The 72,089-nt window shown below is 45.0% G+C and overlaps 1 protein-coding gene across 1 annotated transcript; it reads right to left on the reverse strand.

The window, feature by feature from the left end:
* Window positions 1-31,156: 31,156 nt before the first annotated feature.
* On the reverse strand, window positions 31,157-57,831 carry LOC311116672 (uncharacterized protein). Its single transcript, XM_084191726.1, has 4 exons — window positions 57,065-57,831; window positions 49,898-50,206; window positions 48,285-48,349; window positions 31,157-32,708 (listed from the first exon to the last, which is right to left on the reverse strand). Exons 1-4 carry the CDS (start codon window positions 57,582-57,584, stop codon window positions 32,601-32,603), a joined length of 1,002 nt encoding a protein of 333 aa, XP_084047852.1. The 5' UTR covers window positions 57,585-57,831; the 3' UTR covers window positions 31,157-32,600.
* Window positions 57,832-72,089: the final 14,258 nt, after the last annotated feature.

The following is a 72,089-nucleotide window of genomic DNA, read 5'->3' on the forward strand; positions in this document are numbered from 1 at the left end:
GAAAAGGTGTTGTCGTGCCCTCTTCACGACTGTCTTGGTGTGTTTGGACCATGATAGTTCGTTGGTGATGTGGACACCAAGGAACTTGAAACTCTCAACCCGCTCCACTACAACACCGTCGATGTTGATGGGGGCCTATTCGGCCCTCCTTTTCCTGTAGTCCTCGATCAGCTCCTTTGTCTTGCTCACGTTGAGGGAGGGGCTGTTATCCTGGCACCACACTGCCAGGTCTCTGACCTCCTCCCTATAGGCTGTCTCATCGTTGTCGGTGATCAGGCATTCCACTGTTATGTCATCAGCAAACGTAATGATGGTGTTGGAGTCGGGCTGTGGCCACGCAGTCGTGGGTGAACAGGGAGTACAGGAGGGGACTAAGCACGCACTCCTGAGGGGCCACAGTGTTGAGGATCAGCGTGGCAGATGTGTTGTTGCCTACCCTTACCACCTGGGGGCGGCCCGTCAGGAAGTCCAGGATCCAGTTGCAGAGGGAGGTGTTTAGTCCCAGGGTCCTTAGCTTAGTGACAAGCATTTCGCTACACCCGCAATAACATCTGCTAAACACGTGTATGTGACAAATAACATTTGATTTGATTTGATTAGTGGTGAGCTTTGTGGACACTATGATGTTGAATGCTGAGCTGTAGTCAATGAACAGCATTCTTACATAGGTCTTCATTTTGTCCAGGTGGGAAAGGGCAGTGTGAAAAGCGATTGAGATTGTGTCATCTATGGATCTGTTGGGGCGGTATGCGAATTGGAGTGGGTCATGCTTTGAGTACAAGTCCTGGTAATCGGTCTGGCCCTGCGGATTTGTGAATGTTGACCTGTTTAAAAGTCTTGCTCATATCGGATATGGAAAGCGTGATCACACAGTCATCCGGAACAGCTGGTGCTCTCATGCATGCTTCAGTGTTGCTTGCCTCGAAGCGAGCATAAAAGGCATTTAGCTCGTCTAGTAGGCTCGTGTCACTGGGCAGCTCGCGGCTGGGTTTCCCTTTGTAGTCCGTAATAGTTTGCAAGCCCTGCCACATCCGACGAGCGTCAGAGCTGGTGTAGTAGGATTCAATCTTAGTCCTGTATTGACGCTTTGCCTGTTTGATGGTTCATCTGAGGGCATAGCGGGATTTCTTATAAGCGTCCGGATTAGTGTCCCACTCCTTGAAAAGCGGCAGCTCTATCCTTTAGCTCGGTGCCGACGTTGCCTGTAATCCATGGCTTCTGGTTGGGATATGGACGTACGGTCACTGTGGGGACGACTTCGTTGATGCACTTATTGATGAAGCCGGTGACTGAGGTGGTGTACTCCTCAATGCCATTGGATGAATCCCGGAACATATTCCAGTCTGTGTTAGCAAAACAGTCCTGTAGCGTAGCAGCCGCGTCATCTGACCACTTCCGTATTGAGCGAGTCACTGGTACTTCCTGCTTTAGTTTTTGGGTGTAAGCAGGAATCAGGAGGATAGAATTATGGTCAGATTTGCCAAATGGAGGCAAGGGAGAGCTTTGATAGCACAGTTATCTTAGTATTGCAGTCAAAAAACATATATTTATCTTATTTCAGTCTTTGGGATCTTTTAGATATATATGTTTCTCTTCATCAGCTCACGTTTTCGTTGCTGTAGTTACATCGTAGATAAAAAGCAGTCCATTGGCTGCCTCCATCACGAAGGGTATGTATGGGACTTCCGATTGGTTCCAAGTTTAGGAGTTAGGAGTTCGTCAAATTTGCCTGAAATATATTTTTCTTGAGAAAATGTGTAAGAATTGAACTAGGGCTGTGGCGTTCACTAAATTTCGTCAGCCGGTGATTGTCAAGCAAATAACTGTCGGTCTCACGGTAATTGACCATTAATTAACATAAACACATTTAGCATCTCCTGGCTTCCACACACAGACTACAAGCCACTGATGCTGACCTTTGGAACATCTGCATCAGACTAATCAGACCAAAGGACACATTTCCACCGGTCTAATGTCCATTGCTCGTGTTTCTTGGTCCAAGCAAGTCTCTTCTTCTTATTGGTGTCCTTTTAGTAGTGGTTTCTTTGCAGCAATTCGACCATGAAGGCCTGATTCACACAGTCTCCTCTGAACAGTTGATGTTGACATGTGTATGTTATTTGAACTCTGTGAAGCATTTATTTGGGCTGCAATTTCTGAGGCTGGTAACTCTAATGAACTTATCCTCTGCAGCAGAGGTAACTCTGGGTCTGCCTTTCCTGTGACGTTCCTCATGAGAGCCAGTTTCATCATAGTGCTTGATGGTTTTTGCAACTGCACTTGAAGAAACGTTCAAAGTTCCTGAAATGTTCCGTATTGTCTGACCTTCATGTCTTAAAGTAATGATGGACTGTCGTTTCTCTTTGCTTATTTGAGCTGTTCTTGCCATAATATGGACTTGGTCTTTTACCAAATAGGGCCATCTTCTGTATACCACACCTACCTTGTCACAACACAACTCATTGGCTCAAATGCATTAAGGAAAGAAATTCCACAAATTAACTTTTAACAAGGCACACCTGTTAATTGAAATGCATTCCAGGTGACTACCTCATGAAGCTGGTTGAGAGAATGCCAAGTGTGCAACGCTGTCATCAAGTCAAAGGGTGGCTACTTTGAAGATTCTCAAATATAAAATATATTTGTTTAACACTTTTTTGGTTACTACATGATTCCATGTGTTATTTCATAGTTTTGATGTCTTCACTATTATTCTACAATGTAGAAAATAGTAAAAAAATTCAGAAAAACCCTTGAATGAGTAGGTGTGTCCAAACTTTTGACTGGTACTGCATTTGTTCATTGGTTTTGCAAGAGTCTGTTGATTGGTCAGTCATTGGGTTCATTTGTTTTGCAATATGTTCAAATCAAATCAAGCTTTATTTATACAGCACATTTCAGACATGGATGCAACACCGTGGATTCACAGGAAAAATCGAATAAAAACTATGAAAATAAAAACTGAAATATTTACTAGACAACAAACAGAGGATAAAAAAACTAAAGAATATCAATAAAAGCTGAAAGACTAAAGAGCATCTAAGGAAATAACATTGGTTAAAACAGTAAGAATATGATGTAATATCCAGCCCAAAATATAAGCTAGTTTTACTACGCTGTTTATTTTCCAACCCATTATTGTATTGACAATAATTCACTTAATGGTGATGATAATTACAAATGTAAACGTAGAAATAAATAAGTATTTTCAACTTATAAAAATAAAACGAAGGTAGATTGGACTTCGGGCATAGTCTTTTCAAAAACATTTTGCAAGGTGGGATACTGCCCAATGTCAAAACACAGTTTTAACGTGTCCAAATCAATAACCAATATGAAGAAACGGTTTGTGATATATTGAAAACCTAAACATTAACCTAAACATTAAATGTACTATCAACACAAACATGTTCCACAATAGTAATCATAATACTTGTATTTTGTATCCTTTGACAGCTCTTTGGTCTTGGCCACAGTGGAGTTTGGAGTGTGATTGTTTGAGGTTGTGGACAGGTGTCTTTTATACTGATAACAAGTTCAAACAGGTGCCATTAATACAGGTAACGAGTGGAGGACAGAGGAGCCTCTTAAAGAAGAAGTTACAGGTCTGTGAGAGCCAGAAATCTTGTTTAGCTTGTTTGTAGGTGACCAAATACTTATTTTCCACCATAATTTGCAAATAAATTCATTAAAAATCCTACAAATTTTTTTTCTCAATTTGTCTGTCATGGTTTACGTGTACCTATGATGAAAATTACAGGCCTCTCTCATCTTTTTAAGTGAGAGAACTTGCACAATTGGTGGCTGACTAAATACTTTTTCCCCCCACTGTATATATAACCTGGTAAATATATATATATTTAATATGTAAAATATATATAACCTGGTAAACATATATATATTTAATATGTAAAATAAAATAGTTTAGTTTTTAGTTTTTTGGTTATTCATTGTTAAGCCTACAACATGTTTAAACTTTCAGTCTGGTAGATACCATTAGTGATATGATACAGCTTTCAGTCTGGTAGATACCATTAGTGATATGATACAGCTTTCAGTCTGGTAGAGACCATTAGTGATATGATACAGCTTTCAGTCTGGTAGATACCATTAGTGATATGATACAGCTTTCAGTCTGGTAGATACCATTAGTGATATGATACAGCTTTCAGTCTGGTAGATACCATTAGTGATATGATACAGCTTTCAGTCTGGTAGATACCATTAGTGATATGATCCAGCTTTCAGTCTGGTAGATACCATTAGTGATATGATACAGCTTTCAGTCTGGTAGATACCATTAGTGATATGATACAGCTTTCAGTCTGGTAGATACCATTAGTGATATGATACAGCTTTCAGTCTGGTAGATACCATTAGTGATATGATACAGCTTTCAGTCTGGTAGATACCATTAGTGATATGATACAGCTTTCAGTCTGGTAGATACCATTAGTGATACGATACAGCTTTCAGTCTGGTAGATACCATTAGTGATATGATACAGCTTTCAGTCTGGTAGATACCATTAGTGATATGATACAGCTTTCAGTGTGGTAGACACCATTAGTGATATGATACAGCTTTCAGTGTGGTAGAGTGCCTTGCAAAAGTATTCAACCCCCTTGGCATTTTTCCTATTTTGTTGCATTACAACCTGTAATTTAAATTGATTTTTATTTGGATTTCATGTAATGGACATACACAAAATAGTCCAAATTGGTGAAGTGAAAGGAAAAAAATAACTTGTTTAAAACAATTCTAAAAAATAAATAACGGAAAAGTGGCGTGTGCATATGTATTCACCCCCTTTACTATGAAGCCCCTAAATAAGATCTGGTGTAACCAATTACCTTCAGAAATCACATAATTAGTTAAATAAAGTCCACCTGTGTGCAATCTAAGTGTCACATGATCTCATAATATATACACCTGTTCTGAAAGGCCCCATAGTCTGCAACACCTTCAGAAGTCACATAATTAGTTAAATAAAGTCCACCTGTGTGCAATCTAAGTGTCACATGATCTGTCACATGATCTCAGTATATATATACCCCTGTTCTGAAAGGCCCCAGAGTCTGCAACATCACTAAGCAAGGGGCACCACCAAGCAAGCGGCACCATGAAGACCAAGGAGCTCTCCAAACAGGTCAGGGACAAAGTTGTGGAGAAGTACAGATCAGGGTTGGGTTATAAAAAAATATCAGAAACTTTGAACATCCCACAGAGCACCATTAAATCCATTATAAAAAAATTGAAAGAATATGGCACCACAACAAAGCTGCCAAGAGAGGGCCGCCCACCAAAACTCACGGACCAGGAAAGGAGGGAATTAATCAGAGAGGCAACAAAGAGACCAAAGATAACCCTGAAGGAGCTGCAAAGCTCCACAGCGGAGATTGTAGTATCTGTCCATAGGACCACTTTAAGCCGTACACTCCACAGAGCTGGGCTTTACGGAAGAGTGTCCAGAAAAAAGATATTGCTTAAAGAAAAAAATAAGCAAACACGTTTGGTGTTCGCCAAAAGGCATGTGGGAGACTCCCCAAACATATGGAAGAAGGTACTCTGGTCAGATGAGACAAAAATTGAGCTTTTTGGCCATCAAGGAAAACGCTATGTCTGGCGCAAACCCAACACCTCTCATCAACCGAGAACACCATCCCCACAGTGAAGCATGGTGGTGGCAGCATCATGCTGTGGGGATGTTTTTCATCGGCAGGGACTGGGAAACTGGTTAGAATTGAAGGAATGATGGATGGCGCTAAATACAGGGAAATTCTTGAGGGAAACCTGTTTCAGTCTTCCAGAGATTTGAGACTGGGACAAAGGTTCACCTTCCAGCAGGACAATGACCCTAAGCATACTGCTAAAGCAACACTTGAGTGGTTTAAGGGGAACATTTAAATGTGTATCACTAGCTATCACTCAACGCCAGAGACGGAGCTCCTAGCGGCCGGTAGCTTAGTGGTTAAGAGCGTTGTGCCAGTAACCGAAAGGTCGCTGGTTCTAATCCCCGAGCCGACTAGGTGAAAAATCTGTCGACGTGCCCTTGAGCAAGGCACTTAACCCTAATTGCTCCTGTAAGTCGCTCTGGATAAAAGCGTCTGCTGAATGACTAAAATGTAAATGTAGCGGCCGGTGATTTTAATGCAGGAAAACTGAAATCAATTTGAAGTCATTTCTCCCTGTGCAACTAGAGGGGAATAAAACTCTAGATGACCTTTACTCCCCACACAGAGACACATACAAAGCTCTCCCTCACCCAACTAGAGGGGAATAAAACTCTAGATCACCTTTACTCCCCACACAGAGACACATACAAAGCTCTCCCTCACCCAACTAGAGGGGAATAAAACTCTAGATGACCTTTACTCCCCACACAGAGACACATACAAAGCTCTCCCTCACCCTCCATTTGGCAAATCTGACCATAACTCTTTCCTCCTGACTCCTGCTTACAAGTAAAAACTCAAACAGGAAAGTACCAGCTCAATACACACAACCAAGAGCTGCAGTTAGTTTCAGAATGGGTGGCAAGGAATAGGTCAGTCCTAAATATTACAAAAACTAAAAGCATTGCGGATGAAATCACTGCAACACTTAACAAACAAAGAGCTGCAGTTAGTTTCAGAATGGGTGGCAAGAAATAAGTTAGTCCTAAATATTTTAAGTACCAGCTCAATACGGAAGAGGTCCGATAAAGCGGATGCTAAGCTACAGGACTGTTTCTCTAGCAACAGACTGGAATATGTTCAGGGATTCATCTGATGACATTGAGGATTTTACCACATCAGTCAACGGCTTCATCAATAAGTGCATCGACGACATCCTCGCCACAGTGACCATACATACGTACATATGTATATATTTCCAACTGTTCGACCCAAAATAATCTTGGTCTAACAACAGCCTATCGACCAAACAATCGACAGCCATTGATTCTTGAAGAATCGAACGTATAAATGCCTCATATGTTTCAACTGCCACACTTAAATGAGGAAAACACTGACTGTATATTTGCGACTGTTCAACAAAAAAATCTTGCCTCGACCAACAGCCTATCGACCAAACAAACGACCAGTCGACTAAATGGGGTCAGCCCTAATAGCTATTGATTCTTGAAGAATATAACTTATAAATGCCTCAAATGTATTTCCCCATCAAAAACCAAAATATAAGCTTGTATAACAACACTGGTTGAAAACAAACACTGTATATCTTCAAAACCAGGTTAAAACTATGATTTTGACCTTATGGATGGCCAGTCCTTGTATTCATAGTGTAGTGAATTCCAGGGGTAGCCCTGAGCTGGACTCAAACCTGGGTCCAGAGACTGTCAAGCCAAAACCTTATAACTGTTATACCAAGTTGTCTGAACTTCTTGATGAGGTCGCTAGCTTTTGGGTTAAGGTTGCTACAATAGCTTTCTCTATGAATTTGAGAGTGGTTACATTTCTCCAGCCCCCATCCCTTCGCTGTTTACCAAACCAAGTCTCTAAGGAGCCATTTTGTTGCTGTTTAAATCCTAGGTTGCCTACACATCAATCAATCAACCAATCTGCAGTTCAAACAATAACAAAGCTGTCATTCCGCCACTGTTTTGGTAATAAGATGATGGATGGGACTGGAGAAATGTAACTACTCTCAAATTCATAGACAGACCTATGGATGCAAGGACTGACCATCCATGGTATCAACATTATAGTTTTAACCATGTTGAGGCGATACAGTGTTGATTCACATTTACATTGTTTCTAAACATTGGAGTAAAAAAAGCTTATTTGGGATCTAATGGGGTACGACAGTTGAACTAAGCTCATGAGGCATGTGTTATATTCTTCAAGAATCAATGGCTATATATAAATAATTTAAAAGTCCAAATATGGATGTAGCAACTGCAGATTCCCCCTTTAACACCACACATCAGTTCAACAACTGCAGAGTTTGTGCCTCTGTGTTTAAGACAGTACTTACTAGTGTTAATCAGGGCTCGGTTTCTCAAAACCATCTTACTGCTAAGTTCATCATTAGAACCATTGGATGCCTTAAGGTGCCTTTGGGAAACCGGAACCAGATATCCAGTTTCCTCCTCTTCTTCCTCCTCCTTTTTCGATGTGACAGTCATCTCCTCCTCCTCCTCTTTCACTCCAAAAACTGCATCCTCCTCCTCTTTCACTCTGAACGCGTCTTCCTCGTCTTTCACTGTAACATCCTCCTCCTCTTTCACTCTGAACGCGTCTTCCTCTTCTTTCACTGTAACATCCTCCTCCTCTTTCACTCTGAACGCGTCTTCCTCTTCTTTCACTGTAACGTCTTTCTCTTCTTCTTTCACGGTAACAGCCTCACCCTCTACTTGTTTTTGTATTGTAACATCCTCCTCTTCCTCCTCCTCCTCTTTCACTAGAGCTTCTTTCTCCGTCCAGCAGACCTCCTCTTCTTTAGCAGGAGGAGAGTAGCTTAGTGAACTCATGGTCGGGGATGTTAGCTAGCTAGGCTAGTGCTAACTTAACCAGCCAGCTAGCTGACTAATAACAACAACACCGTAAATATGAAATTAAATGGGATAACTAACTAGACGACAGAAGTGGGTTTAAAACACAGTGGCTCATATACACGAAAGCGTCTAAAGAGCTTTATTGGTTGGGCTATTTTGTCTAGCAAGCTACCGAGGTGTCTGACTAACTGTTGCTGCTGTTGAAAGAAGCGTCCCGTCCACTAGATTATACGTCACACTAGCAGCATAGCCTTAAAGTCCCACATCGCCATCTGCTGACTGGAGTGGGTAACGAAGTTGAGTAAAATGTAGATTTTATTTTCAGACAAAAAGTTAAAGGGTAGGAAGCATGAGTTTTTACTCACCAATGTAACAACACAGTGGCGTTTTAAAGACGTAATAACGTAGTTGTAGTCATAATCTGGTTACCTATAAGTGGGTGATTCTTTAACTATGGTACTTTTCTTGTCCCTGGATGAAATAATAAAAACTAAAAAACATTTCTTCTTTTTTGTTTTTGTCATACTTACTCCACCCTAAGGGGAACTTATAAAAAATGTATCATGGCTCAATCATTCTTTTTATTATATACTATGAGGCCTTTTATGCATGGTTTTTACTGTTTTCCCTCTGTCCCTAAGCCAGACTTTGTATCTTCAACCTCGCTTAGTTCTAAATTAAATATTTAAATAATGTAGATTTCAAGTACAAATGATAAAATACCATTTATTTCAATTCTACATATTATATATTGTGATACATATTCACATTTTCCTATATTTTTCATAAATAGAACCCTTGTCCCTTGGGGTCACTGTCATTTCCACCACACTGTACAAAATAGAATCCTGGGATCAGTGTTTTAGGTTTGTATATTTAGTAACCATAGCAACAGAAACTCCACAGTGGAACACATGGCTGGATGAAATGGTGTCCTCTACAGGGGGTAATGAAAAGAAGAAAAATCAAGGTAAATATGAGTAAAACTGAGAGTATGTTTATTGGTCGTCATTTCCAAACAGCTCATATTTCACATGGACGTAAAAATAACTGGATACATTTAATTTAATAATGTGTAATTTGTGTATATTTAATGCTAACTCTAAAACTAATATTAGCAGGCTAACATAGCATGAGATTTTAGAGGGAAAGTGGGGAAATGTCATTTCCACCACAGTCATTTCCACCACGGTGTTCATTGTGGTGGTAAAGACAGGTTGTGGTGGAAATGACATTGTTCGTGCTAAACAGCAAATTATTTGGGCTATAATACTGATACTAAATTCAAAAACAGTTTTAACAATATTACAATATTGTTGGTAAATAAGAGAACAATAGATAAGTAGGTTTGACATGATGTCTTGGCTCTTTCTTTAAGATGGCAAGCAATACCACAGCACAGAGGTCAAGATCATACAGAGAAAGAATAAAATCAGATCCACTTAAATATGCAGAGTCCCTCAAGAAGGACAGAGAAAGATACCTGAAGAAAAAGCAACAAGGTGTTGTTAAATCTGTGACAGAAATGCCGAAAAGAGAACAACGAAAAATGAGAAGACAGTGGCGAATTTCTCAACGAAACAGACGTAGGAAATGGAAAATGGTCTCAGCAGTGAATAGTTTCATGGCACATACAACACCACCACCATCACCAGACAACATGAGTGTTAATGCAGAATACATCCCTGAAACACCTCAGCTGTGTGAGCCTACACCAGAGAGAACTCCACAGAGGAAAAGAGGGAGAAAAAAGGTTGCGAAGGCAAAAGCAAAGGTGTACAGAGATCTTAATGACATTAAACAAAAGCTTGAGGATGCCCTCAGAAAAGTTGAAAAATACAAAAAAAGAAGTAATCGACTGAAGAAGAACCTGGGGGTCCTAGAGTCACCTAAAATGAAAACAAAGCAATTACATTTTACATTTTAGTCATTTAGCAGACGCTCTTATCCAGAGCGACTTACAGTTAGTGAATACATATATATATTTTTTTATACTGGCCCCCCGTGGGAATCAAACCCACAACCCTGGCGTTGCAAACGCCATGCTCTATCAACTGAGCTACATCCCTGCCGGCCATTCCCTCCCCTACCCTGGACAAATTGTGCGCCGCCCATGAGTCTCCCGGTCGCGGCCGGCTGCGACAGAGCCTGGATTCGAACCAGGATCTCTAGTGGCACAGTTAGCACTGCGATGCAGTGCCTTAGACCACTGTGCCACTCAGGAGGTGCAATAGATGCAGCAAGAAAGCAAGCAATTAAAGAAGACACTCCTATTCCATAACACCATTATGCGATGTCATTTACAAAATAGCCTCCAACACTCTACTCAGCAAATTGGATGTAGTCTATCACAGTGCCATCCGTTTTGTCTCCAAAGCCCCATACACTACCCACCACTGTGACCTGTACGCTCTTGTTGGCTGGTCCTCACTACATATTCGTCACCAAACCCACTGGCTCCAGGTCATCTATAAATCACTGCTAGGCAAATCCCTGTCTTACCTTAGCTCACTGGTCACCATAGCAACACCCACCCGTAGTATGTACTCCAGCAGGTATATCTCACTGGTCATCCCCAAAGCCAACACCTCCTTTGGCCGCCATTCCTTCCAGTTCTCTGCTGCCAATGACTGGAACGAACTGCAAAAATCTCTGAAGATGGAGACTCTTATCTCCCTCACTAACTTTAAGCATCAGTTGTCAGAGCAGCTTACCGATCACTGCACCTGTACACAGCCCATCTGAAATTAGCCCACCCAACTACCTCATCCCTATATTGTTATTTATTTTGCTAATTTGCACCCCAGTATCTCTATTTGCACATCATCTTTTCCACATATCTCACTCCAGTGTTAATACTAAATTGTAATTATTTTGCACCATGGCCTATTTATTGCCTTACCTCCATAACTTACTACATTTGCACACATTTTCTATTGTGTTTTTGACTGTACGTTTTGTTTTACCCCATATGTAACTCTGTGTTGTTGTTGTTTTTATCACACTGCTTTGCTTTATCTTGGCCAGGTCGCAGTTGTAAATGAGAACTTGTTCTCAACTGGCTTACCTGGTTAAATAAAGGTGAAATTCACAATGAGTGTATCCAGATCACCCGATTGATTTAAAACACTAGCAACGTCTGCAAACATTTGACCATACCCTTTACAATTTCCACACTGTAATGGTATGGACAAGTGCTCTCACCGCATACCTCACATATCCAAGCTTCACATATTCAGGCAGAGTCTCCTCAAACAACAATAATAATAATATCGACAGGCTTTTCTCCTTCCTCCCATGTACCATACGGGTCAGGCGACGTGCACTGACCACCCCTGGGGATTTTCTGACTAAGGTAATAATATAATATGCCATTTAGCAGACGCTTTTATCCAAAGCGACTTACAGTCATGCGTGCATCATATTATTTTTTTTTGTATGGGTGGTCCCGGGGATCGAACCCACTACCCTGGCGTTACAAGCGCCGTGCTCTACCAGCTGAGCTACAGAGGACCATGGTACTCGTCATCGTTATCCAATGAGACCCCAGCTATAACTCCTTTGGCAGGCGCCCTGCTCCGAAGATCATTACACGTTACTTCTGACGTGGACAATTTAGCCAGATCCAGTGCACACTTCTTCTGTTCTTCATCGACACGATTTTTACTTCAATGTAACAAAACAGTGTCATTTTAAAGACGTAGTAACTTTGTTGTAGTCACAATCTGGTTACCTATAAGCACAAACATAGTTATGTTTATTACATATTTATTAACTTATTTCCGGATATCTTCTAAACTACCCACAATGCACTATTTCTCAACGTCATATGGGGGATCTACTCTGTGCTACTGAGTTCATATGCTAGCTCAAACTGACTAATCTCAGCCACACCTCATGCTCTTCTCAGACTGTGTGGCCAAAGACTTTTATAACTAACCCAAGATAGACCAGAGCCTGTCGTTTCCAATGGGAGCAAATTAATCATAGTGGGCAGAACAAGCAAGGAGGTGGGCAGAGCCAAGCAGGAGCAAGAGAGGTCCTATTATGAGGGGTGAGCCATCCTCAGGAAAGGAACTTACCAAGGCGTCAAGCTCATTGATGAACTCTCCAAGGGAACCTGGGACCGGGTAGGAAGCCAATGTAACAACCCAGTGTGGTTAAATACTTAGTAACTTAGTTGTAGTCACGATCTGGTTACCTATAAGTACAAACAGTTATGTTTTAGCATTATTACATATTTATTCACTTATTTCCGGATATCTTCTAAACTACCCACAATGCATTATTTCTCAACGTCATATTGATGCACTCTTTTTTTATTTATTGTTTAAAATATTTTTTATTGAACAGTAACATGCATATTGGTCTACTCTGTGCTACCGAGTTTGAACGCTATCTCTGCAGCTAGCTCAAGCTGGCTAACGTTAGCCACACCTGGACTTGTGTGGCTAAAGACTTGAACTAACCCAAGATAGACCAGAGCCTGTCGTTTCCAATAGGAGCAAATTAATCATAGTGGGCAGAACAAGCAAGGAGGTGGGCAGAGCCAAGCAGGAGCAAGAGAGGTCCTATTGGCGCGTTCTAGCATTTATTTGCATATTTCCGTTAGGGAACGCCTACTCTGCAATAACTCAATTCGCCCTTGCACTCCTTCTAAACAACACAATTATTAGAAACTTTGTCAAAGGCTAAAGTCTACAAAACGTAGTCCACTCTGTTTGACACAGATTCTAGTTTTGAAAATAGAAAACTGTATTGAGATCAACCGTTTATCATGAGAAAAATTGCGGAATATCGGCCAAAATCCATCTCCCACTGCCGGCCACTAGGCTTCCTCTCATCCCCATATTTGGTAGTGAGTTGAAACGCCAACCGGATGCTTCACATTATGTTTCACATTTATACATCAGGTGAAATATCTGGCTCATTGTTCTATCTGTGGTGTGGTTGTGTTATCAGGTGGTGGGCAGAAGCTGAAAAGAGCGAAGTTAATCGATGCCAGTCGAGGGAGGACCTGATTTTTGTATATGACAGTAAAATATTGTTATGATGACTATAACATTTGTTGGCACCTTCAATTCTTGCACATTTTCGCATAAAAATATATATTTCAACACTCTAAGACCAAGACCGGCGGGGGGGACAAGGGGTCCGAGACCGAGTCAAGACCGAGACCGGGAGGGGGACAAGGGGTCAGAGACCGAGTCAAGACCGAGACCGGGAGGGGGGACAAGGGGTCCGAGACCGAGTCAAGACCGAGACCGGGAGGGGGACAAGGGAGACCGAGACCGAGTCAAGACCGAGACCGGGAGGGGGACAAGGGGTCCGAGACCGAGTCAAGACCGGGAGGGGGACAAGGGAGACCGAGACCGAGTCAAGACCATGCGAGTCCAATTCAAGACCATGATTGAAATTTTGTCAAATCACCACCATAATAAGAGTCCAAAATGTCCAGTATTTCTGTGTTCATATTTCAGAACAACATATGGATTCTTTAGACATTCAGATTAGTGAAAAAATGCATGCTTTGGGAAAAAAATTATGACTAACCCAAACACATGAACAATGGGCCTTCTACGCCTTCAGAGAAGGGCTAAGGATTTATATTATTATAATAATTATACTATTATTTTCAGTGATGTTCTGATTTAATCTCTGCAGCTTTTGTTGGAAAGGAATCGGTTAACACTAAAGAGATAAAAATATCCAGTCAGTTTTTGAAAATTTCTGGTCTCTGGGGAGATAAATGTAGCTGGCAAAGTCAGCCATTGGCTAGGTCATCAGAAGCTAGATAGAAGGCATCTGCCATTCAACTGTATTAGGGCAACATTTTGGAGTGACAGCAGAATCAACCAATCACATTTTGACTTAATGGGTGGGAACGTTTTTACAAAAACTTCTGCCTTCTCGAAGGCCAACATGTCACTGCCCAATAGCGAGCAGTAGTTTTCCCGCGGTCTAGCTAGCTAGCTTTGGTTGGCGGCTAGTTTGCAGCGGCTGCAGCAGGTGTTATCAAAGAGGATGATGTTGCTAATTTGTTAGCTTCTTCCTTTTCAAGAATAACTTTCAACAAGAAGTTAAGTTTCAAATGATCGTCATCTGGTGGAACTGTGCTTTTTATTGCAGCTTGCTGTTGTTAGCCATCTCTTTGAAAATAACTTCTGTGTGTGAAACACTGAAACACTGTTGCATTTAAAGTGGAACTGACAGCATTTTAGCAACATTCGGAAAGTATTCAGACGCCTTCCCAAGAAGCAGTGTGGCTTTGCAGGTCGTGTTTCGGAGGACGCATGGCTCTCGACCTTTGCCTCTCCCGAGTCCGTACGGGACTGTAACTACCAATTGGATATCACGAAAAAATTAAATAATAATAACAAAACATGTAAAAAAGGATCTCTCTGTACTTTGCTCCATTCATCTTTCCCTCGATCCTGACTAGTCTCCCAGTCCCTGCCACTGAAAAACATCGCCACAGCATGATGCTGCCACCACCATGCTTCACCGTAGGAATGGTGCCAGGTTTGCTCCAGACATGTAGAGCTCTTTAGGATCGTCCTGCCCCCCTGGGGGTCCACCGCCCTGCAGCGCTCCAACCCAACACACCCCACTCAGCTTTAGGATGTTAGTGAAACGTTCATTATTGGTTTTGAGTGTGTTAGGCCAAGGCCAGAGTGACAACCAACAGTACAGCAGACCCCCAGGGCCAGGACTGAGCAGCCCAGCAGACCCCCAGGGCCAGGACTGAGCAGTACAGCAGACCCCCCAGGGCCAGGACTGAGCAGTACAGCAGACCCCCAGGGCCAGGACTGAGCAGTACAGCAGACCCCCCAGGGCCAGGACTGAGCAGTACAGCAGACCCCCAGGGCCAGGACTGAGCAGTACAGCAGACCCCCAGGGCCAGGACTGAGCAGCCCAGCAGACCCCCAGGGCCAGGACTGAGCAGTACAGCAGACCCCCAGGGCCAGGACTGAGCAATACAGCAGACCCCCAGGGCCAGGAATGAGCAGCCCAGCAGACCCCCAGGGCCAGGACTGAGCAGCCCAGCAGACCCCCAGGGCCAGGACTGAGCAGTACAGCAGACCCCCAGGGCCAGGACTGAGCAGCCCAGCAGACCCCCAGGGCCAGGACTGAGCAGCCCAGCAGACCCCCAGGGCCAGGACTGAGCAGTACAGCAGACCCCCCAGGGCCAGGAATGAGCAGCCCAGCAGACCCCCAGGGCCAGGACTGAGCAGCCCAGCAGACCCCCCAGGGCCAGGACTGAGCAGTACAGCAGACCCCCAGGGCCAGGAGCAGTACAGCAGACCCCCAGGGCCAGGACTGAGCAGTACAGCAGACCCCCCAGGGCCAGGACTGAGCAGCCCAGCAGACCCCCCAGGGCCGGGACTGAGCAGTACAGCAGACCCCCCCCCCCCCCCCCCCCCCCCGGGCCAGGACTGAGCAGTACAGCAGACCCCCAGGGCCAGGACTGAGCAGTACAGCAGACCCCCAGGGCCAGGACTGAGCAGTACAGCAGACCCCCAGGGCCAGGACTGAGCAGCCCAGCAGACTCCCAGGGCCAGGACTGAGCAGCCCAGCAGACCCCCAGGGCCAGGACTGAGCAGCCCAGCAGACCCCCAGGGCCAGGAGCAGTACAGCAGACCCCCAGGGCCAGGACTGAGCAGCCCAGCAGACCTCCAGGGCCAGGAGCAGTACAGCAGACCCCCAGGGCCAGGACTGAGCAGTACAGCAGACCCCCAGGGCCAGGACTGAGCAGCCCAGCAGACCCCCAGGGCCAGGACTGAGCAGCCCAGCAGACCCCCAGGGCCAGGACTGAGCAGCCCAGCAGACCCCCAGGGCCAGGACTGAGCAGTACAGCAGACCCCCAGGGCAAGGACTGAGCAGCCCAGCAGCTAGGGATTTCCTAAATAGGTATCTCCCTTGATGTGGGCGTGTTTTCAATACAGACTCCTTTAGTCGTCCAGTATCTGATATAAGGCCTCCAGACCTTATGAAAGATGCCCAGTAGACCCTTCATCGTGTAATAAATCTAATCTGGTGATACATAACTTGACATTTCTCCCATCCATTGTGACATTGTGGGAGGATAACCAACCTTCCAATTAATGGCAATGCATTTCCTAGCCGCTATAAATGCTTGATTACACAGTTTCTTCTGATAACAGTCTCCAGTATCAACATTTCCAAGCAAACAAAAAGCAGGGAGAAGGGAGAATCTGTAGACATGCTGAGATAAAAGTACATACTCTTTGCCAGAATTCCACCAGCCTTCACAAGACCATAACATATGCAATTACTGTATATCCCCTTTTGTGTTTTACACCTCCAGCAGAGGAATTACATTTCTGAGTGCATGTAATTCAGTTTCACTGGCACATAGTACGTTCTATGGATGGTCTTAAACTATGTCTGAGATTATATGAACATGACTGGGCATTCAAACATATCTGTATCCATTCATGATCATCAATAGCTTCTACCAGGTCTTCCTCACATTTTTGTTTGACATGTTTTGTGTCATCGGGAAAAGCCTCTATCAACCCCTGATACAGTTTGTAAATTAACTTTGGAGGTTTTGTCAGACTGCCTTAAAATAGTTTCAATCTTTGAAGCTTCTGGCTTGTCCAGTGTTTGCTGCACAGATAGAATAAAGTGTTGTATCTGCAAAAATTACAACTCAGCTCCATCCCAGCCTGGTCTTCCCTGGCTGCCTGACCCTGCTGTCACCATCTGATTCCCCTAAAAGGAGGCATGACAAATAAATACCTTGGTGTACATGTATTTATTTATTTTACCTTTATTTAACTAGGCAAGTCAGTTAAGAACATATTCTTATTTACAATGACGGCCTACACCGGCCAAACCCAGACGACGCTGGGCCAATTGTGCACCGCCCCTATGGGACTCCCAATCACGGCCGGTTGTAATACAGCCTGGAATCGAACCAGGGGGTCTGTAGTGACGCCTCAAGCACTGAAACGCAGTGCCTTGGACCGCTGCGCCACTCGGTCTGTAGTGACGCCTCAAGCACTGAAACGCAGTGCCTTAGACCGATGGCGCCACTCGGTCTGTAGTGACGCCTCAAGCACTGAGACACAGTGCCTTAGACCGCTGCAAAATTCACCTGAGCTCCGCAGACTGGTCTTCCCTGGCTGTCTGACCCTGCTGGGACACCATCTGATCCTGCTAAGACATGATGAGCACAGCGTTGTGTACTGACACTGCACCACGACAGTGAAGCCCGTAGAGCTGTTTATTACCGTGTCAGTGTGAAAGGTAGGGAATTAGCTTGGGAAACTGACAGACCAATAACGTTACATTGCTATACTGACTAACAAAAAACTCACATTGCACTGAAAGAAAACGTCAGAATATCGGTCTTCAATCGTTCGGCCGCTGGTTTCATCATTTGATTCAGGTCTAGTGTGATTGAGGCAAAAAAGAATAGCTAATGTTAGCATTATTGTTAGCATAGCATAGCATTATGGTTAGCATAGCATAGCATTATGGTTAGCAGTGTGGTTAAGGATGGGGTAATTTGTAACGGTACATCAACTGGTAAAAGCTAGCAAAGTTCATCTACTTCTGAAAAGGGGGAAAAAAAGGCTACAAAAACATTTCCATACCAACAACAGCTGTTAGATAGTAATGATGAAACATTTACACAAGTTTACTTCCCAGTGGGTCAGAAGTTTATTAGTATTTGGTAGCATTGCCTTTAAATTGTTTAACTTGGGTCAAACGTTTTGGGTAGCCTTCCACAAGCTTCCCACAATAAGTTGGGTGAATTTTGGCCCATTCCTCCTGACAGAGCAGGTGTAACTGAGTCAGGTTTGTAGGCCTCCTTGCTCGCACATGCTTTTTCAGTTCTGGCCACACATTTTCTATAGGATTGAGGTCAGGGCTTTGTGATGGCCACTCCAATACCTCGACTTTGTTGTCCTTAAGCCATTTTGCCACAACTTTGGAAGTATGCTTGGGGTCATTGTCCATTTGGAAGACCCATTTGCGACCAAGCTTTAACTTCCTGACTGATGTCTTGAGATGTTGCTTCAATATATCCACATAATTTTCCTTCCTCATGATGCCATCTATTTTGTGAAGTGCACCAGTCCCTCCTCCAGCAAAGCACCCCCACAGCATGATGCTGCCAACCCCGTGCTTCACGGTTGAGATGGTGTTCTTCGGCTTGCAAGCAACCCCCTTTTCCTACAAACATAACGATGATCATTATGGCCAAACAGATCTATTTTTGTTTCATCAGACCAGAGGACATTTCTCCAAAAAGTACAATCTTTGTCCCCATGTGCAGTTGCAAACCGTAGTGTGGCATTTTTATGGCGATTTTGGAGCAGTGGCTTCTTCCTTGCTGAGCGGCCTTGCAGGTTATGTCGATATTGGTCTCGTTTTATTGTGGATATAGATACTTTTGTACCTGTTTCCTCCAGCATCTTCACAAGGTCCTTTGCTGTTGTTCTGGGATTGATTTGCACTTTTCGCACCAAAGTACGTTAATCTCTAGGAGACAGAACGCGTCTCCTTCCTGAGCAGTATGACGGCTGTGTGGTCCCATGGTGTGAACAAAGAACACCATCACAAATAGTGTTTCACCATTTCTTGAGTAGGGAGACAAATAGCAAAGGTGTCTCAGGCAGTATGTGAAGTATCTAAATATAGTGCAACCTACCAATCAATGTGTATCAAGTGCCATGGAGGGCACAATCTTACAATGTTGCAGTCCAGAAATGAGAGCTTTACCCTCTATGCCAAAGTCTGGGCATCTGATGGAGGCTGTAGAACTGTCAAACATATGCTTCAGTATTCCCCCTTCTCTCTAGGAGCATTTGTGTGCCCAGTCCCCAAAGGTGTATGGAAAAGATGCCACCCTGGTCACCAATGTAGCTGACCGATGTAGAGAGCCTTAGCAGAATAAAATCTAAAGCTTGTGTGGTCCAGATATGAGAACATTACCATCCATGGTAAAAGCCTGGGCTACTGACGGGGACAATAGAATTCTCCCCATTGCATGTCGTTACACATGTCGTTACACTAGCTAATAGCTCAGCACCGGGAATAAACACTACTTTAGTTTTTTTCTGTTAAGTTAAACAGCAGTTACCTTGCCAGCTACATCAATCAACTAAAGAGTAGCCAGTTTCTGTTCTGCTTGCTTTTACAACTGGGACAAAGAGCAACACACAGACTCCTCTGTTCAGCTCTCCCGCCTGCTATGTTGTGTCCAGCCAGCCTTCCAGAAGCTTTCCCTTTCACACAGCCTACCCGACCGCTCTGTGCCGTCCGCAAGGTCCTAAAGCACACACAGTTGCCACTTTTTGTATCATATTGCAATGATAAAACTGGGGGGGGGACAAAAGTGCAATTTCTGAATGTGGGTGGGACGTGACCCCCCCCCCCCCCCGCCCCCCTGTCTCCAGTGAAAGTTGCGGCCCTGCAAATATCCCTTTTCAGCAGTGCTCAAAGCATGCCTTTCCGAGAGCAGCATTTCTTTTTCAACTAGAAGCAATGAGCCGAATCAGTCCTCTATGACAACAAAATCATAAACAACAGAGTAGGTTAATAAGTCCTTAGTTTATGAGTTACAGTGCATTCGGAAAAGTATTCAGTCCCCTTTCCTTTTCCACATTTTGTTACGTTTCAGCCTTATTCTAAAATGGATTAAATAAAAGGAGTACATTGTTTTCCCCCTCATCAATCTACACACAATACCCCATAATGACAAAGCAAAAAAAGGTTTTTAGAAATGTTAGAACATTTATAAAATAAAATAAACAGAAATACACCAAGCCATGAGGTCGAAGGAATTGTCCGTAGAGCTCCGACACAGAATTGTGTCGGAGGCACAGATCTGGGGAAGGGTACCAAAAAATGTCTGCAGCATTGAAGGTCCCCAAGAACACAGTGGCCTCCATCATTCTTAAATGGAAGAAGTTTGGAACCACCAAGACGCTTCCTAGAGATGGCCGCCCGGCCAAACTAGAGCAATCGGGGGAGAAGGGCCTTGGTCAGGGAGGTGACCAAGACTCTATGGCCTGAATGCCAAGGCTGCAAGAAAAATACATATGTTCAACTTTCACTTTCAACCAAATGCAGATTGGATGTTGGGTATAGTCTTCTTTTCAACATCTTTTCAACAACATTTTGCTAGGTGGGGTAGCCCAATTTCAAAACACGGTTTTATTGTGTTCAATAATCATATTACTTGTATTTTTTTAAACAAGCATCTTAAAACAACAATGTTGTTTTGTGGCAATAAATCACTGATATCGATTAAATCAGGTTCTACGTGCTGTTGAAACTAACTAAAAAGTCACATGGAAATGGGAGATATCTTTTACCTCACTGGTTGGAGGACAACCTGCAGAATACAGTCAGCTACATTTTAAGTGATGCATTTAAATTCAGGGGTCCCCAAAACAAAGACAAATTCAATACTTATTTGTCATCACTCATATCGATATCACAAAATCAATTGGGGAGTGGGGAGATGAGGTTGCTGGTCCTGTTAAAACTAACAGCTCAAAAAACCACACGGAATCTGGGAATAATGTGTAGAGGAACATTTGTAGAAAACATCTAGCTACATTTTGAAGTGTTGCACACATTCTAAATCGTGACATTATTCATTAAAATACTCCTTCTACAATGTTAAAACATTCTACATTGTGACATTATTTCATTGATATCATGGAACACCTCCTTCATGTATGAATTGTCTGATGTTTAATCAGACATCTTTTATCAGAGTATCTCTTGTCACATTGATCACAGCTATGAGATTGTGTGTGTGTTCTCTGTTGTGATTGTAAACACCCTGATGAAACAAAACTATTTCCACAGTCAGAGCAGTGGTAAGGTTTCTCTCCTGTGTGTTCTCTGGTGTATAGTACAACAGGTAGCTGCAACAAAACGCTTCCCACATTGATTACAGCTATAAGGTTTCTCTCCTGTGTGTGTTCTCTGGTGTATAGTCAGCTGGCTAAATGTAACAAAACGCTTCCCACATTGATTACAGCTATAAGGCTTCTCTCCAGTGTGTGTTCTCTGGTGTACTGTCAGCTGGCTAGATGCAACAAAACTATTCCCACATTGATTACAGCTAAAAGGTTTCTCTCCTGTGTGTGTTCTCTGGTGTGTTTTCAGGCTTCCAGATGTAACAAAACTATTCCCACATTGGTTACAGCTATAAGGTTTCTCTCCTGTGTGTGTTCTCTGGTGTGATTTTAAATATCCTGAGGAAATAAAACTCTTTCCACAGTAAGAGCAGTGGTAAGGTTTCTCTCCTGTGTGTGTTCACTTGTGTATAGTAAGACAGCTAGTTGTAAAAAAACTCTTCCCACATTGATCACAGCTGTAAGGTTTCTCTCCTGTATGGATTCTCTGATGTACTACCAGGCTGCTTGAGTGACTAAAACTCTTCTCACATTGATCACAGCTATAAGGCTTCGCTCCTGTATGGATTCTCTGATGTACTATCAGGCTGCTTGAGTGACTAAAACTCTTCCCACATTGATAACAGCTGTAAGGTTTCTCTCCTGTGTGTGTTATGTGGTGTGATTTTAACTGTCCTGATGAACAAAAACTCTTCCCACAGTCAGAGCAGTGGTAAGATTTCTCTCCTGTATGGATTCTCTGATGTATTTTAAGGGTTGCTAAAGAGATGCATCTCTTCCCACAGTCAGAGCAGTGGTAAGGTTTCTCTCCTGTGTGTGTTCTCTGGTGTAAAGTCAGCTGGCTAGATGTAGTAAAACTCTTCCCACATTGATCACAGCTATAAGGTTTCTCTCCAGTGTGAATTCTCGTGTGTACTTTTAGTGAATCTGAGCTTGAGTAACTCTTCCCACAGTCAGAGCAGTGGTGAGATTTCTTCCCCGTGGGTTTCCGCTGGTGTTTCTTGAGATGTTCTGATGTGGAAAGACTCTTCTCTGCCTTGTCAGCTTCATGATGTTGTTGAGGCTCCCCAGAGGATCCACAATAGTCACGTCTCTCTCCTGTGTGAACAACAAAGTCAGACAGATGGTTAATGTCCCACAACAGCAGAAATCCACTGTTTATTTGAGCTAAAAGGTGATGTCCATGATGCTTTACATCAATTTACGTCTGTAATTCATTTTTAAATGCTTTTACAAACTTATTTGACAATTGTCTTAATAAGACATCAAGTGAGCAACAACAGCCATATTCTGTCTTATTTTTTCACTGGTATAGTGAATGATTCTAGGCTAGAAATTAGTTATTAAAGTTTCTGAAACCCTAAGCACTTTGCCAGATGACTTTTGATCACCAATATAGGCCCATTTCTGTGATTGCAAGAATTGCAGCATTAAGATCTGTGTCGGTATTCCCAATTTCACCACCGTGGGGTCAACTCAAGGAGTTCTCAGAGGCTGCCAATTTCACCACCGTGGGGTAAACTCAAGGAGTTCTCAGAGGCTGCCAATTTCACCACCGTGGGGTAAACTCAAGGAGTTCTCATAGGCTGCCAATTTCACCACCGTGGGGTAAACTCAAGGAGTTCTCAGAGGCTGCCAGCAAAAATAGCCTCCATTTACAGACTGCATTTCACACTACTTTTGGATTATAATTGGAAGGCTCGTTTGAACGTCCTGTTTAATATAATGTTTGTGCCATCGTCTCAAATCAACTGCTTTATACTTTAAAAAACACTTCAACTTCAACCAGTAAAATGCTCTTTGGCTAGCTTTGCTACCAGCCTGTTAATGAGCGTTAGCGTTCAAGCTAACAAGTGCTGCATCCAAAATAGGTATTTTGCAACTATCACAACCAAATATGTGACCCACCGTCCCTTTTCAGTCTCATGTAGTTACATATATTTAGAAAAGGAATACTTTCACCAAATTGCCAAAATGGATTCTCTGAACATTATCTCACCAGGTTACCTGATTAGGCAAACCATTAACATTATTACATTGTCTACTGTTGTATAGCTACAGTACTGCTCTTTGTTAGGGTTAGATCATCAGATCCTTCTACAGTACTGCTCTTTGTTAGGGTTAGATCATCAGATCCTTCTACTGTTGTATAGCTACAGTACTGCTCTTTGTTAGGGTTAGATCATCAGATCCTTCTACTGTTGTATAGCTACAGTACTGCTCTTTGTTAGGGTTAGATCATCAGATCCTTCTACTGTTGTATAGCTACAGTACTGCTCTTTGTTAGCGTTAGATCATCAGATCCTTCTACTGTTGTATAGCTACAGTACTGCTCTTTGTTAGGGTTAGTGTAACCCTAAGCCAGGACATGTAATGTCCACGGCCTTTTCATTGCAAAAGTCCTGCTCTTCTCAGAATTATATGTTTGCTGGGTTGTGTCTAGTCCGGGGGATGCTTTCACGGCAGAATGCAACTGGCCAGCTCAGCTATATGTCTTAACGTTGCTTCATCCCGCAACGAGACTTCTGGAAACAATGGCTTGTTGCTATAGGGACTTAGAAGACTTCTGTAAACAATGGCTTGTTGCTATAGGGACTTAGAAGACTTCTGTAAACAATGGCTTGTTGCTATAGGGACTTAGAAGACTTCTGTAAACAATGGCTTGTTGCTATAGGGACTTAGAAGACTTCTCTAAAACAATGGCTTGTTGCTATAGGGACTTAGAAGACTTCTGTAAACAATGGCTTGTTGCTATAGGGACTTAGAAGACTTCTGTAAACAATGGCTTGTTGCTATAGGGACTTAGAAGACTTCTGTAAACAATGGCAAGCTATAACGGTACCTGTATGCAACTGTCTAGCTAGCTAGCTATATAGCTAATATGAAAATGACTTTTTGATACAGTTGAGACAATAACGTATGTACATGTAGCTATTTTAGCATTTTACCTGTAGACTCTTACCGGTGTATGGATTATGATAATTCATGGCAGACAAACACTTTCTAAATAATCCTTCCCACTCAGCTTCAACCAGTTCAGACTGCTTTAGCCACAGTAGACAGAACTGTGTCGATACCAGCGGCTGTATTCAGGACAACACTGGTATTGAAAGCTGTAGATACACTTTGCATGTAGTCCATGATGAAAATATTAGTAAATCCAATGGATCTTTGAAATATCCACAGTAGCAGAGAGCAGGACGTGCCATTTGACAGAGAAGCCTTGAGTCACAGAATAGACTCTCTTTCACCTGAATGTCCCACACCCTCATTATCTCAACCAATCATGGCTAGGCAAGATTCTGTAATTTCTCCATGTCTAATCAGCTTAGAGAGTTCACATGTTATTTATATTTCCAGATTACATAAGAGTTTGTTATTAAGGCACATGAAAGTTCTAGTTTTTCTGCCCCAAAAAAAGGCTTTTTGATGTTGATGTTTTTTTTTTTAATGTTCAAATGCCTCTCCTGTGAAGTAGTGACGCGCGACACCCAGCTTTCGGATCACATATCTTAGCGACTGTTCAAGCAATAATCAAGACAACAATTGTAAGTCTACGAGAACGCAAAAAAAGGGTCTATTGTTTAGAAGTAATAACCTGGTAAATCTAGGATGTTGAATGGTCCCAGATGGTGAACAGCAGTTTATTTAGAAGTAATAACCTGGTAAATCTAGGATGTTGAATGGTCCCAGATGATGAACAGCAGTTTATTTAGAAGTAATAACCTGGTAAATCTAGGATGTTGAATGGTCCCAGATGATGAACAGCAGTTTATTTAGAAGTAATAACCTGGTAAATCTGTATGGTTGAGAGGCATGACGCAAAAGGAATGGCATATAAGTCTGGCTGCATAACCGATTAGCATACGTACTGAAAATAAAATAAAATGTATGCACTCTGGATAAGAGCGTCTGCTAAATGACTAAAATGTAAAAAAATGTACTGCAAATTGAGAAATCATGTGTCTAAACTGAATAAAAATAAGAAACTACCCAATGAAACAAAGATAAATTACAAAGAATGATAGCATAAAGCTTTGGAACAGCTTAAATGACATTTTGGACAAAAATACAAACTCGGCTCCATCATTCATTGAATCAGTTGGCTCATTCATCACAAAACCCACTGATATTGCCAATTACTTTAATGATTTTTTCATTGGCAAGATTAGCAAATTTAGGCATGACATGCCAGCAACAAACGCTGACACTACACATCCAAGTATAACTGATCAAATTATGAAAGACAAGCATTGTAATTTTGAATTCCGTAAAGTGAGTGTGGAAGAGGTGAAAAAAGTATTGTTGTCTATCAATAATGACAAGCCACTGGGGTCTGACAACTTGGATGGAAAACTACTGAGGATAACAGCGGACGATATTGCCATTCCTATTTGCCATACATTCAATTTAAGCCTACTAGAAAGTGTGTGCCCTCAGGCCTGGAGGGAAGCAAAAGTCATTCCGCTACCTAAGAATATTAAAGCCTCCTTTACTGCCTCAAATAGCCGACCAATCAGCCTGTTACCAACCCTTAGTAAACTATTGGGGAAAAAAAGGTGTTTGACCAGATACAATGCTATTTTACTGTAAACAAACTGACCACAGACTTTCAGCATGCTTATAGGGAAGGACATTCAACAAGCACGGCACTTACACAAATGACTGATTGGCTAAGATAAATGAATTATAAAAAGATTGTGGGTGCTGTTTTGTTAGACTTCAGTGCGGCTTTTGACATTATCGATCATAGTTTACTGATGGAAAAACGTATGTGTTATGGCTTTACTCCACATGCTATATTGTGGATAAAGAGTTACCTGTCTAACAGAACACAGAGGGTGTTCTTTAATGGAAGCCTCTCCAACATAATCCAGGTAGAATCAGGAATTCCCCAGGGCAGCTGTCTAGGCCCCTTACTTTTTTCAATCTTTACTAACGACATGCCACTGGCTTTGAGAAAAGCCAGTGTGTATGTATGCGGATGAAATCACTGCAACACTTAACAAACAAAGACCTGCAGATAGTTTCAGAATGGGTGGCAAGAAATAAGTTAGTCCTAAATATTACAAAAACTAAAAGCATTGTATTTGGGACAAATCATTCACTAAACCCTAAACCTCAACTAATTATTGTAATGAATAATGTGGAAATTGAGCAAGTTGAGGTGACTAAACTGCTTGGAGTAACCCTGGATTGGAAACTGTCAAGGTCAAAACATGTTGCTACAACAGCAAATTTGCGTCAGTCTACTCTAAGGGGTTAATGATATGATCACGTATGATCATGCTCTCCTTAGCCGATGTGAGTAAGACCTTTAAACAGGTTCACATTCACAAAGCCGCAGGGACAAACGGATTACCAGTCTTCACTGACATTTTCAACGTCTCCCTGACTCAGTACCTACATGTTTCAAGCGAACCACCATAGTGTTCCACACCATAGTGCCCTCAAAGCTCATCACTAAGCTAAGGACCCTGGGACTGAACACCTCCATCTGCAACTGGATGCTGAACATCCTGACAGGCTGCCCCCAGGTGGTGAGGGTTGGCAACAGTTGAACTAAGCTCATGAGGAGGTTACATTCTTCAATAATCAATGGCTATATATAAATAATTTAAAAGTCCAAATATGGATGTAGCAACTACAGATTTCAGCTTTAAAACCACACATCAGTTCAACAACTGCAGAGTTTGTGCCTCTGTTTTTAAGACAGTACTTACTAGTGTTAATCAGGGCCCGGTTTCTCAAAACCATCTTACGGCTAAGTTCATCATTAGAACCATTGGATGCCTTAAGATGCCTTTGGGAAACCGGAACCAGATATCCAGTTTCCTCCTCTTCTTCCTCCTCCTTTTTCGATGTGACAGTCATCTCCTCCCCCTCCTCTTTCACTCCAAAAACTGCATCCTCCTCCTCTTTCACTCTGAACGCGTCTTCCTCTTCTTTCACTGTAACATCCTCCTCCTCTTTCACTCTGAACGCGTCTTCCTCTTCTTTCACTGTAACATCCTCCTCCTCTTTCACTCTGAACGCGTCTTCCTCTTCTTTCACTGTAACATCCTCCTCCTCTTTCACTCTGAACGCGTCTTCCTCTTCTTTCACTGTAAAATCCTCCTCCTCTTTCACTCTGAACGCGTCTTCCTCTTCTTTCACTGTAACATCTTTCTCTTCTTTCACGGTAACAGCTTCACCCTCTACTTGTTTTTGTATTGTAACATCCTCCTCTTCCTCCTCCTCTTTCACTAGAGCTTCTTTCTCCGTCCAGCAGACCTCCTCTTCTTTAGCAGGAGGAGAGTAGCTTAGTGACCTCATGGTCGGGGATGTTAGCTAGCTAGGCTAGTGCTAACTTAACCAGCCAGCTAGCTGACCAATAACAACAACACCGTAAATATGAAATTAAATGGGATAACTAACTAGACGACAGAAGTGGGTTTAAAACACAGTGGCTAATATACACGAAAGCGTCTAAAGAGCTTTATTGGTTGGGCTATTTTGTCTAGCAAGCTACCGAGGTGTCTGACTAACTGTTGCTGCTGTTGAAAGAAGCGTCCCGTCCACTAGATTATACGTCACACTAGCAGCATAGCCTTAAAGTCCCACATCGCCATCTGCTGACTGGAGTGGGTAACGAAGTTGAGTAAAATGTAGATTTTATTTTCAGACAAAAAGTTAAAGGGTAGGAAGCATGAGTTTTTACTCACCAATGTAACAACACAGTGTGGTTAAAGACTTAGTAACTTAGTTGTAGTCACGATCTGGTTACCTATTAAGTTCAAACAGTTATGTTTTTGCGTAATTTCATATTTATTAACTTATTTCCGGATATCTTCTAAACTACCCACAATGCACTATTTCTCAACGTCATATGGAGGATCTACTCTGTGCTACCGAGTTTGTATGCTAGCTCGGTAGCTAGCTCAAGCTTGCAAACGTTAGCCACATCTCATGTTTTTCATGCACTGTGTGGTTGTGTTATCTAGTGTGAACCTGTTACCACAATAGGCTCTGGTGCCTTCTTGCCGTGGTCTCAAAACCAAAGAGAAAATCAGACCTGGCAGTGACATACTAGACCCTGGCAGTAAATCTAATACTCAGGTGCTTTAAGTCATGCATGAAAGGTCTGGGGTGGTTCCGTGGTTATAAGTTACTGACCTAAAACTCACTAGTTTCTATAACTCTCGTCTTGCCAAAACTCACTAGCTTCTAGAACTCTGGTCGTCCTAAAACTCACTAGCTTCTAGAACTCTGGTCTTCCTAAAACTCACTAGCTTCTATAACTCTGGTCTTCCTAAAAGTCACTAGCTTCTAGAACTCTGGTCTTCCTAAAACTCACTAGCTTCTAGAACTCTGGTCTTCCTAAAACTCACTAGCTTCTAGAACTCTGGTCTTCCTAAAACTCATTAGCTTCTAGAACTCTGGTCTTCCTAAAACTCATTAGCTTCTAGAACTCTCGTCTTCCTAAAACTCATTAGCTTCTAGAACTCTCGTCCCCTTGGAACGAGCCCAAACAAAACTAATCTCCAATACAGAAAAACGTGCAGTCAAAATAAATTGTGATCCATGACAACGCACTGGCTAAATGCAAAACACAAATCGTTTTGACTGCCCACCCTTGAGACAATCAGCAACGAAGTTGTCCTTACCACGGACATGTCTGATTTCAAGAGGAAACTCCTGCAATATCCGTAGTAACTTTCCACCTCACTGCGGAGCTTCTCTCTCTTTTCAGGGTTCACTCGATAGGCATGTTGTTGGATCGGGGCCGAGTCCCCAATGTCATACTCTAGTACATTTGGGTTGGCACATCTGAGAATGAACCCTGATATTCTACAAGCAGTGCAACAATGTCAATATAATTGTACCCCAAAATGGTCAGTTGGTTGCATAAATTATGATTACTAAATGTTGCATGAATTGTAAATATAAAATATCAACACCAAATGATCACCCCTTTGTTAATATGTATTGGCAATAATTCACTTAATGGTGAGGCATTGAATAATTAAAAATGTATATTTTGTCAGGCTGGATGTTTGAAATATGAGTAGGTGATTTGAGTCATGCTTCTTCAGTAATGGAATAAAGACAAGTAGCACTTGAATGTTGTAAAGAAATACTGGAGTGATGTAAGATTGTTAATAAAACTGATTATAGACCAATTTATTATACTGCGTCCATGTTTATAGGCTGCAAGTACGTTGAAATTAAGTTGTTGTCAAGTCGTTGAAAAAACGACCTGAAAATACATATTTTCAACTAAAACCGAATGTAAACTCAGCAACAAAAAAAGTCCTCTCACTGTCAACTGCGTTTATTTTCAGCAAACTTAACATGTGTAAATATTTGTATGAACATAACAAGATTCAACAACTGAGACATAAACTGAACAAGTTCCACACACAAATAATGTGTCCCTGGGGGGGGGGGGTCAAAATCAAAAGTAACAGTCAGTATCTGGTGTGGCCACCAGCTGCATTAAGTACTGCAGTGCATCTCCTCCTCATGGACTGCACCAGATTTGCCAGTTCTTGCTGTGAGATGTTACCCCACTCTTCCACCAAGGCACATACAAGTTCCCGGACATTTCTGGGGGGAATTGCCCTAGCCCTCCGATCCAACAGGTCCCAGACGTGCTCAATGGGATTGAGATCCGGGTTCTTCACTGGCCATGACAGAACACTGACATTCCTGTCTTGCAGGAAATCACGCACAGAATGAGCAGTATGGCTGGTGGCATTGTCATGTCAGGATGAGCCTGCAGGAAGGGTACCACATGAGGGAGGATGCCTCCTTGCAGCATGCATAAGGCACGTTCACGCAGATGAGCAGGGACCCTGGGCATATTTCTTTTGGTGTTTTCCAGAGTCAATAGAAAGGCCTCTTTTGTGTCCTAAGTTTTCATAACTGTGACCTTAATTGCCTACCATCTGTAAGTCTTAACGACCGTTCCACAGGTGCATGTTCATTAATTATTTATGGTTCATTGAACAAGCATGGGAAACAGTGTTTAAACCCTTTACAATGAAGATCTGTGAAGTTATTTTGGATTTTTACAAATTATCTTTGAAAGACAGGGTCCTGAAAAAGGGACGTTTCTTTTTTTGCTGAGTTTATATTGGACATCAGGCATAGTCTTCTTTTCAATGTCTTTTCAATGACATTTTGCTACGTGGGAAACCTCAATGTCAAAACACAGTTTTAACATGTCCAAATCAATAACCAATATGCAAAAACAGTTTGTGATATATTGAAAACCGAAACCTAAACTGTACTATCTACACAAATGTGCCACAATAATCATATTAAAACAAGCACTTTATAAACTGCACAAGCACCAACAATAAGTCACTGATATCGATTATGGGGGAGATCAGGTTGTACCTGCTGTTGAAACTAACACAACTAAAACAACACATGGAAATGGGAGATATCTTTTACCTCACTGGTTAGAGGACAACCTGCAGAAGACAGTCAGCTACATTTTGGAGTGATGCATTTACATTTATGGGTCGCTAAACAAAGGAACGCAACACTTATTTCATCGATATCATGTTGAAATCAATTGCGCAATAGGGGGGAGATGAGGTTGCACATCCTGTTAAAACGAATAGCTCAAACACCACATGGAATCTGGGAATAATGTGTACATCTCTGGTCAGAGGACAATTTGTAGAAAACAGCTAGCTACGTTTTGATTAACGTGTAACACAACTTTTTTATTTTATTTTATTTTTTACTTTTTGTTAAATCACATAAATGCTCTTTCAATTCATAGCCTGGGTTTTTCCCAGAGGCTAATATCCATATCACGCTGAAATAAATTGAACAGGGGGAAATGTTTAGGGTTCTACATTGGGACATTATTAATTAAAGTACTCCTTCTACAAAGTACTCCTTCTACACCCCAATGGTGGAACAAGCTCCCTCACGACGCCAGGACAGCGGAGTCACTCACCACCTTCCGGAGACATTTGAAACCCCACCTCTTTAAGGAATACCTGGGATAGGATAAAGTAATCCTTCTACCCCCCCCACCCCTCCCCCCAAAAAAAAAAAAATTTGTAAAGTGGTTATCCCACTGGCTATATGGTGAACGCACCAATTTGTGAGTCGCTCTGGATAAGAGCGTCTGCTAAATGACTTAAATGTGCCCTTGAGCAAGGCACTTAACCCTAATTGCTCCTGTAAGTCGCTCTGGATAAGAGCGTCTGCTAAATGACTAAAATGTAAATGTAAATGTACAATGTTAAAACATTCTACATTGTGACATTATTTCATTGATATCATGAAACAACTCATGTATGTATTTTCTGATGTTTGATCAGAGATCTTTTATCAAAGTATCTCTTGTCACATGATCACAGCTATATCATTTATCTCCAGCTATATCATTTATCTCCTGCTAAATTGTTTCTCTCCTGTGTGTGTTCTCTGGTGTGATTTTAAATCTCTTAACCTAACAAAATTCTTTCTGCAGTCAGAGCAGTGATAAGATTTCTCTCCTGTGTGTGTTCTCTGGTGTACTATCAGGGAGCTTAAATGAGCAAAACTCTTCCCACATTGATTACAGCCATAAGATTTCTCTCCTGTGTGTGTTCTCTGGTGTATCGTCAGATACACAGATGTACCAAAACACTTCCCACATTGAGTACAGCTATATGGTTTCTCTCCTGTGTGTGTTCTCTGGTGTGATACCAGGGAGCTTAAATGAGTAAAACTATTCCCACATTGAGTACAGCTATAAGGTTTCTCTCCTGTGTGTGTTCTCTTGTGTACTATCAGGGAGCTTGACTGAGTAAAACTCTTCCCACATTGAGTACAGCTATAAGGTTTCTCTCCTGTGTGTGTTCTCTGGTGCACTATCAGGGAGCTTGACTGAGTAAAACTCTTCCCACATTGAGAACACCTATATGGTGATTTCTCTCCTGTGTGTGTTCTCTGGTGTGATTTTAAATCTCTTAACCTAACAAAAGTCTTTCCACAGTCAGAGCAGTCGTAAGGTTTCACTCCTGTGTGTGTTCTCAGATGTACTATCAGCGGGCTTGACTGAGTAAAACTCTTCCCACATTGAGAACACCTATATGGTGATTTCTCTCCTGTGTGTACTCGCTGGTGTATTTTAAGTTCTGATGAACACCTGCAACGTTTCCCACAGTCAGAGCAGCAGTGAGATTTCTTCCCAGTGGGTCTCAGATGGTTTTTCTTAAGGTGTTCTGATCTGGAGAGAGACCTTTCTGCCTCGTCAGCATCATGTTGTTGAGGCTCCCCAGAGGATCCACGATAGCCACGTCTCTCTCCTGTGTGAACGACAAAGTCAGACAGATGGTTAAAGAAACACAACAGCAGAAATACACTGTTTATTTGAGGTAAAAGGTGATACCCAGAGCGTACCCATGAAATTGTAGAACAATTGATGCCTTAAATAATTTTACAATTGTCTTTTATACAGTCAAGTGAGCAACAATAGTCATCTTTTGTCTTGTTTTCACATTAGTAGTAACATCGATGACTGTAGGCTAGAAATAAGTTAAAGTTTAAAGTTGTTGAAATCCTAAGCAGAGTGCCAGACGACTTTTACTCTCCAATATAGGACCCTTTCTGTGTTTGCTGTTTGTTGCTATGCAACACAATTTGGCTGCAGAAACACCTCCATGCTAATAACCTCTAGTTATGGATGTAGTATATCTGAACTCCTCCATGCTAATAACCTCTAGTTATGGATGTAGTATATCTGAACTCCTCCATGCTAATAACCTCTAGTTATGGATGTAGTATATCTGAACTCCTCCATGCTAATAACCTCTAGTTATGGATGTAGTATATCTGAACTCCTCCATGCTAATAACCTCTAGTTATGGATGTAGTATATCTGTACTCCTCCATGCTAATAACCTCTAGTTATGGATGTAGTATATCTGAACTCCTCCATGCTAATAACCTCTAGTTATGGATATAGTATATCTGAACTCCTCCATGCTAATAACCTCTAGTTATGGATGTAGTATATCTGAACTCCTCCATGCTAATAACCTCTAGTTATGGATGTAGTATATCTGAACTCCTCCATGCTAACAACCTCTAGTTATGGATGTAGTATATCTGAACTCCTCCATGCTAATAACCTCTAGTTATGGATGTAGTATATCTGAACTCCTCCATGCTAATAACCTCTAGTTATGGATGTAGTATATCTGAACTCCTCCAAGCTAATAACCTCTAGTTATGGATGTAGTATATCTGAACTCCTCCATGCTAATAACCTCTAGTTATGGATGTAGTATATCTGCATGGAGGAACAATGGTGAGCGAAGATTTCACAATGTATTCTGAACATTACCACACATTATCAGAGCAAGATCGGGAGTGTTACTCAAGGAAACTCACATTAAGCTCTGTGTCGCTATTCACTAATTCACCACTAATTCAGTAAAATGCTCTTTGGCTACCTTTACACACTAAGTGTATGCCAAATTGGCCCATAACTTCATCTAACAATAACATACCGTACCAGTCAAAAGTTTGGACACAACTACTCATTCAAGGGTTGTTCTTTATTTTTACTATTTTCTACATTGTAGAACAATAGTGAAGACATCAAAACTATGAAATAACACATATGGAATCATGTAGTAACCAAAATAGTGTTAAACTAATCAAAATATTTTAGATTTTAGATTCTTCAAAGTAGCCACCGTTTGCCTTGATGACAACTTTGCACACTTGGCATTCTCTCAACCAGCTTCATCTGGAATGCTTTTCCAACAGTCTTGAAGGAGTTCCCACATATGCTGAGCACTTGTTGGCTGCTTTTCCTTCACTCTGCGGTTCAACTCATCCCAAACTATCTCAATTGGGGTGAGGTCGAGGGATTGTGGAGGCCAGGTCATCTGATGCAGCACTCCATCACTCTCCTTCTTGGTAAAATAGCCCTTACACAGCCTGGAGGAGTGTTGGGTCATTGTCCTGTTGAAAAGCAAAATGATAGTCCCACTAAGCCCAAACCAGATGGGATGGCGTATCACTGCAGAATGCTGTGGTAGCCATGCTGGATAAGTGTGCCTTGAATTCTAAATAAATCACAGACAGTGTCACCATCACCACACCTCCTCCTCCATGCTTCACGGTGGGAACTACACACGCGGAGATCATCCGTTCACCCACATCGCGTCGCACAAAGACATGGCGGTTGGAACCAAAAATCTCAATTTCCACCGGTCTAATGTCCATTGCTCGTGTTTCTTGGCCCAAGCAGATCTCTTCTTATTATTGGTGTCCTTTAGTAGTTGTTTCTTTGCAGCAATTCAACCATGAAGGCCTGATTTACCCAGTCCCCTCTGAACAGTTGATGTTGAGATACGTCTGTGACTTGAAATCTGTGAAGTCTTTATTTGGGTAGCAATTTCTGAGGCTGGTAACTCTAATGAACTTATCCTCTGCAGCAGAGCTAACTCTGGGTCTTCCATTCCTGTGGCGGTCCTCATGAGAGCCAGTTTCATCATGGCACTTGATGGTTTTTGCGACTGCACTTGAAGAAACTTTCAATGTTCTTGAAATGTTCCGTATTTTCTGACCTTCATGTCTTAAAGTAATGATGGACTGTCGTTTCTCTTTGCTTATTTGAGCTGTTCTTGCCATAATATGGACTTGGTCTTTCACCAAATAGGGCTATCTTCTGTATACCAACCCTACCTTGTCACAACACAACTGATTGGCTCAAATGTATTAAGAAGGAAATTAATTCCACAAATTAACTTAAGGCACACCTGTTAATTGAAATGCATTCCTGTCACGGTTTCGGCCGAGGCTGCTCCTCCTCCTTGTTCGGGCAGGTTTCGGCGGTCGTCGTCCCCGGAGTACTAGCTGCCACCGATCTATGTTTCATGTTCGTTTGGTTTTGTCTTGATGTTGTACACCTGTGTCTAGTTAGTCCTCATTAGTGTTCTATTTAGTTCTCGTTGTGTGTTTTGGTGTTGTGTGTGATTGCTCCTCTGTTTGGTGTTCTGAGCTACGTATTCTTCCCTCCGTGTTTGGAGAGGTTTTCGCACATGTTAGTGCGCCGTTTGTTTGACGCCTGTGTGCGCCGTTATTTCGCCTCCGGGCTTATTGTTCTCGTGTACTACGTGAATAACTCACTAAAGTCTTTTGGACTTAGCTTCTGCGTCCTGCGCTTGATTCCTGCACCACACCCACCTTCAGCACCCCTTGACAGAATCACACACCATTTATAATGGAATCAGCAGGAGCAACAATCACGCCTGAGTCGTCCGCGGCCAGGATGACCAGATACGACAACTGGGGACCGCTCTACAGGACGTCATCAACACCCTGCACCGATGGGAGTCCAGAGGGGTACCCACACCTCCACCTACCATGCCACCCCCATCGGCCGGTCCACCAGTGCCAGGTCCGGAACCCAGTGGGATTCGGCTCTCGCTCCCGAGGGCGTATGACGGAACAGCTGCCGGGTGTCAGGGGTTCCTCCTGCAGGTGGAGCTCTACCTGGCCACTGTACACCCGGTGCCCTCGGGACACGAGAGCGTTTCCGCCCTCATCTCCTGTCTCACGGGCAAGGCGTTGGAATGGGCCAACGCCGAGTGGAGGAGGATGGACGCCACCACCATCTCCTAAGCCGAGTTCTCCCGTCGCTTCAAGGCCGTGTTCGACCATCCACCAGAGGGCAAAGCGGCGGGGGAGCGTCTAGTACACCTGAGACAGGGGAGGAGGAGCGCACAGGCGTTCGCGCTGGAGTTCCGGACTCTAGCGGCAGACGCAGGGTGGAATGAACGGGCCCTCATCGACCATTTTCGATGTAGCCTACGGGAGGACGTTCAACGTGAGTTGGCCTGCAGGGATACCAATTTCACTTTCGACCAGTTGGTCGATATGTCCATCCGTCTGGACACCCTGCTGGCCACCCGTGGACGTCCCGAGTGGGGTCCGTCCATTCCACCCTCCGGCACCTCCGAGCCGAGCCCTATGGAGCTCGGCGGTGCTGGCGCTAGAGAGAGGAGGAGGAGAAGCCCGAGGGGGCCTGTCCCCTGCACCAAGTGCGGTCGTGGAGGGCACACTGCGGCCAGGTGCTGGGGAGGGTTCCCCGAGGGAGGAGACAACAGGCCACGCACTGGGGAGCCCTCCCAGGTGAGTAGACGCCCCACTTACCAAGAGCTCTCTGTTGCGCACTTTTGTATACCTGTTTTTTTTTTTTCACAGGTTGCACCTCATTCCCAGCATAAGGCGCTAGTAGATTCAGGCGCAGCTGGGAATTTTGTTGATCGGAAGTTTTGTTTAGATTTAGGGATCCCTCTCCTACCTGTTGGGGTCGGGGTTGATTAGGGAAGTCACAGCGCCACTTAGGATGTGTGCGCAGGGGGGTCATGAAGAGACTATACAGTTGTATCTGATCGACTCTCCTGCGTACCCGGTGGTGCTGGGAATTCCCTGGTTAAGCACCCATAACCCTGCTATTTCGTGGCAACAGAGGGCTCTCAATGGGTGGTCTGCTCAGTGTGAGGGGCGTTGGCTGGGTGTTTCCGTAGGGGCGACTTCGGTGGAAAGTCCAAACCAAGTGCCCGCACTGCACATTCCGCCTGAATATGGGGATTTAGCTCTCGTGTTTAGTAAAGCTAGGGCGACGCAGTTGCCTCCTCATAGACAGGGGGATTGTGCGATTGATCTCCAGGCAGGAGCAGCGCTCCCACGGAGCCACGTGTATCCTTTGTCTCAAGAGGAGAGAAAAGCTATGGAAACGTACATAGCCGAATCCTTGAGACAGGGATACATACGGCCCTCCACTTCTCCCGCCTCCTCGAGCTTCTTTTTTGTGAAGAAAAACGATGGAGGGTTGCGCCCGTGCATCGATTACCGTGGTCTCAATCAGATTACTGTGAAATACAGTTATCCACTCCCTCTGATTGCGACCATGACGGAGTCATTGCATGGAGCGTGGTTTTTCACAAAACTGGATCTCAGGAGCGCGTATAACTTGGTGCGCATTAGGGAGGGCGACGAATGGAAAACAGCGTTTAGTACCACGTCAGGTCATTTCGAGTATCTCGTCATGCCATATGGGTTGATGAATGCTCCATCAGTCTTCCAATCCTTCGTAGATTACATTTTCCGGGATATGCAGGGGCAAGGGGTGGTCGTGTACATTGATGACATTCTAGTGTACTCGTCTACCCGAGCCGAGCATATAGCCCTGGTGCGTCGTGTATTGAGGAGGCTGTTGGAGCACGACCTATATGTCAAGGCAGAGAAATGTCTGTTTTTCCAGGAGTCGGTCTCCTTTTTGGGTTATCGGTTGTCGGAAGTACGTTCCGCTCGAGATTCGGGATCGACTCATTTACTGGGCTCACACGTCACCCTCCTCTGGACATCCGGGTATTGGCCGGACAGTGCATTGTCTTAGCACTAAATACTGGTGGCCCACGTTAGCCAGGGATGTGAGGGTTTATGTCTCCTCCTGCTCGGTGTGCGCCCAGTGTAAGGCGCCCAGACACCTGCCCAGGGGTAAGTTACAACCCCTGCCCGTTCCAAAACGACCATGGTCCCACCTCTCGGTGGATTTTGTGACAGACCTTCCCCTCTCTCAGGGGAATACCACCATCCTGGTCATGTGGACCGGTTCTCTAAGGCCTGTCGTCTTCTCCCTATGTCGGGTCTTCCTACTGCCCTACAAACCGCAGAGGCCCTATTTACCCACGTCTTCCGGCATTACGGGGTACCCGAGGATATAGTGTCTGATCGAGGCCCCCAGTTTACCTCCCGAGTATGGAGAGCGTTCATGGAGCGTTTGGGGGTCTCGGTGAGCCTTACCTCAGGGTACCACCCGGAGAGTAATGGGCAGGTAGAACGAGTCAACCAGGATGTGGGTAGGTTTCTGAGGTCGTATTGCCAGGACCGGCCTGAGGAGTGGGCTCGGTACATTCCCTGGGCCGAGATGGCCCAGAACTCTCTCCGCCACTCCTCTACCAACCTAACCCACTTCCAATGTGTATTAGGTTACCAGCCGGTTCTGGCACCTTGGCAGCAGAGCCAGATCGAGGCCCCTGCGGTGGATGATTGGATAAGGCGCTCGGAGGAGATGTGGAACGCTGCACACGTCCACCTGCAGCGGGCCATCCGTTGTCACAAGGCGAGCGCCGATCTCCACCGCAGTGAGGGGCCGGTGTACGCACCCGGAGATCGAGTCTGGCTCTCTACCAGAAACCTACCCCTCCGCCTGCCCTTCCGGAAGCTGGGTCGGCGGTTTGTGGGGCCTTTTAAATTCCTGAGAAGATTGAACGAGGTGTGTTATAGGTTACATCTGCCTGTTGAATACAAGAATATTAACCCCTCGTTCCATGTGTCTCTTCTCAGGCCGGTGGTAGCTGGTCCACTCCAGGAAGGTGAGATAGGAGAGACTCCTCCGCCCCCACTGGACATCGAGGGGGATCCGGCGTACACCGTTCGGTCCATCTTGGACTCGAGACGCCGGATGGGGGGTCTCCAGTATCTCGTGGAGTGGGAGGGGTACGGCCAGGAGGAGCGGTGCTTGGTGCCGCGGAGGGACATCCTAGACCCATCTCTCCTGTCGGAGTTCCACCGGGACCATCCCGCGCGCCCTGTTCCGCGTCCTCCTGGTCGTCCCCGAGGCCGGGGTCGGCGCACGGCTGGAGCCGCGCGTCAAGGGGGGGGGTACTGTCACGGTTTCGGCCGAGGCTGCTCCTCCTCCTTGTTCGGGCAGGTTTCGGCGGTCGTCGTCCCCGGAGTACTAGCTGCCACCGATCTATGTTTCATGTTCGTTTGGTTTTGTCTTGATGTTGTACACCTGTGTCTAGTTAGTCCTCATTAGTGTCCTATTTAGTTCTCGTTGTGTGTGTATGGTGTTGTGTGTGATTGCTCCTCTGTTTGGTGTTCTGAGCTACGTATTCTTCCCTCCGTGTTTGGAGAGGTTTTCGCACATGTTAGTGCGCCGTTTGTTTGACGCCTGTGTGTGCCGTTATTTCGCCTCCGGGCTTATTGTTCTCGTGTACTACGTGAATAACTCACTAAAGTCTTTTGGACTTAGCTTCTGCGTCCTGCGCTTGATTCCTGCACCACACCCACCTTCAGCACCCCTTGACAATTCCAGGTGACTACCTCATGAAGCTGGTTGAGAGAATGCCAAGAGTGCAAAGCTGCCATCAAGGCAAAGGGTGGCTACTTTACAGAATCTCAAATAAAAAATATATTTTGATTAGTTTAACACTTTTTTGGTTACTACATGATTCCATATGTGTTATTTCATAGTTTTGATGTCTTCACTATTATTCTACAATGTAGAAAATAGTAAAAAATAAAGAAAAACCCTTGAATGAGTAGGTGTGTCCAAACTTTTGACTGGTAGTGTACATAGTGTACACTAACTGTAAGTCGCTCTGGATAAGAGCGTCTGCTAAATGACTCAAATGTAAATATACACATATAAATATACACAGACATATATATATATATCTTTAAAAAATATATTTTCCTTTATTATGGCGGCAGGTAGCTTAGTGGTTAAGAGCGGTGTGCCAGTAACCGAAAGGTCGCTGGTTCTAATCCCCGAGCCGACTAGGTGAAAAATCTGTCGATGTGCCCTTAAGCAAGGCACTTAACCCTAATTGCTCCTGTAAGTCGCTCTGGATAAGAGCGTCTGCTAAATGACTTAAATGTAAATGTATTATTTTCCACTAACCCTACCACCTCTCCCCTAATTGCAGCAAACTAATGAACAACAACACTTAGGCTTCTATTTCCAACATTTTACGGACACAATCTATTTTACAATAGTTATATTTTGTTTGTTTTTTACATCACTGGGGTCAAGCTTCCTGCCATCCAGGACCTAGATACTAGGCATGTCAGAGGAAAATCGTCAAAGACTCCAGTCACCCAAGTCATAGACTGTTCTCTCTGCTACCGCACAGCAAGCGGTACCGGAGCGCCAAGTCTAGGACCAAAAGGCTCCTTAACAGCTTCTACCCCCAAGCCATAAGACTGCTGAACAATTAATCCCCTCCCTCCTTTGTTTTTACACTGCTGCTACTCGCTGTTTATCATCTAAGCACAGTCACTTTACCCCTACCGACATGTACAAATTACCTGAACTAACCTGTACCCCAGCCCATTACCTCGGTACCGGTACCCCCTGTATATAGCCTCATTATTACCTGGACTAACCTGTACCCCAGCCCATTACCTCGGTACCGGTACCCCCTGTATATAGCCTCATTATTACCTGAACTAACCTGTACCCCAGCCCATTACCTCGGTACCGGTACCCCCTGTATATAGCCTCATTATTACCTGGACTAACCTGTACCCCGGCACATTACCTCGGTACCGGTACCCCCTGTATATAGCCTCATTATTACCTGGACTAACCTGTACCCCGGCCCATTACCTCGGTACCGGTACCCCCTGTGTATAGCCTCATTATTATCTGGACTAACCTGTACCCCGGCACATTACCTCGGTACCGGTACCCCCTGTGTATAGCCTCATTATTATCTGGACTAACCTGTACCCCGGCACATTACCTCGGCACCGGTACCCCCTGTATATAGCCCCCAGCACATTACCTCGGTACCGGTACCACCTGTATATAGCCTCGAAGTCGCGAGAGTGTGACTCCCCATAGTATGTTGTACCAAAGTTGACTGACCCTTAAGGGAACCACACTGCCATAAATGCAAGGAAATCCTCACTGGCAGTTATAGAAAGACCCATATACTGTATAGCCATTGATTCTTGAAGAATATAACTTATAAATGCCTCAAATGTATTTCCCCATCAAAAACCAAAACATAAGCTTGTACAGTGGGGGAAAAAAGTATTTAGTCAGCCACCAATTGTGCAAGTTCTCCCACTTAAAAAGATGAGAAAGGCCTGTACTTTTCATCATAGGTACACGTCAACTATGACAGACTAATTGAGGAAAAAAATTACAGAAAATCACATTGTAGGATTTTTAATGAATTTATTTGCAAATTATGGTGGAAAATAAGTATTTGGTCACCTACAAACAAGCAAGATTTCTGGCTCTCACAGACCTGTAACTTCTTCTTTAAGAGGCTCCTCTGTCCTCCACTCGTTACCTGTATTAATGGCACCTGTTTGAACTTGTTATCAGTATAAAAGACACCTGTCCACAACCTCAAACAGTCACACTCCAAACTCCACTATGGCCAAGACCAAAAGAGCTTTCAAAGGACACCAGAAACAGAATTGTAGACCTGCACCAGGCTGGGAAGACTGAATCTGCAATAGGTAAGCAGCTTGGTTTGAAGAAATCAACTGTGGGAGCAATTATTAGGAATTGGAAGACATACAAGACCACTGATAATATCCCTCGATCTGGGGCTCCACGCAAGATCTCACCCCGTGGGGTCAAAATGATCACAAGAACGGTGAGCAAAAATCCCAGAACCACACGGGGGGACCTAGTGAATGACCTGCAGAGAGCTGGGACCAAAGTAACAAAGCCTACCATCAGTAACACACTACGCCGCCAGGGACTCAAATCCTGCAGTGCCAGATGTGTCCCCCTGCTTAAGCCAGTACATGTCCAGGCCCGTCTGAAGTTTGCTAGAGTGCATTTGGATGATCCAGAAGAGGATTGGGAGAATGTCATATGGTCAGATGAAACCAAAATATAACTGTTTGGTAAAAACTCAACTCGTCGTTTTTGGAGGACAAAGAATGCTGAGTTGCATCCAAAGAACACCATACCTACTGTGAAGCATGGGGTTGGAAACATCATGCTTTGGGGCTGTTTGTCTGCAAAGGGACCAGGACGACTGATCCGTGTAAAGGAAAGAATGAATGGGGCCATGTATCGTGAGATTTTGAGTGAAAACCTCCTTCCATCAGCAAGGGCATTGAAGATGAAACGTGGCTGGGTCTTTCAGCATGACAATGATCCCAAACACACCGCCCGGGCAACGAAGGAGTGGCTTCGTAAGAAGCATTTCAAGGTCCTGGAGTGGCCTAGCCAGTCTCCAGATCTCAATCCCATAGAAAATCTTTGGAGGGAGTTGAAAGTCTGTGTTGCCCAGCGACAGCCCCAAAACATCACTGCTCTAGAGGAGATCTGCATGGAGGAATGGGCCAAAATACCAGCAACAGTGTGTGAAAACCTTGTGAAGACTTACAGAAAACGTTTGACCTGTGTCGAACCAAATACTTATTTTCCACCATAATTTGCAAATAAATTAATAAAAAATCCTACAATGTGATTTTCTGGATTTTTTCTCTCTCATTTTGTCTGTCATAGTTGACGTGTACCTATGATGAAAATTACAGGCCTCTCTCATCTTTTTAAGTGGGAGAACTTGCACAATTGGTGGCTGACTAAATACTTTTTTTCCCCACTGTATAATGCCACTGGTTGTAAACAAACACTGTATATCTTCAAAACCAGGTTAAAACTATGATTTTGACCTTATGGATGGCCAGTCCATGTATTCATAGTGTAGTGAATTCCAGGGGGTAGCCCTGAGCTGGACTCAAACCTGGGTCCAGAGACTGTCAAGCCAACACCTTATAACTGTTATACCAAGACGGTTTCTCAAAAGTATCTTACTGCTAAGTTCATCATTAGAACCATTGGATGCCTTAAGATGCCTTTGGGAAACCGGAACCAGATATCCAGTTTCCTCCTCTTCTTCCTCCTCCTCCTTTTTCGATGTGACAGTCATCTCCTCCTCTTTCACTCCAAAAACGGGAGCCTCCTCTTCTTTCACTGTAACATCCTCCTCCTCTTTCACTGTAACGTCTTTCTCTTCTTCTTTCACGGTAACAGCTTCACCCTCTACTTGTTTTTGTATTGTAACATCCTCCTCCTCTTTCACTAGAGCTTCTTTCTCCGTCCAGCAGACCTCCTCTTCTTTAGCAGGAGGAGAGTAGCTTAGTGACCTCATGGTCGGGGATGTTAGCTAGCTAGGCTAGTGCTAACTTAACCAGCCAGCTAGCTGACCAATAACAACAACACCGTAAATATGAAATTAAATGGGATAACTAACTAGACGACAGAAGTGGGTTTAAAACACAGTGGCTAATATACACGAAAGCGTCTAAAGAGCTTTATTGGTTGGGCTATTTTGTCTAGCAAGCTACCGAGGTGTCTGACTAACTGTTGCTGCTGTTGAAAGAAGCGTTCCGTCCACTAGATTATACGTCACACTAGCAGCATAGCCTTAAAGTCCCACATCGCCATCTGCTGACTGGAGTGGGTAACGCAGTCTTTTTTTTGTTCTTTTTTTTTTGTCATTTAGCAGACGCTCTTATCCAGAGCGATTTACAGGAGCAATTAGGGTTGCTCAAGGGCACATCAACAGATGTTTCACCTAGTCGGTGAAGATCTACACCTAGTCGGTGTAGATTTTATTTTTAGACAAGTTAAAGGGTAGGAGGAAGCATGAGTTTTTACTCACCAGTGTAACAACACAATGTGGTTAAAGAAGGAGGGGGAGGTAGGGAGGGGGGAGGGGGGGGTGCAAAGCACTTCACTCATTCCATGATATACAAACAACCTCCAATAGATGGCCCTGTAGCCTGGCAGCGCGCTCTGTCTTTGGGCCTACAGTCAGATTCATGGCCACTTCATCGCTTGACGACTTTTGACGCGAAAATGAGTGCTGCGAAAATGAGAAAAGTGGACTGAATGTCTTGTGATTTAAAAAAGTATGGACAGCAAAATACTTTTTTTTACTAATATTGGACGTATGTCTGATATGTCAAGAAAGTGTTGCCGTTTTTAAGGAATATAATCTCAATAGTCAATTTTCAAGCAAGCATGCTAAAGGTGTGTTAAAGCTGGAACATGTTGTCAAAGTGGTTGTAAAACTTGTTTACACGGGAAAGGAGGCTTAACCATCGTTAGTTCATTCAGCTGCTCAATGACACAGAGGCAGAGCACCAGGACTTGTTGTACCATTCAAATGTGCGCTGGCTAAAGCCTGGAAAAAGTATGTCGCCGTGTGTGGGAACTGAGAGGGGAGATAGGTATGTTCCTTGATACGGTTGGTGAAGCTACGTCATTCAAGGCCAAACTTAATGTTGTTCTCCAGGACCTGTCTGTGAAAAATGTTTTCACAAAAAACAAGGGTAGAGATGTTACAAGGGTAGAATTGTTCTGCAATGTACACCTACAGGACACTAGTAGTTGCGTGTCAATGTGAAAAAAATAATAAAGGCTTCACATGTTTTGTCACGTATATAACTTAGTATGTGGCCCTTCCTTGGTTTCAAGTTTTCTTGGCCCTTGAGCCACCCCTGATCTAGAGTTCGTATGAGAGCCCGTTGGGAATTTTAAAAAAATAAAATAATAATAATAACATTAATAAGAAATAAGGAAAAAATATATATGTATATACAGTGAGGGAAAACAAGTATTTGATCCCCTGCTGATTTTGTACGTTTGCCCACTGACAAAGAAATGATCAGTCTATAATTTTAATGGTAGGCTTATTTGAACAGTGAGAGACAGAATAACAACAACAAAAATCCAGAAAGACGCATGTCAAAAATGTTATGAATTGATTTGCATTTTAATGAGGGAAATAAGTATTTGACCCCTCTGCAAAACATGACTTAGTACTTGGTGGCAAAAACCCTTGTTGGCAATCACAGAGGTCAGACGTTTCTTGTAGTTGGCCACCAGGTTTGCACACATCTCAGGAGGGATTTTGTCCCACTCCTCTTTGCAGATCTTCTCCAAGTCATTAAGGTTTCGAGGCTGACGTTTGGCAACTCGAACATTCAGCTCCCTCCACAGATTTTCTATGGGATTAAGGTCTGGACACTGGCTAGGCCACTCCAGGAACTTAATGTGCTTCTTCTTGAGCCACTCCTTTGTTGCCTTGGCCGTGTATTTTGGGTCATTGTCATGCTGGAATACCCATCCACGACCCATGTTCAATGCCCTGGCTGAGGGAAGGAGGTTCTCACCCAAGATTTGACGGTACATGGCCCCCGTCCATCGTCCCTTTGATACGGTGAAGTTGTCCTGTCCCCTTAGCAGTCCTTCACGGCTTAGTGTGTTACCAATTGTTTTCTTGTTGACTATGGTCCCAGCTGCCTTGAGATCATTGACAAGATCCTCCCGTGTAGTTCTGGGCTGATTCCTCACCGTTCTCATGATCATTGCAACTCCACGAGGTGAGATCTTGCATGGAGCCCCAGGCCGAGGGAGATTGACAGTTATTTTGTGTTTCTTCCATTTGCGAATAATCGCACCAACTGTTGTCACCTTCTCACCAAGCTGCTTGGCGATGGTCTTGTAGCCCATTCCAGCCTTGTGTAGGTCTACAATCTTGCCCCTGACATCCTTGGAGAGCTCTTTGGTCTTGGCCATGGTGGAGAGTTTGGAATCGGATTGATTGATTGCTTCTGTGGACAGGTGTCTTTTATACAGGTAACAAACTGAGATTAGGAGCACCCCCTTTAAGAGTGTGCTCCTAATCTCAGCTCGTTACCTGTATAAAAGACACCTGGGAGCAAGAAATCTTTCTGACTGAGAGGGGATCAATAATTATTTCCCTCATTAAAATGCAAATCACGTTTGAATGATAAATAGTTTCCCAAATCAGAAAACCCTCAGGGCCTTTTTCTTCATACATTTTGAATTGTGTAGACATTTTTTATCTTAATAAAATAGATTTGACAAACTGACATTCAATCAGTGTAGTAAAATAATAATACAACTTAGATATTTCAATGGTTGTATGCATTTTGTTGCCAATATATAGTTTTACATCAGTCCAGAACACCTTACTATGTGAGGTAGCTCAGCTGGTAGAGCACGGCGCTTGTAACGCCAGGGTAGTGGGTTCGATCCCCGGGACCACCCATACACAAAAATGTATGCACACATGACTGTAAGTCGCTTTGGATAAAAGCGTCTGCTAAATGGCATATTATTATAATATTTACAATTACAAAATAGGTGTTCAATAGATTCAGTTTCTAGTTCACAAAAACTGCATTCACTGGTAACATCAGGTACAGTGCATTCGGAAAGTATTCAGACCCCTTGACTTTTTCCAAATTTTGTTACATTACAGCCTTATTCTAAAATTGATTAAATAGTTATTTTCCTCAATCTACACACAATATCCCATAATGATAAAGCAAAAACAGGTTTTTAGAAATTGTAAATTTATTAAAAATAAAAAACGGAAATATCACATGTATATAGTATTCAGACCGTTTACTCAGTACTTTGTTGAAGCACATTTGGCAGCGATTACAGCCTCTACCATCCGTTCTATTGGCCAACTTGCAAACTGGAGAATAAACTGGACGATCTCCGTTTCCGAGACAATCCTAACAAATGGGACATAAAAAAACGGTAATATCTGATGTTTCACCGATTCGTGGCTGGGTTTTCCGTGCATCGGCAGAACAGAACAGCTACGTAAGACGAGGGGTGTAACAGCTGGTGTCGCGATGTCTAATATTAAGGAAGTCTCGAGGTTTTTACTCGCCTGAGGTAGAATACCTCATGATAAAGCTGTAGACCCACTATCTACCAAGAGAGTTTACATCTATATTTTTCGTAGCCGTCCATTTACCACCACAAACTGATGCTGGCACTAAGACCGCACTCAACGAGCTGTAGAAGGCCATAAGCAAACAAAAAAAAAAGCTCATCCAGAAGCGGCGCTCCTATTGGCCACTACACTACAGGACTGTTTTGCTAAAAAAGACTGGAATATGTTTCTGGATTCAACCAATGGCATGCTTAGTCCCCTCCTGTACTCCCTGTTCACCCCATGCTACGTTATACAGCTGCACCATCGAGAGCATCCTGACTGGTTGCATCACCGCCTGGAATGGCAACTGCTTGGCCTCCGACCGCAAGGCACCACAGAGGGTAGTGCGTACGGCCCAGTACATCACTGGGGCCAAGCTCCCTGCCATCCAGGACCTCTATACCAGGCGGTGTCAGAGGAAGGCCCAAAAAATTGTCAAAGAGCCACCCTAGTCATAGACTGTTCTCTCTGCTACCGCACGGCAAGCGGTACCGGAGCGCCAAGTCTAGGTCCAAAAGGCTCCTTAACAGCTTCTACCCCTAAGCCATAAGACTGCTGAACAATTAATACAATGGCCACTCGGACTGTTTACATTGACACCCCCTACCCCCCCCCCATTTGTTTTTACACTGCTGCTACTCGCTGTTTATCATCTATGCATAGTCACTTTACCCCTACCTACATGTACAAATGACCTTGACTAATCTGTACCCCGGTACATTGACTCGGTACCGGTACCCCCTGTATATAGCCTCGTTATTACCTGGACTAACCTGTACCCCAGCCCATTGACTCGGTACCGGTACCCCCTGTATATAGCCTCGTTATTACCTGGACTAACCTGTACCCCAGCCCATTGACTCGGTACCGGTACCCCCTGTATATAGCCTCGTTATTACCTGGACTAACCTGTACCCCAGCCCATTACCTCGGTACCGGTACCCCCTGTATATAGCCTCGTTATTACCTGGACTAACCTGTACCCCAGCCCATTGACTCGGTACCGGTACCCCCTGTATATAGCCTCGTTATTACCTGGACTAACCTGTACCCCAGCCCATTACCTCGGTACCGGTACCCCCTGTATATAGCCTCGTTATTACCTGGACTAACCTGTACCCCAGCACATTACCTCGGTACCGGTACCCCCTGTATATAGCCTCATTATTACCTGGACTAACCTGTACCCCAGCCCATTGACTCGGTACCGGTACCCCCTGTATATAGCCCCCAGCCCATTGACTCGGTACCGGTACCCCCTGTATATAGCCTTGTTATTGTTGCCTTTAATTAAATGTTTTACTTTAGTTTATTTAGTAAATATTTCCTTACCTCTATTTCTTGAACTGCATTGTTGGTCAATTCCGGGAGAGGGGGGAGATGAGGTTGCACGGAATCTGGGAATAATGTGTACATCACTGGTCAGAGGACAATTTGTAGAAAACAGCTAGATACATTTAGAAGTGTTGCATTTTGATTCAAGAGGGGCGCGTATCCGCAGCAGGTTTCCAAGGTGAACAGCCTCTGGCATGTTAGAACAACGTAGGTTAAGGGAAGTCGGCAAGTCAGATCCGTAACTTCGGGATAAGGATTGGCTCTAAGGGCTGGGTCGGTGATTGGCTCTAAGGGCTGGGTCGGTGATTGGCTCTAAGGGCTGGGTCGGTGATTGGCTCTAAGGGCTGGGTCGGTGATTGGCTCTAAGGGCTGGGTCGGTGATTGGCTCTAAGGGCTGGGTCGGTGATTGGCTCTAAGGATTGGCTCTAAGGGCTGGGTCGGTGATTGGCTCTAAGGATTGTCTCTAAGGGCTGGGTCGGTGATTGGCTCTAAGGGCTGGGTCGGTGATTGGCTCTAAGGGCTGGGTCGGTGATTGGCTCTAAGGGCTGGGTCGGTGATTGGCTCTAAGGGCTGGGTCGGTGATTGGCTCTAAGGGCTGGGTCGGTCGGGGCTGGGGTGCGAAGCGGGGCGGGGCGGTAAGTGTAACACAACACTTTTTTTTTGTTAATTACTTTTTGTTAATCACATAAATAGTACTCTTTCAATTCAGAGCCTGGATTTTCCCCCTGATGAGGTTAATAACCATATCACTCTGAAATCAATAGAACAGGGGGCAAACATTTAAGGGTCAACATTATGACATTATTAATTTAAATACTCTACAATGTTAAAACATTCTACATTGTGACATTATTTCATTGATATCATGGAACAACTCCTTCATGTATGAATTGTCTGATGTTTAACCAGAGATCTTTTATCAGAGTATCTCTTGTCACATTGATCACAGCTATGAGGTTTCTCTCCTGTGTGTGTTCTCTGGTGTGATTTTAAACTTCCTGATGAAGCAAAACTATTTCCACAGTCAGGGCAGTGGTAAGGTTTCTCTCCTGTGTGTATTCTCTGGCGTATAGTAGAACAGCTAGATGTAACAAAACCCTTCCCACATTGATACCAGCTATATACGTTCTCTACAGTGTGAATTCTCTGGTGTGTTTTTAGAGAATCTGACCGTGAGAAACTTTTCCTACAGACAGAGCAGTGGTAAGGCTTCTCTCCTGTATGCGTTCTGCTATGTACTATCACGCTGCTTGAATGACTAAAACTCTTCCCACATTGAGTACAGCTATAAGGTTTCTCTCCTGTATGGATTCTCTTATGTACCATCAGGGAGCCTGAATGACTAAAACTCTTCCCACATTGAGTACAGCTATAAGGTTTCTCTCCTGTGTGTGTTCTCTGGTGTGATTTTAAATGTCCTGACATAACAAAACTCTTCCCACAGTCAGAGCAGCTATAAGGTTTCTCTCCTGTATGGATTCTCTGATGTATTTTAAGGGTTGCTAAAGAGTTGCATCTCCTCCCACAATCAGAGCAGCTGTGAGATTTCGCGACAGTGTGTATTCTCAGGTGTAATATCAGTGCTTTTGAGTGAACAAAACTCTTCCCACATTGAGTACAGCTATAAGATTTCTCTCCTGTGTGTGTTTTCCGGTGTGATTTGAAATATCCTGAGATAACTGATCTCCTTCCACAGTCAGAGCAGTGGTGAGCTTTCTTCCCTGTGGGTCTCCGCTGGTCTTTGAGATGTTCTGATGTGGAGAGACTCTTTCCACAGTCAGAGCAGCGGTGAGCTTTCTTCCCTGTGGGTCTCTGCTGGTGTTTGAGATGTTCTGATGTGGACAGACTCTTCTCTGCCACGTCAGCTTCATGATGTTGTTGAGGCTCCCCAGAGGATCCACGATAGTCACGTCTCTCTCCTGTGTGAACAACAAAGTCAAACAGATGGTTAACCTCTTAAGGATCTGACCCTTTTTTTCAATTTTTCACCTAAAATGACATACCCAAATCGAACTGCCTGTAGCTCAGGACCTGAAGCAAGGATATGCATATTCCTGATACCATTTGAAAGGAAACACTTTGAAGTTTGTGGAAATTGTAAATAAATGTAGGAGAATATAACACATTAGATCTGGTAAAAGATAATACAAATGTTATGTTACATCTATTATGTTTTTGTTCCATCATCTTTGAAATGCAAGAGAAAGGCCACAATATAATATTGCAGTTTAGGCGCAATTTAGATCGTGGCCACTAGATGGCAGCAGTGTGTGTGCAAAGCTTCAGATTGATCCAGTGAAGCATTGCTATACTGGACTATTTTGTATCAAGTCTGCCCAAATGTGCCGAATTGGTCAATTGATACATTTTCAAATACATAACTATAGACTAACTAACATTGTAGTCCAGGTGGCCATTTGATTAATTGTTCAGCAGTCTTATGGCTTGGGGGTAGAAACTGTTAAGGAGCCTTTTGGTCCTAGACTTGTCGCTCCGGTACCGCCTGCCATGCGTTAGCAGAGAGAACAGTCTATAACTTGGGTGAACAGAGTCCTTGACAATTTTTTTGGGCCTTCCTCTGACACCGCCTAGTATGTAGGTCCTGGATGGCAGGAAGCTTGGCCCCAGTGATGTACTGGGCCGTACGCACTACCCTGTGTAGCTCCTTATGGTCAGATGCAGAGCAGTTGCCATACCAGGCGGTGATGCAACCGGCCAGGATGCTCTCGATGGTGCAGCGGTAAAACTTTTTGAGGATCTGGGGACCCATGCCAAATCTTTTTCAGTCTCCTGAGGGGGAAAAGGTGTTATCGTGCCCTCTTCACGGCTGTCTTGGTGTGTTTGAACCATGATAGTTCGTTGGTGATGTGGACACCAAGGAACTTGAAACTCTCGACCCGCTCCACTACAGCCCCGTCGATGTTAATCGGGGCCTGTTCGGCCCGCCTTTTCCTGTACTACACGATCAGATCCTTTGTCTTACTCACATTGAGGGAGAAGTTATGGTCCTGGCACCACACTGCCAGGTCTCTGACCTCCTCCATATAGGCTGTCTCATCATTGTCCGTGATCAGGCATTCCACTGTTGTCGTCAGCAATTGGAGTGGGTCTAGGATTTCTGGGATGATGGTGTTGATGTGAGCCATGACCAGCCTTTGAAAGCACTTCATGGCTACCGACGTGAATGCTACGGGGCGGTAATCATTTAGGCAGGTTACCTTCGCTTCCTTTGGCACAGGGACTATGGTAGTCTGCTTGAAACATGTAGGTATTACAGACTCTGTCAGGGAGAGGTTGAAAATGTCAGTGAAGACACCTGCCAGTTTGTCTGCGCATGCTTTGAGTACACGTCCTGGTAATCCGTCTGGCCCCGCGGCTTTGTGAATGTTGACCCGTTTAAAGGTCTTGCTTACATCGGCTACTGAGAGCGTGATCACACAGTCGTCCGGAACAGCTGGTGCTCTCATGCATGCTTCAGTGTTGCTTGCCTTGAAGCGAGCATAGAAGTAATTTAGCTCGTCTGGTAGGCTCGCATCACTGGGCAGCTCGCGGCTGGGCTTCCCTTTGTAGTTTGTAATAGTTTTCAAGCCCTGCCACATCCGACGAGCATCAGAGCCGGTGGATTAGGATTCAATCTTAATTCTGTATTGACTCTTTGCCTGTTTGATGGTTCGTCTGAGGGCGTTGGGGGATTTCTTATAAGCGTCCGGATTAGTGTCCCGCTCCTTGAAAGCGGCAGCTCTAGCCTTTAGATCGGTGCAGATGTTGCCTGTAATCCATGGCTTCTGGTTGGGGTTTGTACGTACGGTCACTGTGGGGACGACTTCGTCAATGCACTTATTGATGTAGCCGGTGACTGAGGTGGTGTACTCCTCAACGCCATTGGATGAATCCCGGAACATATTCCAGTCTGTGCTGCAAAACAGTCCTACCAGCGTAACTGAGGGAGAGAGAGCCTACTTTTTTCATGGTTGGTTGATCAATAGGACTGTAAAGTTCCCAAATGTAAGAGGACTCCCGTGGCATTTACATATTTGCAGAAATCCATTCAGGTGTATTTTTTGTGGCTTTTATCAAATGCGTTCTAATGATCTAAAGTTGTGCTGTTGCAACTGCCTGTAAACACACAGTCCAGTTCAAAGTGAATGATGGCAGGCCCGTGTGGCAAATGGCTTGTTTGTATAAAGGCCAACTGTAGATCTGATTGGCTGTAGATCTGTGTAGACTCTGTGTAGACTCTGGTCCTGGACGAGACAGATGTTATTAGGTTTTATTTACTGCAGTGTCTATTAATTGTCTAAACGTACAGCCGCTTTCCCACTCTATATTGCTATATAATTTTCACAAACGCCTTAGTATACATAATTCCCAAACATTCTAACAATTTATGAATACATGAAAATGACCTAAGAGCTCGCTTGTCAGAAAATGTTTCTAAAAGTGTCATATTCTTCCTGGGGGTGTATATGAACAGATATGAATAAGATTTCATGTTGCTAAAATGCTGTCAGTTCCACTTTTAAAGGAGTGATCCAGGATTGGTTCATCCATTTTAGTTTTAAACTAATGCTATACTGTATATGAGTCTCTCTATTAATAAAGAGGACAATGTGTGACATTTGGATCACATTTCTAAATGATTGGAAACAAAAGTAAAAACACATTTCATTCAGTTACACATGTGAACTTACATGGACAAAAGACTATATACACGGAGAGTACAAAACATTATGAACACCTGCTCTTTCCATGACAGACTGTCCAGGTGAAAGATATTATCCTTATTGATGTCACTTGTTAAAATCACTTTAAATCAGTGTCGATGAAGAGGAGGAGACAGGTTAACCCCCTAGAGTTGATGTCTGCTGAAATCTCATTTTTAAAAATCTGTCTAAATTAGAGATATAATTTTTTTTGCATGGGCTGTGTCTCAATCCACCACATCCGCCGATCATCTCACGAAAACATCTGTAGCGTCCGAACAGTTTGGGTTCACACTAATATGAACAGTTAACACTAATATGAACAGTTCACACTAATATGAACAGTTCACACTAATATGAACAGTTAACACTAATATGAACAGTTAACACTAATATGAACAGTTTGGTTCCAAAATGTCTAATGGTAAGTGTGGAAAGGTAAGTCTCTCAAAAACATGTAGGACCCATAACTTCACCTAACAACAACATAGACCTACTGTAGGACCCATAACTTCACCTAACAACATAGACCTACTGTAGGACCCATAACTTCACCTAACAATAACCTAGACCTACTGTAGGACCCATAACTTCACCTAACAACAACATAGACCTACTGTAGGACCCATAACTTCACCTAACAACAACATAGACCTACTGTAGGACACTTAACTATACCAAACAACAACATAGACCTACTGTAGGACCCATAACTTCACCTAACAACAACCTAGACCTACTGTAGGACCCATAACTTCACCCAACAATAACCTAGACCTACTGTAGGACCCATAACTTCACCTAACAACAACATAGACCTACTGTAGGACCCATAACTTCACCTAACAACAACATAGACCTACTGTAGGACCCATAACTTCACCTAACAACAACCTAGACCTACTGTAGGACCCATAACTTCACCTAACAACAACATAGACCTACTGTAGGACCCATAACTTCACCTAACAACAACATAGACCTACTGTAGGACCCATAACTTCACCTAACAACAACATAGACCTACTGTAGGACCCATAACTTCACCTCACAATAACACAGACCTACTGTAGGACCCATAACTTCCCAAAGATCCCCCTTTAAATCAAGCAGACAATAGCGTCGTCTAGGGTAGGGGAGGGAATGGCCGGCAGGGATGTAGCTCAGTTGATAGAGCATGGCGTTTGCAACGCCAGGGTTGTGGGTTCGATTCCCACGGGGGGCCAGTATAAAAAAAATATGTAATCACTAACTGTAAGTCGCTCTGGATAAGAGCGTCTGCTAAATGACTAAAATGTAAATGTAATTAAAAATTAAGACACAAATGACCAAAGAGGGAGCCAGAGATCAATATAGCCTAACCAGAATTTGAAAGAGAAAAAAAACAGTTCCCAACCCCCTCTCCTCCCGCTGCTCGAATGAAAGTAATCTGTTCTTTCGACCAATCTATTGCTAGAAATGTTTAAACGTGTATTTTTCCATATATAGACACACACTATGTGTTTTTAGTGAAATCAACTATATGCATTGAGCTTGTCTGATGCTTTAAGCTTACGGTTTGATGCCTTGATGGCGCCAGAGATCCAGATCAACTGACAACCATTCAACTATATGCATTGAGCTTGTCTGATGCTTTAAGCTTACGGTTTGATGCCTTGATGGCGCCAGAGATCCAGATCAACTGACAACCATTCAACTATATGCATTGAGCTTGTCTGATGCTTTAAGCTTACGGTTTGATGCCTTGATGGCGCCAGAGATCCAGATCAACTGACAACCATTCAACTATATGCATTGAGCTTGTCTGATGCGTTAAGCTCACGGTTTGATGCCTTGATGGCGCCAGAGATCCAGATCAACTGACAACCATTCAACTATATGCATTGAGCTTGTCTGATGCGTTAAGCTCACGGTTTGATGCCTTGATGGCGCCAGAGATCCAGATCAACTGACAACCCTTCAACTATATGCATTGAGCTTGTCTGATGCGTTAAGCTTACGGTTTGATGCCTTGACGGCGCCAGAGATCCAGATCAACTGACAACCATTCTTCTCCCGCTGCTGCTGGCCTTCACAGACTCTGCCGTTATGCTCTTGTAGTTGCCGGTAAAAGGGGTACACCAGGGGGTCAAGTTATCCTGCCATTTCTACTGATCTGCGTGTGCCAGTTATGATTTTCATATGCACATTTTTCGTGGAACAGTTTTCATTTCATTTATGACAAAGTCTCAATATCTCAAAATTAATGTCATGAGGTTAATAAAAATTATATCTAAATGAAAACGATGCAAGTCTAAAAGTAACTTCTCTTGCCATTGCCAACTACAGTGGGGAGAACAAGTATTTGATACACTGCCGATTTTTGCAGGTTTTCCTACTTACAAAGCATGTAGAGGTCTGTCATTTTTTATCATAGGTACACATCAACTGTGAGAGACGGAATCCAAAAAATCACATTGTATGATTTTTAAGTAATTAATTTGCATTGTTATGGCTTTATAGAGTGAACTATGAATGTCTTATCTCCCGCATTTGTTATGGTTTTTTAGTGTCCACTCCGACAATGAGAATGTTTAAAGACTGTAATAATAATATATTGAATGCATTAACAGAAGTTTCCGTAACCAAACATTGTAGATTAGAAATGGGAATGAATGGTAAATGTACTACTGGTGATATATGTATTGGGGGAATTGATAGACACTAACAATCCAAGGGCAAACCATTCACACCATGAAGTTAGGAAACAATTAATGTGCACGAATTGGTGGGAGAGAGCGCCTTCTGGAGAGAGACGTGCCTTGAGCATCTTACGCCAGGTGGACACTACACGACTTTCAAAATCCTAACATGGCTGAGCCTCTCACATTAAACAACCCGTCTTTCCTCTAGTTTTAAGTCTTGCCAGTGTAGTGGTGAGCGCACTAAACGATCTGGCACAGACGGGGTGTCACATACTACAATATTCTCCACTTGGTCGTGAGGATTCTCCATACCACCAGGCTGTCTGGTGAAAACAATGATGTGATGATGTGATTAGATTGTTAACATAGCTAGAACAAGCTGTGGTTCAAAAGCAGCCTCATAAACGTTTTCAAATCAGACATTCATCCTTGCCCTACAGAGTGGAAATATCTACCAAACATTTTGAATTGAATAACATTGCTTGTAATGATTTTCACGCCGTCTTTGGTTAAAGGCACAAACGCATCCTAGTAGTGATCGCTCCTGCTCGAGAGTCTGCTCAACGCCATCATCTCGCTGGCTTCCCCTCTCTGGCGAGCTCTCATTGGCTGTTGCTGATCACCCGTTCTCAAAACTTGTCGTTGCACATCTCACACTAAAAGAGCATTGCAGATTTTTTTTTTTTTGCAGATAAAATCAAAACATGCTTGAAAATATCGGGACGCCTGGGGACTGCTCAAAGACGTGATCGGTAGCCCTCAGATGGTGTCTCTGACCCGTTAACATTAAACGAGTGTCGGTGACGGCCGCACACCCCGAGTAGGCAAACGACATGGGGATTTTGTCTCCGATCTCAAAACTTGTCTGTGACAGCTAAAACCGGGGCCAAAATCATGTAATGCCCCCTTCTTTGGACTGTACCATCCCCGCAGCCTCCGCAATGGATTAGACCACTGAGACAGGCGCGAATCAGACAGGTGTCTCTTGTGCCATAAAACAAATATATATTTGCGACTGCTCAACAAAGAAATCTTGGTCGATCAACAGCCCATCGACCAAACAAATGTTTCAACTGTCTTACACCATCAGAAATCAAAATATAAGCTTGTATAACGCCACTGTTTGTAAACAAACACTCTATATCTACAAAACCAGGTTAAAACTGTGATTTTGACCTTATGGATGGCCAGTCCTTGTATTCGTAGTGTAGTGAATTCAGGGGGTAGCCCTGAGCTGGACTCAACATTATAGTTTTGAGGCAGTGTTGGTTTACATGTGTTATATTCTTCAAGAATCAATGGATGTAGCAATTGCATATTTCCCCTTTAACACCACACATCAGTTCAACAACTGCAGAGTTTGTGCCTCTGTTTTTAAGACAGTACTTACTAGTGTTAATCAGGGCCCGGTTTCTCAAAACCATCTTACGGCTAAGGCTAAGTTCATCATTAGAACCATTGGATGCCTTAAGATGCCTTTGGGAAACCGGAACCAGATATCCAGCTTCCTCCTCTTCTTCCTCCTCCTTTGTCGATGTGACAGTCATCTCCCCCTCCTCCTCTTTCACTCTGAACGCGTATTCCTCTTCTTTTACTGTAACATCCTCCTCCTCTTTCACTCTGAACGCGTCTTCCTCTTCTTTCACTGTAACATCCTCCTCCTCTTTCACTCTGAACGCGTCTTCCTCTTCTTTCACTGTAACATCCTCCTCCTCTTTTACTCTGAACGCGTCTTCCTCTTCTTTCACTGTAACATCTTTCTCTTCTTCTTTCACGGTAACAGCCTCACCCTCTACTTGTTTTTGTATTGTAACATCCTCCTCTTCCTCCTCCTCTTTCACTAGAGCTTCTTTCTCCGTCCAGCAGACCTCCTCTTCTTTAGCAGGAGGAGAGTAGCTTAGTGACCTCATGGTCGGGGATGTTAGCTAGCTAGGCTAGTGCTAACTTAACCAGCCAGCTAGCTGACCAATAACAACAACACCGTAAATATGAAATTAAATGGGATAACTAACTAGACGACAGAAGTAGGTTTAAAACACAGTGGCTAATATACACGAAAGCGTCTAAAGAGCTTTATTGGTTGGGCTATTTTGTCTAGCAAGCTACCGAGGTGTCTGACTAACTGTTGCTGCTGTTGAAAGAAGCGTCCCGTCCACTAGATTATACGTCACACTAGCAGCATAGCCTTAAAGTCCCACATCGCCATCTGCTGACTGGAGTGGGTAACGAAGTTGAGTAAAATGTAGATTTTATTTTCAGAATAAAAGTTCAAGGGTAGGAAACCAATGTAACAACACAGTGTGGTTAAATACTTAGGAACTTAGTTGTAGTCACGATCTGATTACCTATTAAGTACAAACAGTTATGTTTTAGCATTATTACATATTTATTCACTTATTTCCGGATATCTTCTAAACTACCCACAATGCATTATTTCTCAACGTCATATTGATGTACTCTTTTTTTATTTATTGTTTAAAATATGTTTTCTTGAACAGTAACATGCATATTGGTCTACTCTGTGCTACCGAGTTTGAACGCTATCTCTGCAGCTAGCTCAAGCTGGCTAACGTTAGCCACACCTGGACTGTGTGGCCAAAGACTTTTATAACTAACCCAAGATAGACCAGAGCCTGTCGTTTCCAATAGGAGCAAATTAATCATAGTGGGCAGAACAAGCAAGGAGGTGGGCAGAGCCAAGCAGGAGCAAGAGAGGTCCTATTGGCTCGTTCTAGAATCTATTTGCATATTTCCTTTAGGGAACGCCTACTCTGCAATAACTCAATTCGCCCTTGCACTCCTTCTAAACAACACAATTATTTGAAAACTTTGGCAAAGGTTAAAGTCTACAAAACGTAGTCCACTCTGTTTGACACAGATTCTAGTTTTGAAAATAGAAAACTGTATTGAGATCAACCGTTTATCATGAGAAAAATTGCAGAATATCGGCCAAAATCCATCTCGCTCCATCTTCTCCCACTGCCGGCCACTGGGCTTCCTCTCATCACCATATTTGGTAGTGAGTTGAAACGCCAACCGGATGCTTCACATTATGTTTCACATTTATACATCAGGTGAAATATCTGGCTCATTGTTCTATCTGTGGTGTGGTTGTGTTATCAGGTGGTGGGCAGAAGCTGAAAAGAGCGAAGTTAATCGATGCCAGTCGAGGGAGGACCTGATTTTTTTGTATATGACAGTAAAATATTGTTACGATGACTATAACATTTGTTGGCACCTTCAATTCTTGCACATTTTCGCATAAAAATATATATTTCAACACTCTAAGACCGAGACCGGCGGGGGGGACAAGGGGTCCGAGACAGAGTCAAGACCGAGACCGGGAGGGGGACAAGGGGTCAGAGACCGAGTCAAGACCGAGACCGGGAGGGGGACAAGGGGTCAGAGACCGAGTCAAGACCGAGACCGGGAGGGGGACAAGGGGTTCGAGACCGAGTCAAGACCGAGACCGGGAGGGGGACAAGGGGTTCGAGACCGAGTCAAGACCGAGACCGGGAGGGGGACAAGGGGTTCGAGACCGAGTCAAGACCGAGACCGGGAAGGGGACAAGGGGTCCGAGACTGAGTAAAGACCGAGACCGGGAGGGGGACAAGGGGTCCGAGACTGAGTAAAGACCGAGACCGGGAGGGGGTCAAGGGGTCCGAGACCGAGACCGGGAGGGGGACAAGGGGTCCGAGACCGAGTCAAGACCGAGACCGGGAGGGGTGGTATGGGCGAAGTTAATCGTGTTAATCGTGCTGCTATGGTCACCATAGCAGCACCCACCCGTAGTCTGCGCTCCAGCAGGTATATCTCACTGGTCATTCCCAAAACCAACACCTCCTTTGGCCGCCATTCCTTCCAGTTCTCTGCTGCCAATGACTGGAACGAATTGCAAAAATCTCTGAAGCTGGAGACTCTTATCTCCCTCACTAACTTTCAGCATCAGTTGTCAGAGCACCTTACCGATCACTGCACCTGTACACAGTCCATCTGAAATTAGCCCGCCCAACTACCTCATCCCTATATTGTTATTTATTTTGCTCTTTTGCACCCCAGTATCTCTATTTGCACATAATCTCTTGCACATCTAGCATTCCAGTGTTAATACTATTGTAATTATTTTGCACTATAGCCTATTTATTGCCTTACCTCCATAACTTGCTACATTTGCACACACTGTATATATATTTTCTGTTGTATTTTTGACTTTATGTTTTTTTACCCCATATGTAACTCTGTGTTGTTTTTATTGCACTGCTTTGCTTTATCTTGGCCAGGTCGCAGTTGTAAATGAGAACTTCTTCTCAACTGGCTTACCTGGTTAAATAAAGGTGAAATAAAATAAAAAAATAAAAAATAAATAAAGGGGGACAAGGGGTCAGAGACCGAGTCAAGACCGAGACCGGGAGGGGGACAAGGGGTTAGAGACCGAGTCAAGACCGAGACCGGGAGGGGGACAAGGGGTCCGAGACCGAGTCAAGACTGAGACCGGGAGGGGGACAAGGAGTCAGAGACCGAGTCAAGACCGAGACCGGGAGGGGGACAAGGGGTCCGAGACCGAGTCAAGACCGAGACCGGGAGGGGGACAAGGGGTTAGAGACCGAGTCAAGACCGAGACCGGGAGGGGGACAAGGGGTCAGAGACCGAGTCAAGACCGAGACCGGGAGGGGGACAAGGGGTCCGAGACCGAGTCAAGACCGAGACCGGGAGGGGGACAAGGGGTGTGAGACCGAGTCAAGACCGAGACCGGGAGGGGGACAAGGGGTCCGAGACCGAGTCAAGACCGAGACCGGGAGGGGGACAAGGGGTCCGAGACCGAGTCAAGACCGAGACCGGGAGGGGGACAAGGGGTCCGAGACTGAGTCAAGACCGAGACCGGGAGGGGGACAAGGGGTCCGAGACCGAGTCAAGACCGAGACCGGGAGGGAGACAAGGGGTCCGAGACCGAGTCAAGACCGAGACCGGGAGGGGGACAAGGGGTCCGAGACCGAGTCAAGACCGAGACCGGGAGGGGGACAAGGGGTTCGAGACCGAGTCAAGACCGAGACCGGGAGGGGGACAAGGGGTCAGAGACCGAGTCAAGACCGAGACCGGGAGGGGGACAAGGGGTCCAAGACCGAGTCAAGACCGAGACCGGGAGGGGCACAAGGGGTCAGAGACCGAGTCAAGACCGAGACCGGGAGGGGGACAAGGGGTCCGAGACCGAGTCAAGACCGAGACCGGGAGGGGGACAAGGGGTCAGAGACCGAGTCAAGACCGAGACCGGGAGGGGGACAAGGGGTCCGAGACCGAGTCAAGACCGAGACCGGGAGGGGCACAAGGGGTCAGAGACCGAGTCAAGACCGAGACCGGGAGGGGGACAAGGGGTCCGAGACCGAGTCAAGACCGAGACCGGGAGGGGGACAAGGGGTCCGAGACTGAGTCAAGACCGAGACCGGGAGGGGGACAAGTGGTCAGAGACCGAGTCAAGACCGAGACCGGGAGGGGGACAAGGGGTCCGAGACCGAGTCAAGACCATGCGAGTCCAATTCAAGACCATGATTGTAATTTTGTCAAATCACCACCATAATAAGAGTCCAAAATGTCCAGTATTTCTGTCTTCATATTTCAGAACAACATACGGATTCTTTAGACATTCAGAATAGTGAAAAAATGCATGCTGAGGGAAAATAGAGCCACTCTACAAATGATTACTAACCCAAACACAGTGGGGAACAATGGGCCTTCTATGCCTTCAGAGAAGGGCTAAGGATTTATATTATAATTATAATTATATTATTATTTTCAGTGATGTTCTGATTTAATCTCTGCAGCTTTTGTTGGAAAGGAATCGGTTAACACTGAAGAGATACAAATATTTTTTTCTGGTCTCTGGGGAGATAAATCTAGCTGGCAAAGTCAGCCATTGGCTAGGTCATCAGAAGCTAGATAGAAGGCATCTGCCATTCAACTGTATTAGGGCAACATTTTGGAGTGACAGCAGAATCAACCAATCACATTTTGACTTAATGGGTGGGAACGTTTTTACAAAAACTTCTGCCTTCTTGAAGGCCAACATGTCACTGCCCAATAGCGAGCAATAGTTTTCCCACGGTCTAGCTAGCTAGCTTTTGTTGTCGGCTAGTTTGCAGCGGTTGCAGCAGGTGTTATCAAAGAGGATGTTGTTGCTAATTTGTTAGCTATATCAGGTTGGATGGGGAGCGTCACTGCACAGCTATTTTCAGATCTCTCCAGAGATGTTCGATCGGGTTCAAGTCCGGGCTCTGGCTGGGCCACTCAAGGACTTCAAAAAGAAGTTTAAGTTTCAAATGATCATCATCTGATGAGTGGAACTGTGTTTTTTATTGCAGCATGTTTGCTGTTGTTAGCCATCTCTTTTAAAATAACTTCTGTGTGTGAAACATTGTTGCATTTAAAGTGGAACTGACAGCATTTTAGCAACATTCGGAAAGTATTCAGACCCCTTACCTTTTTCCACATTTTGTTGGATGGGGAGTGTCACTGCACAGCTATTTTCAGATCTCTCCAGAGATGTACGATTGGGTTCAAGTCCGGGCTCTGGCTGGGCCACTCAAGGACATTCAGAGACCGAAGCCACTCCTGCGTTGTCTTGGCTGTGTGCTCAGGGTCGTTGTCCTGTTGGAAGGTGAACCTTCACCCCAGTCTGAAGTCCTGAGCGCTCTGGAGCAGATTTTCATCAAGGATCTCTCTGTGGGCCTCCCGAGTGGCGCAGCGGTCTAAGGCATTGCATCGCAGTGCTAGAGGCATCACTACAGATCCGTGTTCGATCCCGGGCTGTATCGCAGCCAGCCGCGACTGGGAGACCCATACAATTGGCCCAGCGTCGTCCGGGTTAGGGGAGGGTTTGGCCGGCCGGGATCTCTCTGTACTTTGCTCCGTTCATCTTTCCCTCGATCCTGACTAGTCTCCCAGTCCCTGCCACTGAAAAACATCGCCACAGCATGCATGATGCTGCCACCACCATGCTTCACCATAGGAATGGTGCCAGGTTTCCTCCAGACGTGACGCTTGGCATTCAGGCCAAAGAGTTCATTATTGGTTTCATCAGACCAGAGAATCTTGTTTCTCATGGTCTGAAAGTCCTTTAGGTGCCTTTTGGCAAACTCCAAGCGGGCTGTCATTTGCCTTTTACTGAGGAGTGGCTTCCGTCTGGCCACTCTACCATAAAGGCCTGATTGGTGGAGTACTGCAGAGATGGTTGTCCTTATGGAAAGTTCTCCCATCTCCACAGAGGAACTCTGGAGCTCTGTCAGAGTGACTATCGGGTTCTTGGTCACTTCCCTGACCAAGGCCCTTTCCCCCTGATTGCTCAGTTTGGCCGGGTGGCCAGCTCTAGGAAGAGTCTTGGTGGTTCCAAACTTCTTCCACTAAGAATGATGGAGGCCACTGTGTTCTTGGGGACCTTCAATGCTGCAGAAATGTTTTGGTACCCTTCACCAGATCTGTGCCTCGACACAATCCTGTTTCGGAGCTCTACGGACAATTACTTCGACCTTATGGCTTGGTTTTTGCTCTGACATGCACTGTCAACTGTGGGACCTTATATAGACAGGTGTGTGCCTTTCCAAATCATGGCAAAACAATTGAATTTTCCACAGGTGGACTCCAATCAAGTTGTAGAACCATCTCAAGGATGATCAATGGAAACAGGATGCACCTGAGCTCAATTTCGAGTTTCATAGCAAAGGGTCTGAATACGTACTGTTTATTTTATTTTTAATACATTGGCACACCATTTTTTTTAAACTGCTTTTGGTTTGTCATTATGGGGGTATTGTGTGTAGATTGATGAGGGAAAAAAATATTTAATCCATTTTAGAATAAGGCTGTAACGTAACACAGTGTGTAAAAAGTCAAGGGGTCTGAATACTTTCCGAAGGCTCTGTAATTGATAAGTCGTATTCCTCCACTACATTACTATCACATGCATCAGTAGGGATTAACCAATGAGTATTACGCAACGCCCACTGAAAAAGGAAGTGGGTTTACGGTTTATACCTGCGTAGAGCCTCCACTACACCACTGGCCCTTTGGGTTTACGGTTTATACCTGCGTAGAGCCTCCACTACACCACTGGCCCTTTGGGTTTACGGTTTATACCTGCGTAGAGCCTCCACTACACCACTGGCCCTTTGGGTTTACGGTTTATACCTGCGTAGAGCCTCCACTACACCACTGGCCCTTTGGGTTTACGGTTTATACCTGCGTAGAGCCTCCACTACACCACTGGCCCTTTGGGTTTACGGTTTATACCTGCGTAGAGCCTCCACTACACCACTGGCCCTTTGGGTTTACGGTTTATACCTGCGTATAGCCTCCACTACACCACCGGCCCTTTGGGTTTACGGTTTATACCTGCGTAGAGCCTCCACTACACCACCGGCCCTTTGGGTTTACGGTTTATACCTGCGTGGAGCCTCCACTACACCACTGGCCCTTTGGGTTTACGGTTTATACCTGCGTAGAGCCTCCACTACACCACCGGCCCTTTGGGTTTACGGTTTATACCTGCGTAGAGCCTCCACTACAACACTGGCCCTTTGGGTTTACGGTTTATACCTGCGTAGAGCCTCCACTACACCACTGGCCCTTTGGGTTTACGGTTTATACCTGCGTAGAGCCTCCACTACACCACTGGCCCTTTGGGTTTACGGTTTATACCTGCGTAGAGCCTCCACTACACCACTGGCCCTTTGGGTTTACGGTTTATACCTGCGTAGAGCCTCCACTACACCACTGGCCCTTTGGGTTTACGGTTTATACCTGCGTAGAGCCTCCACTGCACCACCGGCCCTTTGGGTTTACGGTTTATACCTGCGTAGAGCCTCCACTACACCACCGGCCCTTTGGGTTTACGGTTTATACCTGCGTAGAGCCTCCACTACACCACTGGCCCTTTGGGTTTACGGTTTATACCTGCGTAGAGCCTCCACTACACCACTGGCCCTTTGGGTTTACGGTTTATACCTGCGTAGAGCCTCCACTACACCACTGGCCCTTTGGGTTTACGGTTTATACCTGCGTAGAGCCTCCACTACACCACCGGCCCTTTGGGTTTACGGTTTATACCTGCGTAGAGCCTCCACTACACCACCGGCCCTTTGGGTTTACGGTTTATACCTGCGTAGAGCCTAGACTACACCACCGGCCCTTTGGGTTTATGGTTTATACCTGCGTAGAGCCTCCACTACACCACTGGCCCTTTGGGTTTACGGTTTATACCTGCGTATAGCCTCCACTACACCACTGGCCCTTTGGGTTTACGGTTTATACCTGCGTAGAGCCTCCACTACACCACTGGCCCTTTGGGTTTACGGTTTATACCTGCGTAGAGCCTCCACTACACCACCGGCCCTTTGGGTTTACGGTTTATACCTGCGTAGAGCCTCCACTACACCACCGGCCCTTTGGGTTTACGGTTTATACCTGCGTAGAGCCTCCACTACACCACTGGCCCTTTGGGTTTACGGTTTATACCTGCGTAGAGCCTCCACTACACCACCGGCCCTTTGGGTTTACGGTTTATACCTGCGTAGAGCCTCCACTACACCACTGGCCCTTTGGGTTTACGGTTTATACCTGCGTAGAGCCTCCACTACACCACTGGCCCTTTGGGTTTACGGTTTATACCTGCGTAGAGCCTCCACTACACCACTGGCCCTTTGGGTTTACGGTTTATACCTGCGTAGAGCCTCCACTACACCACTGGCCCTTTGGGTTTACGGTTTATACCTGCGTAGAGCCTCCACTACACCACTGGCCCTTTGGGTTTACGGTTTATACCTGCGTATAGCCTCCACTACACCACCGGCCCTTTGGGTTTACGGTTTATACCTGCGTAGAGCCTCCACTACACCACCGGCCCTTTGGGTTTACGGTTTATACCTGCGTATAGCCTCCACTACACCACCGGCCCTTTGGGTTTACGGTTTATACCTGCGTAGAGCCTCCACTACACCACCGGCCCTTTGGGTTTACGGTTCATACCTGCGTAGAGCCTCCACTACACCACTGGCCCTTTGGGTTTACGGTTTATACCTGCGTATAGCCTCCACTACACCACCGGCCCTTTGGGTTTACGGTTTATACCTGCGTAGAGCCTCCACTACACCACCGGCCCTTTGGGTTTACGGTTTATACCTGCGTATAGCCTCCACTACACCACCGGCCCTTTGGGTTTACGGTTTATACCTGCGTAGAGCCTCCACTACACCACCGGCCCTTTGGGTTTACGGTTTATACCTGCGTAGAGCCTCCACTACACCACCGGCCCTTTGGGTTTACGGTTTATACCTGCGTAGAGCCTCCACTACACCACCGGCCCTTTGGGTTTACGGTTTATACCTGCGTAGAGCCTCCACTACACCACCGGCCCTTTGGGTTTACGGTTTATACCTGCGTATAGCCTCCACTACACCACCGGCCCTTTGGGTTTACGGTTTATACCTGCGTAGAGCCTCCACTACACCACCGGCCCTTTGGGTTTACGGTTTATACCTGCGTAGAGCCTCCACTACACCACTGGCCCTTTGGGTTTACGGTTTATACCTGCGTATAGCCTCCACTACACCACCGGCCCTTTGGGTTTACGGTTTATACCTGCGTGGAGCCTCCACTACACCACTGGCCCTTTGGGTTTACGGTTTATACCTGCGTGGAGCCTCCACTACACCACTGGCCCTTTGGGTTTACGGTTTATACCTGCGTGGAGCCTCCACTACACCACCGGCCCTTTGGGTTTACGGTTTATACCTGCGTAGAGCCTCCACTACACCACCGGCCCTTTTGGTTTACGGTTTATACCTGCGTAGAGCCTCCACTACACCACTGGCCCTTTGGGTTTACGGTTTATACCTGCGTAGAGCCTCCACTACACCACCGGCCCTTTGGGTTTACGGTTTATACCTGCGTAGAGCCTCCACTACACCACCGGCCCTTTGGGTTTACGGTTTATACCTGCGTAGAGCCTCCACTACACCACCGGCCCTTTGGGTTTACGGTTTATACCTGCGTAGAGCCTCCACTACACCACCGGCCCTTTGGGTTTACGGTTTATACCTGCGTATAGCCTCCACTACACCACCGGCCCTTTGGGTTTACGGTTTATACCTGCGTAGAGCCTCCACTACACCACTGGCCCTTTGGGTTTACGGTTTATACCTGCGTAGAGCCTCCACTACACCACCGGCCCTTTGGGTTTACGGTTTATACCTGCGTAGAGCCTCCACTACACCACCGGCCCTTTGGGTTTACGGTTTATACCTGCGTAGAGCCTCCACTACACCACCGGCCCTTTGGGTTTACGGTTTATACCTGCGTAGAGCCTCCACTACACCACCGGCCCTTTGGGTTTACGGTTTATACCTGCGTAGAGCCTCCACTACACCACCGGCCCTTTGGGTTTACGGTTTATACCTGCGTAGAGCCTCCACTACACCACTGGCCCTTTGGGTTTACGGTTTATACCTGCGTAGAGCCTCCACTACACCACCGGCCCTTTGGGTTTACGGTTTATACCTGCGTAGAGCCTCCACTACACCACTGGCCCTTTGGGTTTACGGTTTATACCTGCGTAGAGCCTCCACTACACCACTGGCCCTTTGGGTTTACGGTTTATACCTGCGTAGAGCCTCCACTACACCACTGGCCCTTTGGGTTTACGGTTTATACCTGCGTAGAGCCTCCACTACACCACTGGCCCTTTGGGTTTACAAAAAGTGAACTCTCCTACATGAGTTCTCTGGTATTACGGTTGCTGTCCTTTCAGAATCACGAACCTGTCACACTCTGAAGTCCTATAGGTTCACCACTGTCACCACTGAAGGCCTATAGGTTCACCACTGAAGGCCTATAGGTTCACCACTGTCACCACTGAAGGCCTATAGGTTCACCACTGAAGGCCTATAGGTTCACCACTGTCACCACTGAAGGCCTATAGGTTCACCACTGTCACCACTGAAGGCCTATAGGTTCACCACTGAAGGCCTATAGGTTCACCACTGTCACCACTGAAGGCCTATAGGTTCACCACTGAAGGCCTTTAGGTTCACCACTGTCACCACTGAAGGCCTATAGGTTCACCACTGATCAAACAAGTCTATAATAGATAAGGTTGTTAATATATTAATGTATCAATGAAGCAGTGTATATATTTGGCCTGGATAAGTGGTTTTATGCACTGACTAAATGGAAGCTGATAATGATGAGTTTTCTACTCTGCTGATCTCGGCTGGTCTCGGGAGTCGTCACCGTCCGAGACAGAGTCAATTCAGAGTATAAATGTATCCGACACCGGTCCTCTGTAGCTCAGCTGGTAGAGCACGGCGCTTGTAACGCCAGGGTAGTGGGTTCGATCCCCGGGACCACCCATGAGTAAAAATGAATGCGCACATGACTGTAAGTCACTTTGGATAAAAGCGTCTGCTAAATGGCATATTATTATTATTATTATTATTATTATTAAGACCGAGACACTCAATATTTGGTCTCGAGACCCGACTCGCGTGCTACAACACTGCCTAATAGTACTGTAGAGCTCTTTAGGATCGTCCTGCCCCCCTGGGGGTCCACCGCACTGCAGCGCTCCAAACCAACACACCCCACTCAGCTTTAGGATGTTAGTGAAACGTTCATTATTGGTTTTGAGTGTGTTAGGCCAAGGCCAGAGTGACAACCAACAGTACAGCAGACCCCCAGGGCCAGGACTGAGCAGCCCAGCAGACCCCCAGGGCCAGGACTGAGCAGTACAGCAGACCCCCCAGGGCCAGGACTGAGCAGCCTAGCAGACCTCCAGGGCCAGGACTGAGCAGTACAGCAGACCCCCAGGGCCAGGACTGAGCAGTACAGCAGACCCCCAGGGCCAGGACTGAGTAGCCCAGCAGACCCCCAGGGCCAGGACTGAGCAGCCCAGCAGACCCCCAGGGCCAGGACTGAGCAGTACAGCAGACCCCCCAGGGCCAGGACTGAGCAGCCCAGCAGACCCCCAGGGCTAGGACTGAGCAGTACAGCAGACCCCCAGGGCCAGTACTGAGCAGCCCAGCAGACCCCCAGGGCCAGGACTGAGCAGTACAGCAGACCCCCAGGGCCAGGACTGAGCAGCCCAGCAGACCCCCAGGGCCAGGACTGAGCAGCCCAGCAGACCCCCCAGGGCCAGGACTGAGCAGCCCAGCAGACCCCCAGGGCCAGGACTGAGCAGCCCAGCAGACCCCCCCCCCCCCCAGGGCCAGGACTGAGCAGTACAGCAGACCCCCAGGGCCAGGACTGAGCAGCACAGCAGACCCCCAGGGCCAGGACTGAGCAGCCCAGCAGACCCCCAGGGCCAGGACTGAGCAGCCCAGCAGACCCCGCAGGGCCGGGACTGAGCAGTACAGCAGACCCCCCCCCCCCCCCCCAGGGCCAGGACTGAGCAGTACAGCAGACCCCCAGGGCCAGGACTGAGCAGCCCAGCAGACCCCCAGGGCCAGGACTGAGCAGCCCATTAGACCCCCAGGGCCAGGACTGAGCAGCCCAGCAGACCCCCAGGGCCAGGACTGAGCAGCCCAGCAGACCCCCAGGGCCAGGAGCAGTACAGCAGACCCCCAGGGCCAGGACTGAGCAGCCCAGCAGACCTCCAGGGCCAGGAGCAGTACAGCAGACCCCCAGGGCCAGGACTGAGCAGTACAGCAGACCCCCAGGGCCAGGACTGAGCAGCCCAGCAGACCCCCAGGGCCAGGACTGAGCAGCCCAGCAGACCCCCAGGGCCGGGACTGAGCAGCCCAGCAGACCCCCAGGGCCAGGACTGAGCAGCCCAGCAGACCACCAGGGCCGGGACTGAGCAGTACAGCAGACCCCCAGGGCCAGGACTGACCAGCCCAGCAGACCCCCAGGGCCAGGACTGAGCAGCCCAGCAGCTAGGGATTTCCTAAATAGGTATCTCCCTTGATGTGGGCGTGTTTTCAATACAGACTCCTTTAGTCGTCCAGTATCTGATATAAGGCATCCAGACCTTATGAAAGTTGCCCAGTAGACCCTTCATCGTGTAATAAATCAAATCTGGTGATACATAACTTGACATTTCTCCCATCCATTGTGACATTGTGGGAGGATAACCAACCTTCCAATTAATGGCAATGCATTTCCTAGCCGCTATAAATGCTTGATTACACCGTTTCTTCTGATAACAGTCTCCAGTATCAACATTTCCAAGCAAACAAAAAGCAGGGAGAAGGGAGGATCTGTAGACATGCTGAGATAAAAGTACATACTCTTTGCCAGAATTCCACCAGCCTTCACAAGACCATAAAATATGCAATTACTGTATATCCCCTTTTGTGTTTTACACCTCCAGCAGAGGAATTACATTTCTGAGTGCATGTAATTCAGTTTCACTGGCACATAGTACGTTCTATGGATGGTCTTAAACTATGTCTGAGATTATATGAACATGACTGGGCATTCAAACATATCTGTATCCATTCATGATCATCAATAGCTTCTACCAGGTCTTCCTCACATTTTTGTTTGACATATTTTGTGTCATCGGGAAAAGCCTCTATCAACCCCTGATACAGTTTGTAAATTAACATTGGAGGTTTTGTCAGACTGCCTTAAAATAGTTTCAATCTTTGAAGCTTCTGGCTTGTCCAGTGTTTGCTGCACAGATAGAATAAAGTGTTGTATCTGCAGATATTACTACTCAGCTCCATCACAGCCTGGTCTTCCCTGGCTGCCTGACCCTGCTGTCACCATCTGATCCCCCTAAAATGAGGCATGACAAATAAATACCTTGGTGTACATTTATTTATATATTTATTTAATCTTTATTTAACTAGGCAAGTCAGTTAAGAACATATTCTTATTTACAATGACGGCCTACACCGGCCAAACCCGGACGACGCTGGGCCAATTGTGCGCCGCCCCTATGGGACTCCCAATCACGGCCGGTTGTGATACAGCCTGGAATCGAACCAGGGGGTCTGTAGTGACGCCTCAAGCACTGAAACGCAATGCCTTAGACCACTGGCGCCACTTGGTCTGTAGTGACGCCTCAAGCACTGAGACACAGTGCCTTAGACCGCTGCAAAATTCACCTGAGCTCCGCAGACTGGTCTTCCCTGGCTGTCTGACCCTGCTGGGACACCATCTGATCCTGCTAAGACATGATGAGCACAGCGTTGTGTACTGACACTGCACCACGACAGTGAAGCCCATAGAGCTGTTTATTACCGTGTCCGTGTGAAAGGTAGGGAATTAGCTTGGGGAAACTGACAGATCAATAACGTTACATTGCTATACTGACTAATAAAAAAACTCAACATTGCACTGAAAAAAAAAAAACTTCAGAATATCGGTCTTCCATCGTTTCAGCCGCTGGTTTCATCATTTGATTCAGGTCTAGTGTGATTGAGGCAAAAAAGAATAGCTAATGTTAGCATTATTGTTAGCATAGCATAGCATTATGGTTAGCATAGCATTATGGTTAGCATAGCATAGTATTATGGTTAGCAGTGTGGTTAAGGTTGGGGTAATTTGTTACGGTACATCAACTGGTAAAAGCTAGCCAAGTTCATCTACTTCTGAAACGGGACAAAACAAAGGCTACATTAACAGTACATGTCATTTACACTAGCTAATAGCTCAACAGCACTAGTTTGTATTTGTTCTGTTAAGTTAAACAGCAGTTACCTTGCCCAGTTACATCAGTCAACTAAAGAGTAGCCAGTTTCTGCTCTGCTTGCTTTTACAACACAGAAAAAAAGAGTGCAACACAACTGACAGCAGCTCCCTTTATTTCAACTCTCCCGTGCTGGTCCAGCCGGCCTTCCAGAAGCTTCGCCTTTCACACAGCCTGTCCGCCCACTCTGTGGTGTCCGCAAAGTCCTGTCCTTGTTGACTGATTGATCCATTCATCCTTCCATCCCTCCTCAGCCTTCCTCTCCTCTGAAGACCCAGTGAGGGTGGAGCTCAGTCAGAGAGCTGTTGAGGGACTGGTTAGGAAGAACACTTCTACAGCCAGAGAGGTCAGAGGTCACACATGGTTTAGATGGTAAATATTTATGTCCCCTTAGCGGTTCATCACATAAGCAAAAGGGAACATGTTCCATCATCTATGTTAATTTACATTAGTGCAAATTGTCACACATTTGTTCTTTGTTAGTATGAAGGTAATTTGTGTATACTGAACAAAAATATAAACACAACATGCAACAATTTCAAAGATTTTACTGAGTTGAAGTTCATTAGGCCCTAATCTATGGATTTCATGTAACAACTCCTTCATGTATGAATTGTCTGATGTTTAACCAGATATCTTTTATCAGAATATCTTGTCACATTGATCACAACTATGAGATTTTTCTCCTGTGTGTGTTCTCTGGTGTGATTTTAAACTTCCTGACGAAACAAAACTCTTT

The sequence above is a fragment of the Coregonus lavaretus genome (assembly GCF_964263955.1).
Source record: "Coregonus lavaretus genome assembly, contig: HAP1_SCAFFOLD_119, whole genome shotgun sequence".
Lineage (NCBI taxonomy): Eukaryota > Metazoa > Chordata > Actinopteri > Salmoniformes > Salmonidae > Coregonus > Coregonus lavaretus.

Coding starts and splice junctions, on each gene's coding strand:
- LOC311116672 (XM_084191726.1), bottom strand. CDS start 57,584: ATGAGGTCACTAAGCTACTCTCCTCCTGCTAAAGAAGAGGAGGTCTGC. Junction 48,350..49,897: donor ATCTTATAGCTGTACTCAAT/GTGGGAAGAGTT, acceptor CATTATTCCCAG/ATTCCGTGCAACCTCATCTC. Junction 32,709..48,284: donor ATGCAGTTCAAGAAATAGAG/GTAAGGAAATAT, acceptor TCGTTCACACAG/GAGAGAGACGTGGCTATCGT.